A 72089-nucleotide genomic window follows, 5' to 3' on the forward strand; every position below is an offset into this window, starting at 1 on the left:
TTATCCTATTAATTTGGTCAAAACTGTCATCGACAGAGTATAATTTAGAGGTAACTATATATTTGACAGCAAGCATACACAGTGGGTAATGTATGCATGATGAAGTTGAAATTCAGAGTTGGAAACACAGTGAACAGTGACTGTATGACTGCCTTTGAATCTCAGTCTGACTGGGAAGTGATTTGATGCCCAGTCCCCATGAGAATGCAGAGATCCATCCCTCCCTGATAGCTGTGGGACTTCAGATGTTGACACTAATGATCAATAAAGAAGGTTCTTAAGAGTGAAGAGTTTGAGATTACTCCTTTATTGACCAGAATACATCCAATTTACTTGATAGTAACCAGATGCAGGTAGTCAATATATACAGTCTATATCCTTATCAAAATAGAAAAGCAAATGAAAAAAACAACAACAGATAAATAAGAAATCTTCAAATGAATAGAAGGAAAACCAAATAACCAAAACAATTAAAAATTAACCAAACTTTAAATAGAGGAATTGCACTAAGCATTTTTTGCTGCTCCTTTTGCAGAATAGACTTATAGCCTGTGGCTTGCCTTGGAGACATAGTAGACAAGCAGTTAGTGATGGTAATAATCTTTTCAAGAGGAGTGGAAGTAGGACTGTTTTGTTGGAGTGGGGGTATTAAGGAAAAAGCCTACCAATACTGAGTATAAATGATATTACAGACTTTGTCACAAAGACTTTCCAATATTGTGAACTGATCTCCATGAAACTCTTCTGGATGACCCATCAGGACAAGTACAAATTTACACGTGCACAGTCTTTCTGGATGACCAGCAGCTCTTGATTGATGTGCATCAGCACTTCTCTGAGTCCCTCAAAAAGTGTACACTTGCTGGAGAGAGGCAAGGTGAAAATACAGCGTATTCAATCCAAAGAAATCAAACTAAAGGAGGAAAATGCAGTCCACAATTGCTATGGACACTACAGATGAGACGCAATAGTGGTGTATTTGCTGTGCACACTTAGTTCTCCTCCTGTAGCTCTTCTCTCCAAGGGAGTTCTTGTCCTGGACTGTGTCATGTTCGAGTTTCTGCTGGAGAATTTCAGACCTAGTAGAGCAAGGGAAAAAAGGTTTAGTGAGTGGTTGTCAATTCAGCTCTCCCTCTTACATCAGCTCTATTCAGTTGGACAATCCAGCATGACCTGTCAGCTGAGGTCAGTCCCTGCATCCCCAAGTGTCATAGAGTACCTGGGCTTGGATTTATATCTCAACTTTCAAACTGCTAGAATTTGAACTGTGGACTATGCACTGTACTGGGATTAAGAGAAAAATGAGCATTTTTTCCCACTGGTCCAGGTATATGACATTGAATAATAACATTTTAGCTATGTCTGAATCTGAGTTCAAGAGAGGTATGAGCAACCTAGAATACCATGTGGATTCTTTCTGGAGAACATGCCCAGAATTGAGGTGAAACTTCTGATTATGTTAGCACTGAAGGAACCCGTCTAGTTTCCATTTGTAACCACTGTATCTGCAAATACACAGAGAAGCCATCTCACTTCAAATTCATGCTCACCGCACAGATCCTGTAATCACTGAGAATGTGCTCCATGCAAATCTTCCCAGCGTACACACGGACATTAAAGGTGATTGTGATGTAGAAACAGAACAGCACCCCTGTAAGTCTATGGCTAGTGTAAGGCAATTTGTGAGAGGACAGAAGAGAAAATGTCCTCAGATCTTTCCGGAGAGATCACAGGAAGAAAGGAGTAGAACATAGCAAGAAATCCAGAGGATCATATATATTGTTTCATGGGCAAAATTCACATGAACTGTACCAGAACAATACTCTGAGTAGCTCTTTAACTGCCTGAAGCTGAAATCCAGGTGGGGTGGTCATCCACCCAAAAAGGGTATTTATATAGGGAAGGATATTCAAATGGCTTCTTCCAGCCTGTGTTCCTACCTGAACATTAATGCTTAATGTAAAGATTCCCCAGGATTCGCTGGAGGCATAAAAACAAATGTTGAGTGGGATATGTACATAGTGGCCAGAGCCTATAGACAGCTCAGTCAGTGATGTGCTGTCCTCCCATAAACCGTCATAGACTCAGGGTTCTTCCCCATTAACAATCTGGCTTAGCAAGTCCCAAAGGCTGTGTAGAGCTGTCTTGTTGCTCAGCAAAGGATCATATGTTGGTGGTGGACTAGACTCTTGTTCTTGTTCACTCTTTCAGACTTTCCCCAAAGTGTGCAACTTCTTCTAATCGGAGCTGTCTTTACCATAGCCTGAGTGACTTCATGCCCAAAGCTAGAATCATAGGAAATCTCCATAACCAGGATCCAAATCAACAAATTTTCTCCCCGTAATGTGATTGTTCCACAGATAATTTGAATAAGTAAGTAAAAGCTTGCATGGATTATCTCACACTGAATCAGAATCTATGGAAGGGCTCCATCGTATGGTACACTTTTACTCCTTGGCTGATGGACGTCTGGATAGATTCTCCTTCAAGGTTACTCTGGGACCACTACAACATTGATGCTCCCTAGTTGCAATGGCAATACCTACTCCTTGTTGTGGAATCACTGGGTTAACTAAAACTTCTGTTCCACTTTCTGAACATGGCTTCTCATAGGGCTACCTGTTCTTACACTGTCAGACCCATTTGAAGCTCATCATTTCTCCTAACACACTGAGGCTGAAATTAACTGAGAGAAAATGATGTTGATTGACAGCACTTGCAGAATGCTACACAGAGAACATAGAGGAGCGCTTTGGATTAACTGTGCACCTAAAGGGATTTCCTGAAACTGCCCTATTCTTGCACCACAGCATAGCTATGGGACTTTTTCTGGATGACGATACAATTCCAAGCAACTCAAATTCTCAATGAATAAAATCCAAGCCAAACATCTAGGGGAAGTTGTAGTGTGCCAAGGTAGCTCGAAAGAAATGGTAGCAGGCAATGTGGAAAGCAACCTTGGAGAAGACACAGTGAGTGACATAACCTTCCAGTGGGCTTTCACAATTCACAAAGAACAGAGAAGCAGAATAAACTCATGGATTTTTCTAGAGAAGCCTTGCCCTTGCCTCCCAGTACTCCATTCCTTTGATGTGCTCCAAAGGATTTCAATGCAGATCAGTAGTTTTGCCCCTAATCACTTGAAAATCTAACTTTACAGGTGTTTTTGTGTCCTCTTTTTGGGGGTTGCATTTCTAAAGGATTGTATTGTCCTGCTTCTACACCATAACTAAAAGGGACCTGCAAGCTCTAGGCCTGTACCATTTGTTACCCCTGTGAAACACGACTCACTTGAACATATTTCCACTCCTCCCCCAGACTTCACAAGATAATTCTGTTCTGAAATTTTTGGAAACAGAATAAATTAGCAATTTAAGTGTCCTTTTGCTGTACAGAGCTAGATGGAGATGCTAAATGACTGGGCAGCTCTATTTCATGTTTCATGGATGTAAAGTGAACGCTTAGAGTACTTTTCTCATGAAACTTGGAAATAGAGGGAAACATACGTTCACTACTGCAAACACACACACACACACATATACCCACACACCACACACACACACACACACACAAACACACACACACACACACAGACATACACAGATACTCACTTGCACGCACAAATGAAAACTTTGATCTTGTGCAGCACATTTCCTGTTGAGTGAGGAATTACTGGGAACAATGCTGTGCACAAGTCTCTTAGACTCAAGCAGGCTGTGCTGCCCTGGCCTGTACTCATTTCCACTTCAGGAAACCTTTCTATGCAGATACTTGCTGGTCCGACAAGTAAGTTACATGTTCTGCACAGATAGCCTAAACAACACAACATCAAATCCCCAAGAGAGAGATTTCTAGGAAAAGACTCCATCAAGCGCTATGCTGACTCATCATAGGCCCCTCACTAAAACTACCCTGTTTCCTTCATAGAAGACTTTGGAAGCATCAGAGAAGACAGTAACTAATGGTCAGTTCCCAGGAACTTTTCATCACATTAGAGTTCATGTGATATTAAAACAACCTCAATGTCAGTCAGAAAAAGGCTAAATAAATAACATACAGTGAATTTTCTGGAATGCAGCACTGTGTACAATATTGGGAGGGAATCTATCCTGTGAGAATGCAGTGCCCATGATATAGTCAGCAAAGAAATGTCAGCAGAGGGATGCACTCTAGGATTCCATGCAATATCATGGTGAAGCCAATAAGACAATCCAGAAACTTCCCGGGCGATAACTCTGTTCAGGTAAAGTGAAGAAATCTAATCCTTATTTTTAAAATAGCTGAAAGGTTTAAGAATGTGTTGAGAAAAATAAGAGAGGGGGCTCCACTTGGAACTGGACGAATGATGCAAAGACTGCTGCCCAGCACAAAACAGGAAGCTTCATGTTTGTTGAGAGACCTAGGCTTAAAGGACTAAGTTAGATAATGACTGGACAAAACTGCATGTCATGAACTGGCCTCCCCGCATGCTCCCTAAGATGCAGGTCAGCACAGCAATGCACCTTTCTTGATAATTGGGGGTATATACTGATAACTTTGTTCTTGAAGTCTCAAATCTCTCATGGCAACCCTCAGCCTTTGAGAAACCTTTTCCACATCCTTGCTCTTCTAACCAGCTTCAGGTTGTAAGGCCCAGTTATGAACTCTGCAGGAGCACTCAAATAAGACAGGACTGACATGCTGATACACAGGCTCTGTAGTTACCCAAGATCTATGAAGCATGAAGTCACCATCTTCATATACAGGGACATGAGGGGAGGAAGAACAAAAGCCACCACAAATGAAAATGAGAACCATTTCTTTGGCATTTCCACCAGGCTCTCCTCCTTGAAAACTACTTACTTCCTGAGTCTCACACGAACCCTGTAAAAAAAATGAGCTCCAGGCTTTTGCTTCATCCCTCAAAGCCCTGTTCTAGTCTAAAGAGGGGTTCCCACATACCACCCTCCATACATAATGGCATGTAGTGCTGTGCTGTGTGATCAACCTATCTCCCTTAATGAAGTGCAGATTCTCAAAGAGCAGGAGCATTTGCTTTCCAAACATGCAGTTTCTTGAAAAGGGGCTATCTCAACAGAGGGCCTTGTAAACCATCACATGAATGAACACTTGGATGAGACCTAGGTCAGGACATGGATCAGTCAATAGACAGTTACATTGGTTTGTCTATGGTTATGGTAAGACATGAGGACAACCTGACCCTGAGGCCTAACCCTACCTGCTGTTGCTTGGCACTGGGGTCACAGATGTTCATTCCGGCCTCTTCACAGAGCCTCTTTGCCTCCACAGAGGATGCTGGCCGTTCAGTCTGCTCCACCAGCAGTTCTCTCTTCTCATTCAGCAAAATCTGTATATTGTTCTTCAATTGAGTTTGTTCACGCAGGAGCTGGGAGTGCCTGATGCTGAACCACAAACAAAAAATGGTAAATCCCAGCCAGCTTCTATTTGCCTGTCACTCCTGCAAGTCCAATCATCCCTTCAAGGGTCCTCATCCTCAGAAATCCCCAGAATAGAGCCACACTATACAAGTTAGCACCAATTAGAGGAGGTCAAATCCAGAGGGCACATTCCACAAGAATCAAAGTACTTCTGAAAATCCTGGCACTAAGACGGTTTATATAAATCAAGGAAGAAGAGATGGTCCATAAGGGAGCTCGTATGTCCATGGTATGGTGAAACCATCTTCACGTTGTGGGAAAAGCCCCTCTGAGGGCTAGTTGAAGACCCAATAGCTATACAATCTTTCCATGTGTTTCTCATGGATCACAGATATTTAAATCTCCTGTCAGAGTCCTAGAGATTCAGAGTTGATTGATATTCCCATCATGGTGCAAAACTTTTCTATCTAGAGGATCTTTAACGGGGAAAATAACAATTGGAGGGTCTTCTACACCCTTCACATGTACAACAACTGAGTCCCAGAGCTATAAATCTAAGACCCTTGCCAGGAGGCAGCCTTCTTGTTAAGAGTCAGACACTACAGAACCAGAGCCCTGACTTTTGTTAAAGTCATACAGGACAGAAGCATTCCCTGCCTAGTGCTGGATTCTCATCTCTGTCAGCGACTCACCGGTAGGAACTGTTCACTTGTATGAGCTCCTTGTACCTCTCCATGGCATCACTTATTGAGTTGGTCATCATTTGCATAGCCATCATTCTCATCTCATGTTCAGATTGAAGGACTGGCAATTCGACATGCAGCCTGGGTTAGGCCAAAGGAACAAATAATGTTTTGAACTCACGATTTCAGAATTAGGTGAAATGTAAATAAAAATATATAATAAAAAATTTCAAATTCAAGGAATGGTGGAAGGGAAGAAAATGGCAAACTCAAAAACCAGACCAAAACCCAACAGTGAGACTCAATCCACAGAAAATATTTCTATGTAAATAAGCAAACATTTGTTTTGAAATAAGGACTCCTTGGAATCCTGAGAGATATGGTTCTGCAAAGACTCACTATATAGGAAGGGGCAGAGCCTGAGAGCTGCGTGTTTGGGAATAACAACAGTCAAGACCACAGTGACCATTTCTAGGTCACAATAAACAATCCCTGGATAGTTAAAAAATAAAAAAACTAAAGATCAAAGCAGGTGAAACAAATTAGGTAAAATCAGACTGTTCTCTCTATTACTTAAACTCAGTATGTACCACATACTTGCTCCTTCAAAGTATTTGTACTGGTTAAGTTTATTATCCTGGGCACAGGACAACAGAGTCACGGTACCAGTTGGAGGGACCTGACCTTCAAGAGCTGGCCAGGTGAGCATGATGGAATTGACTAGTTCAGGAAGAAGATTCCTCCAGTCTGTGCCACAGCTTTGGGCCCAAGAGAAAGCTGTGATGACATTTCTCTTGTTTTGAAAGCAGGTATACTCAATCCTTTGTTTCTATCATTACATGAATTCCCAGAGGGCATAACTAAGTTTGACAGGGAAGAGGATTTATAGCACCTCCTCCCCTCAGGAGAGTCCTGTGTGCCACCAACGTATACAGAAGGAGCAAAGTGCTCTTTTGATCAGTGTGGGCCTCCACGTACTCATCACTATCATGACCTGCAAAGTGTTGATCAAACAAATCCTCAGACCCCATCAAAGGTCCCAGACCTCCTGATCCTGATAAAACACCACATATACTTCCACATACACACATAGCAACCCATATCCAAACACATGTAGAATGCCAACTACATCCATGGAGGTGCCATAGAATCAGTGTATAATGAACAAATTCAGAGGAAAGAGTGATGACGTGCAGGCATTTCATTCACACACACAGTTCCAGCAAGTGTGACCAGGTCCTTCTAGCTGTTGACAGAACCAATGCTAATCCAAGAGGCTCAGGGTCAAGTACAAAAGAGGTTGACCCTAAACACACAGCACCTAGCTTATCTCACAAGCAAATGCCTGCCAAATCTCCTTAAAATCCAGGATGAGAGGTGAAACTCTCTCATGCTATGAGGAAATCTTGAGGTAGCAGAGAGAGAGAGCTCAAGACAGTGAACAGGTTACTGGGCATAATGACTACCTGTGGTCCCACTCATCATAGATATAAAGATCCAGGATTTGATAAAGTTCATCCCTCTCGAATTGACACTTCTTAATTTCAAATTTGAGTTCCTCCAGTTCCTTTAGACACTCCTCTTGCTTACTGATGACATTTTGGGATGATGCCTTCCTACCAAAACCTGTAGACAGATAAACCCAAGTGAATTTCCATATTTGAACCAATGGGCAGAATAGATCATTCTGAATCTGAAAAGGACGTTGAGGAAGGGGAAATGGTAGAGACTAGGTGAATCCCTGAAAGAGCAGAAGAGCTTTCTTAAAGGTTGATTCTTAAGCTATGTCCCTCTTCCCAACCTCTAATGCCATACACGTGCAACACTCACTATTACACAACCCCCGGCACTGAAAGTTATAATCTGACTGAGACATAAACATCTGGGACATTGTTATCTCATATCAGATGTGGTGCAGATAATCCTGGAGTTCATAATGAGTTCATAATGCTTAGCACCGTCAAGCTCTAACCAAGTGTGGTCCAGCCCAAAGTGTCTGAGAACTCAATTCATGACTAGGGTGCATCCTTCCTTGTTCTCGCCATCAGAGACTTATGTAACCTACAGTAATCTTGAGGATGAAGGGCTTCAACTCCCAACCATGGATGGTCACATTGTTAATCTCACAGTGCCTCCTCCTGCCAATCATTGACACTCACAGTTAAAAAGCTTCAAGATAAGACACTGAAGTCTTACAACTTTATAGCTTTCTCTCAAATTAAAGATCAGGAACTCCTGACTCTTGGTTTGCCTTTGAAAAATCCCAAGGCTCCTGCTTGTAAGGCCTAGTCTTAGAAGGCACATCTCAAACCTACCTCCTTGAGGATGTTCCCCAACTCTGCCCAGGACTCACCAAGCTTTCCCCAGAATGATTTCCTCCTTCCTGTTTCACTAGAGAGGGGGTCAGCTTCCCTCTGACCTGGTGCAGTCTCTCCTTGATCAACACTTTCCTTCCGAAATAGCCTGAGCAGCTGGCGAAACATGCCTGCTTGTGAACCCAAAGGGAACTGAAGTAATATCCCAAAGGCAGTTGGTGTCACCACAACACTGGTGACATCACAGAAGATTCTAGGGATCTCTTAGATACAATAGAGTGTCCAGTGAACGGCTTACTGGTGATATCACTGGAAAATTCTATGGCCTACCTGCTAACCAGCTTTCCCCACACTGATGAATTTTTGTGGGTACCCTTTCCTCCAGTCTCCCATGTGTCACTGGGAATACCATTTGGAAACCTCTATTTCAAAGCTAGATATGTCTCTCTGCTTCATTAGAAGTCAACAATCCTTTTGCTGCGGAGGGTTGCTTACAACCCTGAATTGGAGAACAGATTTTTCTTAGCACCCAAATCTCTAGGGACCAAGGAGGAGGGAGATTTTTCTTAAAAGTAAATCTACTACTCGAGACAATGCATGTGACATGTCTTTCGATTTCTAAGCTTTTCCCTTTTTGTGGAGGCCAATATATTTCTTCTATACCTCTGAGTGTATAAAACCTGGAAATATTTGCTTACTGTGCAGTCCTTGAAAGCCGACATTGTTTCCATTTACATATCCATGTATTTCACAAAATCAATGGTCTATAATCCTATTTGTTTGCAATAAAAACTCCTTTTACTTGGGAACATAGGGATCAACTACAGGGCATATATAAAATAATAAATTTCTCTCCGTTTTATATATTATGTAGGCCATCCTCCCTTTCTGAAATATAAAAGAAAATTAAATTGGACATCAGTGAACAAATGTCAACCAGGACCTTGTGTTACTACATTGTAACCACATAGCCATCCCTTCTCCATTATCATTCTTCCTGAATAGTCAAGTCTAGGCATGAGAATATTGAGTACTGCACCAAGATCTTTTACTTGTAGCAAACATAAGAATCAGGAGGATGGTAAGGGAGTGGAATGGCCTGAGTTCAGGTTGAACCTCAATTTTAATGGGTCCATACGTTCAGGAGGGAGTCCATTTGGCATTGTGATATATGGATTCTGTCCTCTTATCATAGGTGTTATAATAATTCAACATGAATGTGTGCTATAATGCCACCCCACCTCAGAGATGTAAGAGTGAAAATCATGTCTGACTTTTCCTGGAAGAACTCTGCCTTTTACTCCCATCTGGAGTTATACAACATCACTATACAAAGCTCAGAAGAGAGGGGTGCAGATGTGCGCGCCTTAGAAATTGAGGATCTTTTCTTCTGATTAAGCCACTTGTTTTTCCTATGTAATATTTCCCTTGCTCTTTTAGTAATGGTGACTGACTCCTTTCCTGGCCTGAGGAAAACTGGAGTCCAATCTTTTGGATTACTGAACCTTCTATTTTTGAGATGACAGTCCCACCAAGGGTCCTACTGCATACAGAAGGTATGAATAAGTCTCAGGGCCTGGAGTAAGTTAAAAAGGTCTGTGACAACAAAGAACTGATTAAGAAAACAAGAGCCCAGCTGCTCATCAAGATCACAGTTGTATGATAGTAAGAAAATGTGAATAGGGCATCAGGTGACAAGATAAATTAATTAGGAGGTCATAGGCCTAGAAGGGGTAGCCTTTGCTCTCAGTGGAGCTGCCATTCTTTCTGCCATTCCTCGCCCTCTGCCACAGGACCAGAGACTTCCCCATACAACTGGCTGGCCTTGCCAAAGACCTGGCAGGGCTTCTCCCTGTAGAATAGGACACATAGAGTCCTTGAGGACTCACCAAGAAGTCTCCTCCACACAGGTTCCTTGTTGTCAAAGGGAAATGTTCCTGCAGAATCCTGCCATGGCAGCAGGAATTTCAACCAGGCTGCTCTTGGTCCAGCTCACTGGGTGCAGGCCTGAGGCCCAGGGGTATCTGGGGAAAGAAGCAGCACGCACTACCTCACAGCTCTCCTTTGTTGGATGCAACTGCTAGGACTGTCATGGGATTTTTGTTTCTTGTGTGTTCATTAGAAATACCTACAAAGCTGATTAAAGTTGCAACATGCCTTCATACCCAGCATGCAGAATGTTTTTACATCATTTTTGTTCCTGTTTTATGTTTGGATTTTGCTTTTTAATCCCCTCAGGAAATTTCCCTGTGCTTAGAATGTTAAGCACATGCTCAGGAGGGATCGATTATTCAAGTTCGGCAAAGCTTTTGTTCTCACCATCACTCCACAGATGATGCCATTACGTACTTTGAAATAAGAAAACAGTTATAGAGAAGTAAATTAACCTGTAAGCTATCACAGAAGAAACACATCATGATTGTGGAATGGCACCCCAGTATTTTGTATTTCCTAAGTTATTTTTATTTTAAACTTTTTTATTGGATTTTTTTGGGTACATTTCATCTTTTTTAAATCCTTAAAGGTATCTTTTATTCCTATCGTCCCATTTACAAGGTGGAATTTCACCTGTAATTGTTAGTCTAGATAGTTTAGTCAATGGCTTAGATATCATCTTGGCCTAGTTTCCTTGGCATAAGCTGAGTTAGAAGCAGACTCAAAGGTTCAGGACCAACAAATAATGAATTCCACTACATCTGGATCCCTAGCCTCACAGCCAGGAAGGGACTGGATTTCCATTCACTATTTAAGAAAAAGATGCAGTTCATTAACATGTAAAAAATTTCTCAAGTATATTAAAGTGTTTACATGGTCATACAGTTTTTCAAATACCTGGCATTCATCTTTTTCCAAAACCTAAAAGATCTTTCTTATTCACATTTTTTTGATTATTTTTTGGTACTAGTATCATTTTTTTAAATTTCAGTTTTTTTAATAGATATATATGTTTTATTCAAACGTTATTCCCTTTCCCAGCTTTTGGTACATAAGCCCCCCTGCCGTGCCCTCTCCCATATGTATGGTCCCCCAATCCATGCCCCTTAGAAATCCCTTCCCGGACATTTCCCTGCACTCAGGGTCCAAACTTGTTAAGAACAAGGGCTTCCCCTTCCACAGGTGCCCCAACAAGGATATTTTCTCCTACATATGCAGTTGGACCCCTGGGTCAGTCCATGTATATTCTTTTGCTAGTGGTTTATTTGGTTGGCATTGCTGTTCTTATGGGGTTGCAAGCCCTTCAGCTCTTTGAATCCTTCCTCTCATTCCCATAAAGGGCGTCTTGTTCTCAGTTCAGTAGTTTACTGCCAGCAATGACCTCTTTATTTGACATGCTCTGGATGTGTCTCTCAGGGGAGATGCATATTCTGTCCCTTTCAGTCAGCACTTTTTAGCTTCATCAATCTTACCTAGTTTTGGTGGCTGTATATATATGGGCCACATGTGGGGCAGACTCTGAATGGCTGTTCCTTCGGTCTCTGCTTTAGATTTGGCCTCCATATCCCCTCCTATGGATATTTTTGTTCCCCATTTTAAGGAGTGGGAACATCTGCACTTTGGTCATCCTTCTTCTTGAGTTTCCTGAGATCTGTAGATTGCATCTTGGGTAATTTGAGGTTTTGGTCAATATCCACTTATCAATGAGTGCATATTGTCAATGAGGGGTGCTGAGTACCTGGAAGAGAATGGGGGACAAGAGACGCGAAGAAGGACGCCAAGACAAGAGTCATATCAAGGTGATAATTTTATTTTTCCCCAAGGCTGAATTTGTACCATAAAAAGGGTAACAGAGAGAGGAGAGAAGTAAGAAAATTTACCCACGCCAAGGACACAATATTCATGTGGTCAGGGAATCCGCTGATGTTGACAGGTTGTCAGAAAACTCACAGGTTTGTAATATCTATTAGTCAGCAGGATGTTGGTTTTTCAGAAAGGTTACAGGTCATCACATTGGGTATCTTAACGTTACACGTTATCATATGATTATTCATCTTGACCACCACATTTGTATTAGTCTTCTGCAGCTGGCTGGGGATTTTCCATGAACCCAGTCATACTTAATGTTAACCATAATAATAACATCAATAATGGAGGGCTTCAAGGCCATCGCTCCCAAGAGCATATCAAGTGTGCTTTTCTGTGATTGGATTACCTCACTGTGGATGATATTTTCTAGTTCTTTCCATTTGCCTATGAATTGAACGTAGTCATTGTTTTTGATAGCTGAGTGGTACTCCATTGTGTAGATGTACCACATTTTTCGAATAAATTCCTCTGTTGAAGGGCATCTGGGTTCATTCCAGCTTCTGGCTATTATGAATAAGGCTGCTATGAACATAGTGGATCATATGTGTTGTTGTATGTTGGAGCATCTTTTGAGTATATGCCCAGGACAGGTATAGCTGTGTGCTCAGGTAGTGCAATGTCCAATTTTCCAGGAACGTTCAGACTGATTTCCAGAGTTCTTGTATCAGTTTGCAATCCCAGCAACAATGGACGAGTGTTCCTCTTTCTCCACAGCCTCGCCAGCGTCTGTTGTCACCTGATTTTTTGATCTTAGACATCCTGACTGGTGTGAGGTGGATTCTTAGGGTTGTTTTGATTTGCATTTCCCTGATGACTAAGGATATTGAGCATTTCTTTAGGTGCTTTTCAGCTATTCTATATTTCTCAGCTGAGAATGTTTTCTTTAGCTCCGAACCCCATTTATTAACAGGGGTGTTTGGCTCTCTGTACTCTAACTTCTTATGTTTTGTGTATACTTTGGATATTAGCCCTCCATCCGATGCAGGATTGGTAAAGATTTTTTCCCAATCTCTGGGTTGCCTTTTTGTCCTAATGACACTGTCCTTTGCCTTACAGAAGCTTTTCAGTTTTATGAGGTCCCATTTGTCGATTCTTGATCCTAAAGCATAAGCCATTGGTATTTTGTTCAGGAAATTTTCCTTAGTGCTCATGTCTTCTAGACTCTTCCCTACTTCTTATCCATTACTTTTAGTGTATCTGGTTTGATGTGGAGGTCCTTGATCCACTTGGACTTAAGCTTTGTACAGGGTAATAAGAATGGGTCAACTTGCATTCTTCTACATGTTGACCTCCAGTTGAATCAGCACCATTTGTTAAAAATACTATCTTTCTTCCATTGGATGTTTTACCTCCTTTGTCAAAGATCAAATGACCATAGGTGTGTGGGTTATTTTCTGTGTCTTCAATTATGTTCCACTGAGCTGCCTGTCTGTATGCCAATACCATACAAACTATTGCTCTGTAATACTGCTTGAGGTCAGAGATGGTGATTCCCCCAGAAGTTCTTTTATTGTTGAGTATAGTTTTGCTATCCTGGGTTTTATGTTAACCAAATGACGGCAAATTGCACTTTCTACCTTTATAAAGAATTATGTATGAATATTGTTGGTGATGGCATTGAATCTGTAGATTGCCTTTGACAAAATGGTCATTTTTTACCATATTCATCCTGCCAATCTATGAGCATGGGAGATCTTTCAATCTTCTGAGACCTTCTTCAATTTCTTCAGAGATTTGAAGTTCTTGTCATACAGATTTTTTACTTGCTTGGTTCAAGTAACAGCAAGTTATTTTATATTATTTGGGACTGTTGTGAAGGGTGTCATTTCCCTAATTTCTTTCTCAGCCTGTTTACCCTTTGAGTAGAGGAAGACTACTGAATTGTTTGGGTTAATTTTATACTCGGACAGTTTGCTGAAGTTGTTGATCAGGTTAAGTAGTTCTCTGGTGGAATTTTGGTGTTGCTTAAGTAGACTATCATATCATCGTCAAATATTAGTGTTTTGACTTCATCCCTTCTAACTTTTTTCCCTTTGACCTACTTTCATTGTTTGATTGCTATGGCTAGGACGTTAAGTACCATATTGTACTTAAGTAGGGAAAGAGTGGGCAGCCTTGTCTAGTCCCTGATTTTAGTGGGATTCCTTCAATACTCTAAGTTTAGTTTGATGTTAGGTACAGGTTTGATGTATTTTGCATTTTCCTATATTTAGATTCAGGCCTTCAATTCCTGATCTTTCCAGGACTTTATTAATGAAAGGGTAATGAATTTTGTCAAATGATTTCTCAGCATCTAATGAAATGATCATGTGGTTTTGACTTTGTTTATATGATGAATTTTGTTGATGGACTTCCGTATATTAAACCATCCCTGCATCCTTGCCATGAGGCCTACTTGACCATGATGGATGATTGTTTGAATGTGTTCTTGGATTCAGTGTGCAAGAATTTTATTGAGCATTTTTGATCAATATTCGTAAATCAAATAGGTCTGAATTTCTCTATCTTTGTTGTATCCTTGTGTGGTTTAGGTATAAGAGTAATTGTGGCTTCATAGAGGGAGTTCGGCAGTGCTCTGTCTGTTTCTATTTTGCGGAATAGTTTGGACAGTATTGGTATGAAGTCTTCTATGAAGGTCTGATAGAATTCTGCACTAAATCCATCTGGTCCTGGGCACTTTTTGGATGGGAGATGTTTAATAGCAGTTTCTATGTCTTTATGAGTTATGGGGTTGTTTCGATGGTTTATTTGTTCCTGATTTAACTGTGGTACCTGGTATCTGTATAGAAAATTGTCCATTTCCTCCACATTTTCCAGTTTTGTTGAATATATGTTTTTGTAGTAGGATCTGATGATCTTTTTAATTTCTTCAGATTTTGTTGTTATGTCTCCCTTTTATTTCTGATTTTATTAATTTGGATACACTCTCTGTGACCTCTGGTTAATATGGCTAAGCGTTTATGTATCTTGTTGATTTTCTCAAAGAACCAGCTCCTGGGTTTGCTGATTCTTTTGATACTCGGTTTTGTTTCTTCTTGTTTGATTTCAGCCCTGTGTTTGATTATTTCCTGCCTTCTACTCCTCTAGGGTTTATTTAATTTTTTCTAGAGCTTTTAGGTGTGCTGTCAAGCTGCTGACATATGATCTCTCCTGTTTCTTTTTGCAGGCATACAGAGCTATGAGTTTTCCTCTTAGCGCTGCTTTTATTGTGTCCCATAAGTTTGGGTATGTTGTATCTTCATTTTCATTAAATTCTAAGAAGTCTTTAATTTCTTTCTTATGTCTCCAATGACCAAGTTGTCATTGACTTCAACTTCCATGTATATGTGGGCTTTCTGTCTTATTTGTTGTTATTGATCAGCAGCCTTAGTCCGTGGTTTTTTGATAGGATGCATGGGATTATTTCTATCTTCCTGTATCTGTTGAGGCCGGTTTTGTGACCGATTATATGGTCAATTTTGGAGAAGGCACAATGGGATGCTGAGAAGAAGGTATATCCTTTGGTTTTAGGGTGGAGTGTTCTATAAATATATGTTAAATCCATTTGTTTCATAACCTGTTAGTCTTTCTGTGTCTCTGTTTAATTTCTGTTTCCCTGATCTGTCCATTGATGAAAGTGGCGTGTTTAAGTCTCCTACTATTATTGTTTGTGGTGTAATGCATGATTTTTTTGAGCTTTAGAAAGGTTTCTTATTGTTTAGGGACACAACTGCTATATACTTGACAAATATAGCAATCAGCCAGAATAGAAAGCATGTGACTGTTGGCCACATGAGGATGAGTTTCTTTCAAAGATCATCATGATTTTTGGTAAGATCTTCCCTGTAATTGGTGGCATGGCTTCTCACAAACATGGTCCAGTTGTCTAGAATCTCCTCCTTGGTCAGCATCTCATCCTTGTTTTTATCTGACTCATACACCAGATGCTGGGCCTCAGCCTGTGCATGGTCATAGTCCTGAGGGAGGATCCAATGGTGAATCTCATCCTAATCCAGTTTCCCATCCTTGTTCAGATCTGGGAAATCATTGAACTGCTCCCCAGACAAAACCCAGTCGGTCTCAGGGCAATTGTCCTCGTGAGAAAAAGATGTCCACAATGTACTCATACTCGTCCACAAAACCATCCCCGTTCTTGTCGATATTCTCCAGCGTTTCCAGAACTACAATCTCCTTCATATGTTCTAAATCCTCTTAGTGCAGAAAAGCAATGAACCCGTCCTGAGTAGCTGTCAGGTCACCGTCAAGGCCTTAAACCTCCTCTCATCTCGTGGAGGCAACTTTTTAAAGTTGTGATGATCAGAGCTATCTTGGAATTCAGCAAGGTTTCCCAGGTAGTAGCCATAGGTAGCCTGCTTGTATTCTTCCCAGGAGATTTTTCATCTATGTCCCTATCATAATCCTTCCAGAGTTATCCACATTTTGGTTGATGTATCTTTTCTGTACCTGTTTGATCCAAACTTTCAGGTCCTCAGTAGTAACAAGGCTGCCTTCATCACTGTCAATTGGATCAACAATTTTCCCCAGCCTCTCCTGCTCTCGTCCAGGATTAGCTATCAAAGGTCTTGGAGTCCTCCTTGCCCAGGAAGACCTCATGATCGTACAGGAAGCTGTGCTTATTCTCTGGTTGCCACTCGCCCTGCTCTGAATCGGGAAAAACCATGTGCTCCTTGCTCATCATGCTCTTGGCATGAACGCCAGGACCAGTGCCAGCAGCAGCCCATGGAGAGTCCCAGGCTGACACCATGCACCACAGTCGCGATCAATGGGAGGCAGCAGGGAAGTAGGGGCTCAGAGCAGCTTATCCGCTGTCCCTTCCCCAGAGAGGGCTTTTGTTACATTTCGAATGTTATCCATTTTCCTGGTTTCCACAAAACCCCTTATAAAACCCCTCCCCCTTCTACTGTGAGGGTGTTACCACACCCACCCAAACACCCAGGCCTATCTGCCTCCCTGTTCTGGTTTCCTCTACACTGGGGCATCAAGCCTTGACAAGACCAAGGGCTTCTCCTCCCATTTGTGCCCAAGAAGGCCATCCTCTTCTACATATGCAGCTGTAGCCATGGGTCTGTCCATGTGTACTCTTTGGATGGTGGTTTCAGTCCTGGGAACTCTGGGTGTTTCTTAGTGTTGTTCTTATGGCACTGTAAACCCCTTCAGCTCCCTCAATCCTTTCTCTTACTCCTCCATTGGGGACCCTGCTCTCAGCTGAATTGTTGGCTGCAAGTATCTGCCTCTGTATTTGTCATCCTCTTTACCCCACTCTTTTGAGCAGATCACCACAGAGCAACGAAGATGTATTGTCTTGGCCTGATGATGTACAGACAAATAGATGATTTCTTAATTCTTATGATGGTTCCATAAGAATTCCTAAAATTAGATTAGTAATTTTAAGCTCCTTTATAATGGGACAGCTATTATGTTTTCTCTGGTAATCAAAATTGCATTGAGAACTCTTCCTTCTTAAACTTTCACAAGTGAATTGCTTCTGCAATACCAGGCAGGCATCTACAAATTAGAACCCATTCTAAGAAGGTATAAACCAATTAACAAAAGTTCATTAAAAGAGAACTAATGATTTACTATAGGTGCAAGGACTGAACGTAAATAATTGACTGGATTTGCCTATAGGCAATTTCACTTATTCTTTTCTCATAAAAATTACAGCTTTTAACTCTCCATGAACATGCAGAGCCAGTGACAGATGGTGACAGTTTATCCTGATGATTACTCTTCATGGATATGCATGTAAACATTCTCTGTCGTAAACTGATTATCCAACTTATGATTCGAATTCCTGTGCAAACTTGTGGTGAACTTTTCACCATGTGATACTGTGTTCAGAAAGATATACAAATGCTGAGGACAAAGAGAGAGAAAGCTTTTTAGACAGAACTGAACTGAATAGAACAGAACTCAAGAAGAACTTAGAAGTAAAGGCATAGCGTTGAGAGTAAGGCATTGAGAGTAAGGGAATTATTGTGTCATAAGAGCAAGACGAAAGGAGATAAGAAGAAGAGAGCAAGGAGAACCTTATAAGTCAATCTTTATGGCGGCAAACCTTTGTAGAAATTCTAGGAAAACGGAAGAACTTATAAATAAAGGTTAAAATCACTACTCTTCAGTCTTCAGCCTGGCTCACTGGCTAGCCTGTGCTCTTCAGTCAGGCTCACTGGCTAGCCTCTGCTCTTCAGTCAGGCTCACTGGCTAGCCTCTGCTCTTCAGCCTGGCTCACTGGCTAGCCTCTGCTCTTCAGTCAGGGTCACGGGCTAGCTTCTGCTCTTCAGCCTGGCTCACTGGCTAACCTGTGCTCTTCAGTCAGGCTCACTGGCTAGCCTCTGTTCTTCAGTCAGCCTCACTGGCTAGCCTCTGCTCTTCAGTCAGGCTCACTGGCTAGCCTGTGCTCTTCAGTCAGGCTCACTGTCTACCCTGTGCTCTTCAGTCAGGTTCCCTGGCTAGCCTCTGCTCTTCAGTCAGGCTCACTGGCTAGCCTCTGCTCTTCAGTTAGGCTCACTGACTAGCCTCTGCTCTTCAGTCAGGCTCACTGGCTAGCCTCTGCTCTTCAGCCTGGCTCACTGGCTAGCCTCTGCTCTTCAGTCAGACTCACAGGCTAGCCTGTGCTCTTCAGCCTGGCTCACTGCCTAGACTCTGCTTTTCAGCTGGGCTCACTGGCTAGCCTCTGCTCTTCAGTCAGGTTCACTGGCTAGCCTCTGCTCTTCAGCTAGGCTCACTGGCTAGCCTCTGCTCTTCAGCTTGGCTCACTGGCTAGCCTCTGTTCTTCAGTCAGGTTCACTGTCTAGCCTCTGCTATTCAGTTAGGCTCACTGGCTAGACTCTGCTTCTCAGCTGGGCTCACTGGCCTATGGGGCCCTAGCACATCGCTTAACCATCTGCTCATGACTGCCTGACCACACTGACCACCTGACCCGTCGCCCTGACTTCTTAAAGTCATTCTCTAGAAAGAGCACAAGAAACCAAAGAGAAACACCACAGCAAACTTTTCCCATGGGCTCCTCTTTAACCTTAAGTGCTTTCATTATTTCTTTAAAAGAGTGAAATATAATTTCGGCTATTCATATGGCCAAGAGAGCTGTGCAGTAGTCATTGCTTTAGGGAATTTGGTGGTAAATCAAAAGATTCCTTTATTCTATCACGATGTTATCTGTATGCTGTAAGATGTATGTTTGAAAACACAACACCAAATTCCTAAAATCTAGATGTTTTAAGACATCAGCTCATGGAGAAACATAACTGCTTCCTATCTAGACTGGGCTTTTTTGCTATACTGCAGGTACAATCAATTTTCCACACTACTTCCATGATTTTCAAGAATGATTAAGAGAAAAATAAGTTGAACATAATGGCCAGAAAGGGGGTTCTGTCAGGTTGTCTTATGTGGGACAAGATACCAAAGTATGATGGTAAACCTAAAACCACCTGTTCCCAAAACTAACAGAACTTACAGAAAATACATACTTTCTTATCATTCCTCCTCCCCAATGATCAGTGATTTAATGAGCACCTACTACGATCCTAGCACTGTGCATCTAAGTGTGTAATGGTGATTAAAAAACTTAATAAAAAGCCTCATTAAGGAATAAAGAAAAATGAAACATAACTTTGAAACTCAGAATTCAATATAAGCAAGACCACCACCATTTCTTCAACTGGTGATTTCTGAAAACTTCATCATTTTTTCCATGGGCTTCTATAGTAATGATACTGAGTCTTGATTTGGTAAATCACAAAAAGCAAGTCACACTTCTTTCTTGGCTCCCACAACTGTCAAAGGGAACAACACTGTCGCTGTCCATTGTGCTTCCCTATCAATCCTGCTATGGATGGTAATGAATTCCAGTCTTTTCAATGTGAAAACAGGCCACCACTTGAGGGCAAAGGTTATTAAAATTACCCAAACCGGTATATTCTCTAAAATTTTCACATAGCATTTTACTGATATCACAATGTAAATTCACCACAAATATTTAACCAGTGAAAATATTGAATAGCTCTGCAAATAGGAGCGATAATCATATATACTTGAAAACAACTATTATGGAAACAAAGGACGTACTAGGAGAAAAGATACATCACTAAAAGCTACACAAGCAGCAAAAAAGACACTATATTTCTTGGTTTAAAAGTTAGATGATACACTTGATCTTTAAAGACAGGCAATGTACTTGATCTTTAATCCCTTCAACTGTGCCCTGTCCACATAGAAACTGCAGTAGATGACAATCTTTTGTAAGATTTATTTATTTATATGTGAGACAATGCAGCTGTCTTCAGACACACCAGAAGAGGGCATCAGTACTCCTTACAGATGGTTGTGAGCCACCATGTGGTTGCTGGCATTTGAACTTAGGACCTCTGGAAGAACACTTGGTGTTCTTACCCACTGAGCCATCTCTCCAGCCCTCACAATGGCCTCTTACACAGCATCACAGTGGTCTATTTCACTAGATATCTCCAGGGTGATAACAGAGAAACTTTCACAGTTCCTGAGCACTTCTGAGTTCAAACACCACCAGTGCCCACTCTGTGCTGTTGGCACATTCTGACCTTCTCCTAAGGGTTGTCAGCCACAAAAGGGACGGGTTAGCACCAGACAGCATTCACTGCCCTATCCTAAAAACCCCCTCGATTCTGAAAAAGCCACATTCCATGCTTGCTCCATATTTGAGGAAGCCAAAAGTTGATCCGGCTCAAGGCTCTTCTTTTCTTAGCTCATCAACTTTCTTTTTCCACTTCTTGTCACAAGAAGTATTTTTTTTTTTATGCTGCAACTACACTGCAATGTGTGAAGAAAACCAACATCAACTCTGGGTGTCACCTCTTGAAATTTAAAATTCACAAAACAATTCATGGCTTTCTAATCAGCACCATGGAAAATAACAAAAACAAGCAAAACCATTCCAAAGGAACTTGCTGATCTGGAGGCCTGCTCATAGCAGGTAGGAAAGAATTAAATTATGCAGAACTGTAATCTCTCAGAGCTTTGGAGGCTAAAAAAGAGGAAATCTCTGTTTATGTTCCCTTTCTCCGAGTAATTGAAGGAGGGTATTTTACATCCTCCAAATACAATCTCTTGCAAGGGGCAACCAATTTCAAAGTAGATCAGAAGAAATCTATTAAATAATACATTCATTGCCTGAGGTTTTAAGAAAATATTTTCCCACGATCCCAGTCCTTTAACAGCACACTCCAGATTACCTCTCCACTCTTTCCCAATGCCATGGGCTTTCCAGTCCCTACTTCAGCTCTCCATACATCCCTGAACCCTCCCTTCCCCTACCCAATGGGCTCACTTTGCATTGCCTCCTTCTGCCACTGCTTTCCCAGGACAGGGGGAAGGGGGGCGGGGGGGCAGGACCAGAACCAGCCAAGGAGGGACACGGGTCTCCTACCTACCTTGATTCTGCTGCTCTGGCGGTGCAGCCCGCCCTGCTTGCTGCTTGCTGTCCCTGGGGACCAGACCGAGGTCCAGCTAGGGGTCCGGGCAAGCGCCAGGCCTCGAGGTCCCCTGGCAGGGCTGGCCTGGGCTTCTTCCCTGGACACTGTGAGGCTGCAGTCTCTGTTGGAAACCCCGCCACTGTCATAGCGCGCCTGCCCCAGGCGGAGCTGACCCCCAAAGCCGCTAAGGTCCCCGTCCCTGGTCTCTTCTTCTGCTTTTTCTTTTCTTTTTTTCTTTCTCTTTTTGTTCGCGATGTGGCGCCTGGGAAGAGCTCGCCTCCAGCAAGGAGGACATCGTGCAGGCAGAATCACCTCTGGGCCCTGCCGGGGTCGGAGAGGGAGAGAGAGGAGTCAGCTTGGGAGGCGGTGCCCTGGCTGCGGGCACCTGCGGAAGGAAAACTCGCCCAGGCACACCCGCTGCTGCGGGCGCCAAATATAACGCGCGCGCCCCGCCCCCTCAGGCCCCGCGCTCACCCACGAGCTCCGCGTGCCCTGAGGCCCGGCTCGGGCGCGGTTGAACGGCGGGGTGGGAAGGACACGTGTGCCCACTCCGTGGGGCAGACAACAGGGCGAGGCGCGACACCGGGAGGCTTGTGGTGCGGAGCTCCAGGCTCTGTACAGGCGGGTCAGTCCCCTCTCAGGGCTCTGAGGAGGCACAGGGCTGCTTCTGTGGCCCCCAGGCCCAGCTTGACCTAACTGTGGCCATAGCCTTCGGAGCTTCCAGCTGCCCCAGGCTCGAGGCTTGGGCAGGGTGATTTTGGTTGCCACTCTCCTAGGCCAGCTCAGCAGGGCACAAGCCACCACCTGCTGTCCTCACCTGAAGGCATCCTGAGAGCCCACATCCAGCAGGCGAGCCTCAGGGCACAGGGCCATGGTCTTGGGTCTGCACCTTGTTGCCAGCCCCTCACACATATGGCAGCATCACACATATGGCTCCTTCTACCAACTGCCACTAATTACCATTTGGACATTCTATCACAGTGTTGTCAAGAAGAAAGATGCAAACAAACACGAAAAGAATGAAATTTAGAATCTTTTTTATCAGGCTGGAGAGATGGCTTGGTGGTTAAGAGCTCTGCTTCTCCAGTGCTCCCAAGTTCAATTCCCAGCAACTACATGGTGACCAACAACTATCTGTAGTGGGATCCAATGCCCTCTTCTGTCTGAAGTTCTCTTCTGACATGCAGGCACACTCGCAAACAGAGTGCTCATGTACATAAATAAATAAATCTTTAAAAATAAAACCTTCTAATCAGTTAATGTATCTACATCTAGAAGCTAGAAAAGGGTCACAGCAATGTTAAAAATAATTCAGAAATGGTAAAGGGATGTACGAGAGTCACAAAATTCACTGGGCAAGATGGTGTATGCCTGGAATCCCAAAACTCACAAGGCTGAGGTAGGTGGATTGCCTTGAGTTCAAGGCTAGACTAAAGTGTGAGACCTTGTATGAGAAAACAAAACAATTGGGGAGGGGATGGAGAGAGAGACAGAGAGACAGAGAAAGACGGAGAGGGAGACAGAGACAGAGAGCCAGCGCCAGAGAGAGACAGAGACAGAGAGAGAGAGAGAGAGAGAGAGAGAGAGAGAGAGAGAGAGAGAGACCTCGACATCATTTCTTGCACTGATGACAAGCTACTGAAGAATGTGAATGTCTCCTACCAAACACTGAGATAATGCCAATGATAGAATGGGTTTCTTATTAAGATATCATAAAATGTAGATGGAAAAGTAAAGGAATGTATAATAAATAAAAGAGAAATCCTAAATTTGGAAAGCCTAAATTTAGAAGACTGTATAAGTTTAAGTCATAGGGGAGGGGATGAGATGATGTGGGGGAGAGAATAATCAGAATAAATTATATATGTGTATGAAAATGTTAACTAAGAGCAACCAATGAAAAGAGAAGAGCAGGTTTATTTTACGATGAAATTGAGTTCCCATATGACACTATATAACATTTTGGATTATATGAATTATCTGCAATAAAAAAATCAATTGTTATTAAAGATGTGGTTGTGTTCAAATTAATTTCAAGTGTTTTAAATTCTTTTTTTATTTGCTTATTTATTGATTGATTTTTTTTAAGATAGGGTTTTTCTATGTAGACCAGGTTGATTCAAAAAAGAGATCCACCTGCCTATGCCTCCAAAGAGTTAGGATCAAAAGTGTATACACACACATGAAATTTACATTCTTAAAGGGATAAAAAATTACAGCTATCAACTTGGTACAATTATTGAACAGTGATCAAGTGAATAGAAATATCAGAAACACATGTAAGGCATTAGGTTACTGTTGTTAAAAGGATCTTGAGCAGCATATATAATTCAAATCATCCAGGAGATACATTGTGAAAAAAAATGAAACTGGATAAAGATGATTTAAATTTTTTTAATCTATTAAAAATTTTAAAGTGCATTCGATATGAAAGCTCTAAGTGATATACTTCACAGTTTTGCTTATATACCATCTTCAATTTTATGTGCATTCTGCAAATATTGTCCATGTTTATTCAGGCTCTTATTATTTCCCCATGACTGATAACATTCACAGAAATCATATTGAGCAAACTGTATATGTTGATGTATAATAGAATTGTATTCTACACAGCATAGCATAGAAATATGTATACATAACTTCCCATATGTATGTATATACATATGTAGATGGCTCAAGAAAATGAGTATCACTTTATCATTGTGGTATTATTGTCATCAAAATCCTGAGAACATTGAAATGGCATCAAATAGTGACCAGATCGGCAAAAAAATCCACAAAATAAAACTCTTATAAAGAATCTAACGATACTAGCAAAAGATGCAAAAATATTAAAGTCTCAATGAAATAAAAAGCCCAGATGAAATATTGTATAATATTTTCTCAAATCTAGGATAATGTATTTTTGTAAAACTATCAATAAAAGGCCTGAATTTTGAAGAAATCAAAAGTAGTACAGTATAATTATGCAGTGGTCAATATTGATGCATACCATTTTACATAACTGCATAAACTGTCTTTCTTTTGTTCCGTGGTCTACCGTCGAACTCAGATAGATTCATGGGGAACCATTACATTGTAGACTTAAACTGGATTAATTTGGGGGTGAGTAAGTCATATTTTGGTAAAGTTGCTTTAAAAATAAACTGTTGGATATTAGTACAGCAAATAATTCTCCCTGAAGGAAAAACCAGACACCAAGAACCTAGACCACTGCTATCCAGGAGAAATTTCTAGATGATAGAAATATTCTATATCTGCTGTGTTTCTGGCTAGGGATTCTGGCTGGCTGTTTGCCTCCTGGTTTGCCTGCTGTGACTAAAGAGGCAGATTTTAGTTCTAAGTTCAGTTCATCTCAAATAGCCATGTGTGACCAGTGGGTGCCATTTGAACAGTGTAGCCACAGAAAACTGAAGCAGTGTAACCAAAGACTCACCTAGGAGTCAGTTGACCTCCTAGAAGGTGACTTGGGAAAATGTTGGCAATGATAGCCTCTTGGGGAGCTCACCTTCACCAAAAGCAAACTGTGAATCCTTACTCTTCTGCAATAGTCAGAATGCAACTGGTCTCACACCCACCCCAACCCTCACCAAAGACACTTGAGAGGGAGCTGAACCCACTGTGTGCTTTAGATTTCAGTGGAGAAAGCACTTCCTTCAAAGTGGAGCAGACTGAGATTGCCAAGTCCTTTGCGTGGCTCCAGGGACTTGCGCCTGACATGGGTGAGGAGGAAATGAAGAATGACATTGGACACACATACATGGGGAAGGCTGGGTCCGTGAGCTGGAGAAAATGCAGCATCCCAGAAGCTCAGCATGATTATTATATAGAGTTGGCCAGGAAGCAGGGCTGTTGCACAGGGCAGCAAGGAGGTGGGCATTACATGCAGATAAACAAGGAGGGGAGGACTATGCATATGCAACTGACAAGGGGCAGATTTAGCTAATCTCAGTAGGAGCAGTCTCTGCAGGGAGCAGTCTTCAGGCTGTAAATATCCAGATGGGGCCAGGGAGAAAGGTAGAGTAGACTTTATCTGCACACACTATCAACACCATCCTGAGAAGGCTTTGTCATGTCTCTGAGCCTCAAGGGACATGGGGGCCTTTGCCTTTTCAACATGGATAAATGGCTTTGGGTCCAAGGCATGGTCATATCATGTTTACAGCACATATCCACTTAGGGCTTCAGTTCCTCAGGACTTCCTCTGCTCCCACAGTGAGATCTCAAAAGAAAAACAGAAACCAACAAACAAAAAATGTGCTCAGTGAACTGGTTAATTCCCTTAACTGTACAGATCCAGTGTCCTAAGTCTAGGACTTCCTCCAAGGCTACAGAAAATCCTCTGGACCTAAAATAAGCAAAAAACAAACAAACAAACAAAAAGAAAACCAAAAAAAAACAAAAAAAAAAACAAAAACCAAACAAAGACCCTTGCACCCCCCCCAAAAATGAATGGGAGAAAAAATTATTAAGGTTTTCATAAAAATTGTTTAAGAAAAACACACGGGAATTTACTTAATAGAGTTAGTGTGCTGAGATGTGAGGCCCACTCACATTATGCAGCATTTGGAAGTCTCAGACAACTTAACAGAAGAGGACTCCTAAATATTCTTTGTGACCACTCTCCACATACTACTCACAGCTTAATACTAACCTTCATAATTGAGTTGGGGATAGTATTCACCATAGCAGATAATTGAAGCATTAGTGCACACAGACACAGACACAGATACACACACACTCATACACACACTCACACATGCACACACACACAAAACACACACTCACACGCATACACACACACTCACACATGCATACACACTCACACACATACACACAGAGACACACAGACACTCACACACACAAGTACACACACATACACACACACTCACACATACACATAAAACACACACAAAACACATACAAATCACACACTCTGAGGAGCACACACAAGAGAAGTGTATATTCTATGAAGTTTCTTGGCATATTTTTATTTGTAATCCTCAATGCTTTAGTATTCTTGGTTTTGCTTAAAGGGGGGAAAAGTCAGGCTTCATTTTCCCCCTTTTGAAATGACAGATATCTGTGTGTTAAACATACTCTCATGGCTGTCCAGGCTGCCTCGGCCTATTTGACAGCATCCAGGTCACCTTGGTCAGGACAGTGGTTGCTCTTCTTATTGGCAACTGGTTTGCATCACAAGAGTTTTTCACATCCTTACCAATATTAGAAGTTTGGTGACACAAGCAGCTTGACAAACAGTAAAATTATTGTGGTTTTGCCTTTCTGGAGGACATTAAAATTTACATGGTTTGCATATGGCTTTTTTTCTTAGCATTTAGTCCTTCTTTAGCGCTGTTCAAATGTGGCCATGCAGCCAGCATCCCTTTGCTCCAGGCTCTCAGCACCCCATTCCTGTCACTGATCTGATGCATACTTGGTCCCAGAGATGGACAGCAGAGGGACTTGACACACAGCGTCCACTCTGCTCCACTGCTTTGCTTTTTGTACATTCTTTACAATGGCTATTTCTTGATTTATTATTCCTACGAACATGACTTTTCTTGACATTTTGAGATAGGATCTTATTATGCAGCCCAGGCTGGCCTTGATTTCCCAATTCTCTGGCCTTAGTCTTCCACCATTCCCTGATCCTCAGTTTGTTACTAGAGGTAGTTGTATGGCCCCATTTCCAAATCAAATGTTCTTCTGGCTTTATTACTTTGCCCTTTCCACAGACTTTTATTAATTATGCAAAGTAGATGGTGTTTAATGTTTAAATACTAGATATATTAACTCATCGGTCCCCAAGACAACTCTGTGAATTTAACACTCATTATCATCTTCACTGTGCAGATAAGGGAATTGAGTCACACAAGGTAAAATAACTTCTCCATGGTTGAACATCCAATGGGTGTGAGAGCCAAGCTTTGAGTCCAACTACAAAGTAGATTGGCCTATAATGGGCTGGCCAGTGGTGCTGTATATTCAAATGCTAAATTCTGTACCCTAAGCTCTGGTTGCTTCAAACAAGGAGACCCTCATGTATACCATATTTTTTTTTTGCGTCCTAAGTTATCCCTAATTGGTTAATAAAATCCCTACAACATGTGCTTGGAAGAAGAGAGGGGACAGTGCAAAGTTGCCCTGGGCTTGGGGACTCAGGCAGGGTCCACAAGGAGAGGGAAAAGACATGGAGGAGAAGGAAGGAGACACCACCCTATAGGGTAGGTGGATCGTGTGTGTATTACCATGAGGGCCAGTCTGTTAGAACAGGAGTGGCCCAGGCAGAGCATGGCAAGCAATACCTCAGGGTTATTGACAGGGAAGCAGAAAAAATAGCACAGAGGGTTGATGTCTGCCCAGTTCTAGTACTTTAAAGCTTATTACAAATCTAAAAGTTTTGTGTCTTTTATTTGGGAACTAAATGATCTACGGTCGGGTAGAAACCCCCTTATAATATTTACTGTAGCAACGGCCACTCAATTATTGTGGTATTTTAAATATAACACACATTGAATTTTACAATTCATATGCAAGGCTTTGTATATTTCCAATGTGACTGTACACCTGAGGTCATGTGTAGGTATAGAGACATAACATGGCAGAAATACCTAGAACATTTTAAGGTCACCCCACCGACCAAATGAAAGCCACAGGCTATACAGACTATGATGGATGAGGAGAAGGCATAGTGCTCTCTGGAGTCCCCTTCCCTAGTCTTGGGATAAGACTACCAGTAAGTCAAGACCATATTCCTCTTTCATTTCTCAAGGAGCCAGGGGTAGACCCAGATATATGATTTATTGCCTGCAGGGTTTTTTTTTTCTGCAAGCCCTGCCCTGTTTGAGGACTTGTCAAGGGTAAGCACTGTCAGAGGAAGGCCAGCATATGACTTCGGTATAACTCTGCTCTGACAGCATGTAGCACAATCCTATCAAGTACTGGAAGCCTTGCTGGAAAGATTAATCAACCTCTAGGATTAAAAGGAAGCAACCTGAGGGGCACATGGCTGTAAATCAAGTCTGAAACCATAGCCCATTATGGAAGTTCATCCTTGGATCTTATGTCACACAGCGTTAGCATCCAAAAGAAACACAAAATTGAAATGGCAAGGTGACGGGTAATGACCCCATGGCAAGGATATCTAAGTCATGTGGAAAGATCCCAGTGCAAAGACATGTAGCAAAGATACTGAAAGAGTGTACCCCAAAACGGGGAGCCCCGTCTCTTGCTCTAATCGCGGGCTGGGGTGCCCCCAGGAATCACGAGTAGCCATTCTTGATGTAACAGCAAGAGGTAGCTTTTATTAAGGAGATCCCGGGTCTAAGCGGGATCCCGGGTCGATACGTATCTCACACAGGAGACAGAGGAATCGACCCCGAGCCTCCAACCTGGGGGGTTTATATAGGGAGGTTAGGGGCATTTGCACGGTTACACGTGATTGGTCAATTCAAATGGTGCACAGTTACTTTCGGCGCAAAATTACATCAGCAAGGAGTACGTGCTCCCTAGCAGCTCGGCAGGCAGGTAGGGTGGCACATCCCACTCAGGGGGGTGTAGGAAGGGGAGGGAGTGGCTACTGATGGACAATGTCCTTGGGGCTTGTAGCTGGTCAGGCAAGTCCTATCTCTGGCTCTCCCTCAGGCACATCCGGCACTGCACATCCGGACTCTGACAATGAGTAACCTTTTAAAAACTCTAGTTCTACATTCCCTTCTCCTTTTTTGTTAATAGTTCTAATCTTAGAACTTCATGGAGAACTCAGCTTCATCTAGCATAACAGCTTGGTATTGTTGTCTTAACATGAGGATTCTAATCTGGACACTATCTAAGCCTATACACCAAGGTCATGACTAGCTTTTAGAACTTCTAAGCTTATACAGACTGTGATCCCTGAGGCACGGTCCCAAGAAGTATTAAGAGTACTAACATATGCAATGTTACATCATTTGTAATGGAAATCAAGCCTAGCCCACACCTATCCTGATATAACCCAGGACAAACATGACTGAATTTCCCTCTAGGTCCCAGCTCTCAGCCCCAACAGCTAGTACATGACTGGTGAGGGCTGAGAATTGACAGCTGTCAGGGTGGTCAGCAGCACCAGGTATGGTCCTTTCCAGCGAGGCTCGAGTGTCTGGGCTCAGTGTAGCTGCAGTCTCCGACCTGGAACTGATGGGATGTCTCAGGGGTCTCCGGGGCATAGGCTGCTGTCAGCTGTGAGCAGATTTCTTTCTGTATCACCTGTAGGTCTTTTAGCCTGGCACACAAATCATTATTACTATGGCACTATGACGTGTTGGTTCAGTAACATCATCTAATACAGTCAGGGGGGCTGAGGCCCCATATAAGATCTCAAAGGGGGTAAGGCTGAATCTGGAAGGGGTATTTCTTGCTCTGAAGAGAGCAAGAGGGAAGGAGTGTCACCCAGTCTGCGCCAGTCTCCATGGTTAATTTAATTTGGACAGGGTCTCTTTTAGAGTTTTATTTATTTACTCTACCTGTCCTGAACTTTGAGGTCTGTAGATACAATGTAATTTCCAATCGACATCTAAATACTTGGCCACACCCTGGCTTACCTTGGCAACGAAAATAGGGCTGTTGTCTGACCAGATTACCTTGGGTACTCCAGACTGGGGGAAGATTTCTTCCAGTATCTTCTTGATGACTATCGAGGCCATCTCTTGCAGTTGTTGGCTTCACCAGGGCATCCAAGAGATGGTAAAGGCATCTGAAGTGCTGATGTGCTGGGGGGTAGAAGTTCAGCCATCCCAGATGACATCGTGTTGTCCACCATGGCAGCACCCACTTGCCTCTGACCTTCATTCATGAAGAGAACTGTTCCCGTCTGTGGACAAGGTCCTCGGCTTTCAGCAGGGGTCAATCAGCCAGTTGCAGAGGTATTTCCTCCACCCATGGGCTTCTGTCAGTGCTTGACACTCGTGCTGTGGTGTCTCCAGGTCTGGATTGGGCAGCAAGGTGACCAGATTGTCCCCAACCGGTGGAGAATCTATTCCATGGCAGCTGACCAGTGGTCCCATCTTTTGGGACACTCTATTTAAAGGCAAAACATCAGCCACTCTATCACAGTTTAAGTCCTGGATTGGGTGATAATTGCCAGTGCCCGGCTGGCAGGAACGGTGTGTTCCAAGCAAAACAGGACTAAGTCACACATCTCCCAGCATAAGGTACTGGTACTGCACTCAAGGTCTTTGGATATTGGCCCACTGGGGGGCATAGGAGCACAGAGCATTGGGTCCCTGTCCAGCACTCTAGGACCAAGAAGCTCTCCAGTGGCCCCTCTTGTTCTTTCTTGGGCAGTCCCTGCCCCAGTGTCCTTTTTCTTTGCATTAGGCACACTGATCTTTAGCCAGGAATTCTCTTCTGTTGCCAGGTACTATCTTCCTAGGTTCCCTAACTACTGTGGCCAGTATATGTTCCTCTCTCATCTTTTATCTCTCTTTAGCTCTCTAACTTCTTCTTCTTTTTGTCTCTTTTCTTCCCTAGTTTCCTGCTCTTTTTATCCTCTTTCTTTCTTTCTTTTTTTCAATCTCTCTGTCTGTACCTTCTTCCACAGCTATTTTTCTCTGCAACTTACAATAACTCTCTCAGTGACTTAGCTTAACCCTTCAAGTTTCTGTAACTTTCTCTTCATATCCTTTCCTTATCTTAGCCAGATTGGTGGGGCATTTTCCAGCCCCTCAGAGACCACCCTTGGAGCCTGGCGGCAGACCTGGAGCACTCCCTACCTTCAGGCGTCTGAAGAGAGCAGGCAGAAGTGAGGGCCTTCTATCCGTGTCTGGAACATTTTTTCTGGCCTCTAGTAGGATCCCGTCTTTCCTCAGTGGTAAAGAAAACCTGTAACAGTTACTAACAAGCATGAAGAGGGCAAACAGCATTTAGTCACACAGCTAAACCAGGAGGCCTTCTTGGACAAAAAGTCATTGTACAAATAAGCACAAGCTTTGTCTATGAAACCAAAAGGTGAGCAGAGAGGCAGCAGATCTGTTATCAACTATCTCTCTAGACTTAGATTTTTCCCTCAAGGAGTATAACCAAAGGATGGAGAGATGGTTAGAACCTGGGTGCTAGATGCCAGGTGGCTGACAAAAGAATCATAACCAATTCACCTGGGGCTATCAGGACCTCAGTAGCAGCCCTTTACCAAACTGTCTCACTGAGTTTAAAGGCCCATGGAAAAGAAAACATTAATCCTGACCTTGGCCACCGCCTGATAAGGCAGGCTCCCTTAAAGAACTTCTCTAAATGAGCACTCTCCTACTGTGAGCAAATGTCAGAAATTCCTTTCTTGTTCTTGTTTTCCTTATAGTCCTCTCCCACCTCGCTCTCAGCCTTTTCAGATAGTTCCTCCTATAGCATTTCTAACACAGCCTGTCTCTCTCTCTCTCTCTTTTTTTGATAGCCTGTTGAAAGCATTTCTGATCTTTTAGGCAGCTACTCACTAAGTGTCAAAACGGCTGAAACTCCGCCTTTAAGATTCCTTACTCCCAAGCAAAATTTAAATCTTTCTCTAGCTTATCTCAGCTGGCTGCGAGCACAAGCACAGATAAAACACTGTTTTAAAAATTAGCTTTGGCTATCAACCAACACACCGCCACTAGAGCAGGGTCCATAAGATTAAGTTTCTTACTCACTAAGCATTAAGGGGACCAAGTAAAACTCTTCGACCAACAAAGCAAAACATGATTTCAAACACAGTCGTCGGTCCAAGATTTTAAACACAGTCAGATCTTTTTGACTGTCAGTTGCCGGGTCCTCCCTGCAAAATTCAGCTCGTGGAACGTTCTCATGCGTCCCAGATCCTGCGCGATTGAGGCGTCCCCCTGTGCGCTTTCTAAAAAGGAAAAAGAAAAAAAAAAGACTATTCGGAGTAGGAATCCTTCATCTACTCACAGGCGCCTATTCGGGGTGGGGAACCTTCTTCCACCCGTGCACAGGGCAGGAATCCTCCTTCTGCCCAGACAGTGCACTCTCAAGCTAGCTTTCTACGGGGTGGGAATCCTTCTTCCACCCGTGCACAGGGCAGGAATCCTTCTTCTGCCCTGACAGTGCACTCTCAAGCTAGCTTTCTACTGGGTGGGAATCCTTCTTCCACCTGTGCACAGGGCAGGAATCCTTCATCTGCCCAGACAGTGCACCAAGACCTTAAACCGGTACTGAAAAACACAGACTACAAGACTTAATTCACACACACTCACACACAGCAGCCGCTTTCCAGCACTCACACTAACGTACCTCCAAGTGGCATTTGTGGTTCCGGGGGGGTCAAGCTCAGATCCCGGACGAGCCCCCAAATGAAAGAGCATACCCCAAAACAGGGAGCCCCGTCTCTCGCTCCGATCGCGGACTAGGGTGCCCCCAGGAATCACGAGTAGCCATTCTTGATGTAACAGCAAGAGGTAGCTTTAATTAACAAGATCCCAGGTCTTAGCGGGATCCCGGGTCGACACGTATCTCACACAGGAGATAGAGGAATCGACCCCGAGTCTCCAAACTCGAGGGTTTATATAGGGGAGGTTAGGGGCATTCTCTCGGTTACACATGATTGGTCAATTCAAATGGTGCACAGTTACGTTCGGCGCGAAATTACATCAGCAAGGATTACGTGCTCTCTAGCAGCTCGGCAGGCAGGTAGGGTGGCTCATCTCACTCAGGGGGGTGAAGGAAGGGGAGGGGGTGGCTATAGATGGTCAATGTCCTTGGGGCTGATAGCTGGTTTGGCAAGTCCTATCTCTGGCTCTCCCTCAGGCACGTCCGGCCCTGCACATCTGGACTCTGACAATGAGTAACCTTTTTAAAACTCTAGTTCTGCAATACATGTCCATGAAGCTTTCACCAAGAATCCCAATTCTGTGTTCTAAAATACTATATATATACACACACACACAGAGTGAATCCTCATTTATGGTCAGCTATGGGGATTGATTCTGGGAACCTGACTTTGAGATAGAGATAGATGTATAAATGTGTTTGACAAGTGCTCTTGGGGACCATGGCTGTGACAAAGAGGAGAGAAGAGGATAGGGTGGAGAGCACTCTGGCTCTAATACAGTCACAAGAGTATGCAGGCAGCCCTGTGTGGGGCTCAGGAGCTGGCCTGACCCTGAAGTCTTAGCCTAGACTAGAACAAGCAGGAGGCCCGGCCTTAAATTCCCCATCGGCTAAGGACGAGGTTCCTGGTCAGAAACTAGTTACCACATTGTAACCACATAGCCATCCCTTCTCCAATATCATTCTTCCTGAATTTCCAAGTCCAATCATGAGGATATTTGGGGGTCCACTCTGATCTTTTACTCAGAGCAAACATAAAAATCAGGTGGATGGGCAGGGAGTGGAATGGCCTAAGGTTAAGCTAAACCTCAATTTTAATGGGTCCATAAGTTCAGGAGGGAGTCCATTTGGCATTGTCATCTGTGCCTTCTGTGTCCTTATCCCGGGTGTGCTGACTCTGTGATACGATGCCACCTCAACTCACATATGTCAGGGTGAAAATCATGTATGACTTTTCTGGGAAGAACTCTGCCTTTTCCTACCATCTGGAGTTATACAACATCACTATGCAAAGCTCAGAAGAGAGGGGTGGAGATTGTGGAGGCCTTAAAAGTTGAGGATCTTTTCTGATTAAGGCACATATTTTTTCCTGTATAATTTTTCCCTTGCTCTTTCACTAATGATGGTTGACTTCATTCCTGGCCTGAAGTAAACTGGAGTCTAAGGTTTGGATTAGGGAAGCCCCTCTTTTTGAGATGATAGGCCCAGCAAGGGATCCCACTGCATACAGGTTCCTATTCCCAAGGAGGTTGTTGCTGCAGAATCACAGCATGGGGGCAGCAGCACAGGATGTCTCCCAGCTTTCTCTCCTGCACTTGCTGCAAGTGTAATAAGGCTGTTTGTTTGTTTGTTTGTTTGTTTTTTATTGGAAATTCCTACAAAGCTGGTCAGAATTAATACATGCCTTTAATACCAGCACCCACAAAGTATTTTTGTTTTTGCTTTTATTTTTGTTTTATTTCATTTCATTATTTCTGTAATTGTTGTTAGGATTCTTATTGTTTTCTTTGGTAATTCCCTCTACCTCTTTACTCTCTACCTAGAATGTGAAGCCTATGCTCTGCATTGTCCTATTATTCATGTTAAGAATTTTATTCTTACCACCAACACCACAGATGATCACATTATTTACTTTCAAATCAGGAAAACAGGCATAAAGAAGAAAGCTATGTTGTTTGGTCTCAGGTAACCAGCCAATCAGGAGTGTAGGATGGCTTCCCATTGTTTTGGGTTAGGTAAGCTTCTGTTATTGAGATGAAAGGCCTCTGTTGAAACCTCCAGTTGAGTAACAGAGAGCCTGGAAAGACTGAAAGAGTGGTTGCACCTTGAAGGTGAAGGCTGGCCCTTCAGTGCCTCTGCAGCCTGAGGCAGAGTTCTGTTGTGAACACAAGAGCACTTGGCCAGAGATCATAGGGGACTGCATTTTGCTTGAGCCCTGAGACCTGGATGAGCAGAGGCCTCCACAGTCCTGATAAAGGGAAGCAGAGCCACATAGATGTGAGGGAACAATGGATCTTTGAACTGCATGTTCTCCACCTCATTTATCTTGTATACATAATATATGTAAATGACAAGGGCATCCTACTTTATCACATCTAGTCTCTCTATCTGTTAAAGCATGTGCAAATGTAAATACAGTAGAGTTAGTTCAGCAATACATTGTATCCCATTTTGTTAAAGAACTTTGTTTTATTTCTATTTATATATTTTTTCTTTTTCACTTTACATTCTGCTCAATGACTACTGATACTTAATTACTCTCCCACAATCCTTCCCCAATTCTCCTGGCACAGTCTTCTCTGAGTGTATGAGGGCCAACTGTCTCAGTACCTCCCTTCTTTAACCAAAGCCTTTCCTGGGGGCATTGGTGAGGATGCTGGTTTTGAATGCCTTGGACTTGGCTTTCTTCATGCTCCAATTTGCTGGCTTTCGGGAGTTCGTGAAGAAATGTCTGTGAACTTGGTCCTTCATCCAGATGGTACACAAGAGGCAATGGTTTTGTTAATATTTTTGAGAGTATATTTCAATCAAACCTATCCTACTAATATCCTAACAATAACAAAGGTAATGGGAGGCTACACATCTATTCCCTTAGTTTTCAGTTCTCAGAGCAGCAGTGTAGAAGCCCACAAAGCTGGCAAAGTGAAGTGAGGTCAGGCAGGGGTCTTAAGAGCACAGTCCTACATTCTTAGAGTAACTCCTAGGGATTTACCATATCCATACACCCGTAGCTCCATATGCACTGGACCCCAGGGAAGTGCTCAACATTCATTGCTTTTGCCACGCAGTTTGCCACAAATGTTAGAAATCTGAAAAGTTCAGGAAAATTGAAGATGCGAATAATCCCAGTGACTGGAGTAAGCTCAAACAGTCTGTGACAACAAAGAACTGATTGAGCATCCAATAGACAAGACGCTCACCAGGATCAAAGTTTTATCCCAGTAAGAAAATTTGAATAATAAGTCTTTAGGTGAAAAGATAAATTAGGAGGTCATAGACCTAAAAGTTTTATCCTTTGCGCTCAGGGGAGCAGCCATTCTGTCAGCCTTTCCTGGCCCTCAGTCACAGGATCAGAGTTCTCACCTGGAAGCAGGGTTATCTGGAAGGCACATAATACATATCCACAGACTCCTCTTTGGGTACAAACTGATAGGCAACTTCAAGGCTTAAAGTCATTGTCTCTCTCTCTCTCTCTCTCTCTCTCTCTCTCTCTCTCAGCTTGAGGCTGCACACACGCTGCATTCTTTTGTGCACTCCGCTTTTTTAATTGCAGTTTTCTTTTCTCAAACTCCCACAATCATGCACACGTCTGTTCATTACCCTTTCATTCTCACACACACTCTTCATACACACCTTGTACATATCTCACACACACCACATGCACTCTCCTGTCATGTACACACACATAATCTTCATACACACCTCACAAATATCTCACACACACCACATGCACTCTCCTGTCACTCACACACACAGTCTTCATACACACCTCATACATACTTCACACACACCACATGCACTCTCCTGTCATGCACACACACAATCTTCACACACACCTCACACATATCTCACACACAGCACATGCACTCTCCTGTCACGCACACACACAGTCTTCACACACACCTCACACATATCTCACACACAGCACATGCACTCTCCTGTCATGCACACACACAGTCTTCACACACACCTCACATTCTCTTCTCACTCATTCTCAAATGCTCTCCTCATGCTCTCTCCCTGGCTGTCCCATTTGTTCTCAGACTCGCTCCCTCATTAGCTCCCTCATTCACTCTTCACATTCTCTCTCCACTCACTCTTCACATGCTCTTGTCATGCTCTCTCCTTCGCTCTCACATTTGTTCTTACATTAGCTCTGTCATTTATTCTCTCATTCATTCCCTCATGCTCTCTCATTTAGTCTTCACATGTTCTGTAGCTTTTCTCTTGCCCCAGTCCTTTATTAATAATCCAAAAGCGGGTAGAAAAAAGAGATTTATAATCATTGCCAAATCAAATGCAAAGAATGACTACATCTCACCAAGAACTAAGAATTACAACTGTTCTCCAAAGTTTCAGGCTTGCCCTATACCCAGGCCTGTGGCCAATATAATAATAATAATTGTAAACTTATCATTATTTAAACTTAACTCTTTACTTTTATACTTCAGAGTCCAAAGCTCTGACATCAGCTAATTGCATTTTCCTGCGACACTCTAATGATAAATGACATAGGCAAAACTGCCAGGCAGTGGCCAGAAAGAATCAAGGTAACCCTTAGCACACTAATTCCACTAGCGTTCTGCTCCTTGTACACAATGACACTCATAAGGGTTCCAGTAGTTAGACTTAGTTTACTAGTATATTATTTTATATATTCTATACTTCCTTAACTAGTCTATAATATTATGTAAAACTTACTTCCTAACTTCAATAACTTTTTCCTTTCTTAGGGTCCCAATGTTGGCTCTAATTCATTTTCTCTTATTTTCTTCAAGCTGTCTTTGCAAGTCAAACCCTAAACTAGAACTACAATTCTGCAGTTATTACATTTTTTCCAAGATGAGAATACACAGTATCCACCTGGGCCACTAGGGCTGTGCTGTGCTGTGCCCCTATGCATCAATTTCCAATTGTCTAAGAATCATAACATCAAGGAACATCTAGTTTCACAGAATTCACCAAGGCAGAAGGAGAAAGAAGAAGAAAAGTCAGATATAATACAATAATTGTGCACACCAAGGCCAACTGATAGGCAGTCACACACAAATGAAATCTATACAGCCGTTATCTAGGGCTAAGGTTTGGAGAAATGGAAACAACCAGTTTTTACAAAAAGCTACTGCGGGCTACTGCGATGTCTCCATTGTATGTTGTACCCAGCATTAGCCAGAACTCAGACAACAAAGGGAGGTCAAAAGGATTCAGATTGGAAAGGAAGAAGTCAAAATATCACTGTTGCAGAGGATAGGGTAGTATACTTGGGACACCCCAAAAGTTACAACAGAGAACTCCTAAGCCTGATAAACAACTTCAGCAAAGTGGCTGGGTATAAAATTAACTCAAACAAATCAGTAGCCTTCCTCTACACAAAAGATAAACAAGCTGAGAAAGAAATTAGGGAAATGACACCTTTCATAATAGTCCCAAATCATATAAAAATACCTCAGTGTGACTTTTATCAAACAAATGAAACATCTGTGTGACAAGAACTTCATGATCTGAAGAAAGAAATTGAAGAAGATCTCAGAAAATGCAAAGATCTCCCATGTTCATGGCTTGGCAGTATGAAGATAGAAAAAATGGCCATTTTCCCAAAGTGACCTACAGTTGCAATGCACTCTCCATAAAAATTCGATTCCAATTCTTCATAGGGTTAGACAGAACAATTTGCAAATTCATTTGGAATAACAAGTAACACAGGATAGCTAAAACTACCCTCAACAATAAAAGGACTTCCCTGGGAATCACCATCCCTGAACTCAAGCAGTTTACAGAGCATTAGTGATAAAACTGTACGGTATTGTTACAGAGACAGGAAGATAGACCAGTGGAATAGAACTGCAGACCCAGAAATGAACCAGCACACCTGTGGTCCCTTGATTTTTGACAAAGGAGACAAAAGCATCCAGTGGAAAAAGGATAGCATTTTTAGCAAAGGGTGCTGGTTCAAATGGAGGTCAGCATATGGAGGAGTACAAATCATCCTCTTCTTATTGCCCTGTGTAAAGCTTAAGTCCAGGTGGATCAAGGACCTCTACATCAAACCAGATCACTCAAACTAATAGAAGCAAAAGCGGGGAAGAATCTTGAACACATGGACACTGGAAAAAATTTCCTGAACAAAACACGAATGGCTTATGCTCTATGATCAAAAATAGACAAATGGGACCTCATAAAGGTACAAAGCTTCTGTAAGACAAAGGACACTGTGGTTAGGACAAAACAGCAACCAACAGATTGGGAAAAGACCTTTACTAATCCTACAACTTATAGAGGGCTAATATCCAAAATATACAAGAACTCATGAAGTTGGACTGCAGGGAGACTAATAACCCTATTAAAAATTGCAGTTCAGAGCTAAACAAAGAATTCATAGCTGAGGAATATGGAGTGGCTGAGAAGCACCAAAAGAAATGTTCAACATCTTTAGTTATGTGGGAAATGCAAATCAAAACAACCCTGAGATGCCACCTCACACCACTTTGAATGGCTAAGATCAAACACTCAGGCTATAGAAGAGGCTTGCACGGAAGTGAGAAAGAGGAACAATCCTCCATTGTTGGTGAGATTGCAGACTGGTACAACCATTCTGGATATCAGTCTAGAGGTTCCTCAGAAAATTAGACATTGCACTAGCTGAGGACCCAGCTATACCTCTCTTGCACATATACCCAAAAGATGCTCCAACATACAACAGGGCACATGTTCCACCATGTTCATAGCAGCCTTATTTATAATAGTCAGAAAATGAAAAGATCCCAGATGCCCTTCAACAGAGGAATGGAAACAGAAAGTGTGGTACATCTACACAATGGAGTACTACAGAGATATCAAAAACAATTACTTCATGAAATTCATAGGCAAAGAGAATGAACTAAAACATATCATCCTGAATGAGTTAACCCAATCACAGAAACACAAACATGGTATGCACTCATTGATAAGTGGATATTAGCCCAAATGCTCAAATTCTCCAAGATTCACAGACCAAATGAAACTCAGAAAGGATGTCCAAAATGCTGATTCTTCACTCCTTCCTTTAAAGGAGAAGAAGAATCCCTATTGAAGGGATAGGGATGCAAAGTTTAAAACAGAGCTTAGAGGAATGTCCATTCAGAGTCTACCCCACATGTGGCTTATACATACACAGCCTTCAAACTAGATAAGGTGGATGAAGCTAAGAAGTGCAGGCTGATAGGAACTGGATATAGATGTCTCCTGAGAGGCACAGCCAGATCATGTCAAATACAGCGGTGAATGCTAGCAGCAAACCATTTAACTGAGAACTGGACCTCAGTTGGAGGAAGTACAGAAATATTGAAAGAGCTGAAGGGACTTGCAACCCCATAAGAACAACCATGGCTGCCAAGCAGAGTTCCCAGAGACTAAACCAGTACCAACCACTATACAGGGACTGTGCCATGGCTCCATCTGCATGTGTATCAGAGGATGGTCTTTTTGGGCACAAATGGAATGAGCAGCCCTTGGACCTGCCTCGGATGGGAAAGTGGATGTCTGGTGAAGGGAATATTTTATAGCAGATGTGGAGGGCAATGGTATTCGGACTTATTTCTGGAAAACAAGGAAGGAATAACATTTGAATTCGAAATGAAAAATATCCAACTAAAAATCAACAACAACAAAATGGTATTTTGAGCTTCGAATCAAAAAAAGCCACAGTCAGGAAACAGAGAATTGTATGCCTCTGGTTTTCTTCAAATATGCTTGGGGCCCAGGTAGGTTCTGGGCCTAGGCTGAACCAAGCTGGTTCCTGCCACTGACTGCTCCTCTATTCCTGTTTCCAGAGGCACCATGCAGATTAATATTGGGCCAGAGGTGTAGGCAGAGCTGGTCAGAAGTGGCTTTCTTTCCTGTGGTCTCAGGATTATCTGCATTCCAGGGTGTTCAGCATTTTCTGCCCCAGGATTTGGGTGCAGGATTCCCGATGGCTTTAAACTCCCTTATACCATGTTTATATGTCCTGGGAGGTATTACAGAAAAATTAATGTTTATCCTATTAATTTGGTCAAAACTCTCATCGACAGAATATAATTTAGAGGTAACTATATATTTGACAGCAAGCATACACAGTGGGTAATGTATGCATGATGAATTTGAAATTCAGAGTTGGAAACACAGTGCACAGTCACTGTATAAATGCCTGTGAATCTCAGTCTGACTGGGAAGTGATTTGATGCCCAGTCCCCATGAGAAAGCAGAGATCCATCCCTCCCTGATAGCTGTGGGACTTCAGATGTTGACACTAATGATCAATAAAGAAGGTTCTTAAGAGTGAAGAGTTTGAGATTACTCCTTTATTGACCAGAATACATCCAATTTACTTGATAGTAACCAGATGCAGGTAGTCAATATATACAGTCTATATCCTTATCAAAATAGAAAAGCAAGAAGAAAACAACAACAGTAAATAACAAATCTTCAAATGAATAGAAGGAAAACCAAATAACCAAAACAATTAAAAATTAACCAAACTTTAAATAGAGGAATTGCACTAAGCATTTTTGCTGCTCCTTTTGCAGAATAGACTTATAGCCTGTGGCTTGCCTTGGAGACATAGTAGACAAGCAGTTAGTGATGGTAATAATCTTTTCGAGAGGAGTGGAAGTAGGTCTGTTTTGTTGGAGTGGGGGTATTAAGGAAAAAGCCATCCAACACTGAGTATAAATGATATTACAGACTTTGTCACAAAGTCTTTCCAATGTTGTGAACTGATCTCCATGAAACTCTTCTGGGTGACCCATCAGGACAAGTACAAATTTACACGTGCACAGTCTTTCTGGATGACCAGCAGCTCTTGATAGATGTGCATCAGCACTTCTCTGAGTCCCTCAAAAAGTGCACACTTGCTGGAGAGAGGCAAGGTGAAAATACAGCGTATTCAATCCAAAGAAATCAAACTAAAGGAGGAAAATGCAGTCCACAATTGCTATGGACATTACAGATGAGATGTTATAGTGGTGTATTTGCTGTGCACACTTAGTTCTCCTCCTGTAGTTCTTCTCTCCAAGGTAGATCTTGTCCTGGACTGTGTCATGTTCGAGTTTCTGCTGGAGAATTTCAGACCTAGCAGAGCAAGGGAATAAAGATTTAGTGAGCGGTTGTCAATTCAGCTCTCCCTCTTACATCAGCTCTATTCAGTTGGATAATCCAGCATGACCTGTCACCTGAGGTCAGTCCCTGCATCCCCAAGTGTCCTAGAGTACCTGTGCTTGGATTTATATCTCACCTTTCAAACTGCTAGAATTTGAACTGTGGACTATGCACTGTACTGGGATTAAGAGAAAAATGAGCATTTTTCCCACTGGTCCAGGTATATGACATTGAATAATAACATTGTAGCTATGTCTGAATCTGAGTTCAAGAGAGGTATGAGCAACCTAGAATACCATGTGGATTCCTTCTGGAGAACATGCCCAGAATTGAGGTGAAATTTCTGATTCTGTCAGCACTGAAGGAACCCGTCTAGTTTCCATTTGTAACCACTGAATCTGCAAATACACAGAGAAGCCATCTCACTTCAAATTCATGCTCACCGCACAGATCTTGTAATCACTGAGAATGTGCTCCATGCAAATCTTCCCAGCGTACACATGGACATTAAAGGTGATTGTGATGTAGAAACAGAACAGCACCCCTGTAAGTCTATGGCTAGTGCAAGGCAGTTTGTGAGAGGACAGAATAGAAAATGTCCTCAGATCTTTCCAGAGAGATCACAGGAAGAAAGGAGTAGAACGTAGCAAGAATTCCAGAGGATCATATATATATATATTGTTTCATGGGTAAAATTCACATGAACTGTACCAGAACAATACTCTGAGTAGCTCTTTAACTTCCTGAGGCAGAAATCCAGGTGGGGTGGTCATCCACCCAAAAAGGGTATTTATATAGGGAAGGATATTCAAATGGCTTCTTCCAGCCTGTGTTCCTACCTGAACATTAATGCTTAATGTAAAGATTCCCCAGGATTCGCTGGTGGCATAAAAACAAATGTTGAGTGGGATATGTACATAGTGGCCAGACCTATAGACAGCTCAGTCAGTGATGTGCTGTCCTCCCATAAACCGTCATAGACTCAGGGTTCTTTCTCCATTAACAATCTGGCTTAGCAAGTCCCAAAGGCTGTGTAGAGCTGTCTTGTAGCTCAGCAAAGGATCATATATTGATGGTGGACTAGACTCTTGTTCTTGTTCACTCTTTCAGACTTTCCCCAAAGTGTGCAACTTCTTCTAATCGGAGCTGTCTTTACCATAGCCTGAGTGACTTCATGCCCAAAGCTAGAATCATAGGAAATCTCCATAACCAGGATCCAAATCAATAATTTTTCTCCCCGTAATGTGATTGTTCCACAGATAATTTGAATACGTAAGTAAAAGCTTGCATGGGTTATCTCACACTGAATCAGAATCTATGGAAGGGCTCCATCGGATGGTACACTTTTACTCCTTGGCTGATGGACGTCTGGATAGATTCTCCTTCAAAGTTACTCTGGGACCACTACAACACTGATGCTCCCTAGTTGCAATGGCAATACCTACTCCTTGTTGTGGAATCACTGGGTTAACTAAAACTTCTGTTCCACTTTCTGAACATGGCTTCTCATAGGGCTACCTGTTCTTACACTGTCAGACCCATTTGAAGCTCATCATTTCTCCTAACCCATTGAGGCTGAAATTAACTGAGAGAAAATGATGTTGATCGACAGCACTTGCAGAATGCTACACAGATAACATAGAGGAGCGCTTTGGATTATCTGTGCACCTAAAGGGGTTCCTGAAACTGCCCTGTTCTTGCACCACAGCATAGCTATGGGACTTTTTCTGGATGACGATACAATTCCAAGCAACTCAAATTCTCAATGAATAAAATCCAAGCCAAACTCCCAGGGGAAGTTGTAGTGTGCCAAGGTAGCTCGAAAGAAATGGTAGCAGGCAATGTGGAAAGCAACCTTGGAGAAGACACAGTGAGTGACATAACCTTCCAGTGGGCTTTCACAATTCACAAAGAACAGAGAAGGAGAATAAACTCATGGATTTTTCTAGAGAAGCCTTGCCCTTACCTCCCAGTACTCCATTCCTTTGATGTGCTCCAAAGGATTTCAATGCAGATCAGTAGTTTTGCCCCTAATCACTTGAAAATCTAACTTTACAGGTGTTTTTGTGTCCTCTTTTTGGGGGTTGCATTTCTAAAGGATTTTATTGTCCTGCTTCTACACCATAACAAAAAGGGACCTGCAAGCTCTAGGCCTGTACCATTTGTTACCCCTGTGAAACATGACTCACTTGAACATATTTCCACTCCTCCCCCAGACTTCACAAGATAATTCATTCTGAAATTTTTGGAAACAATAAATTAGTAATTTAAGTGTCCTTTTGCTGTACAGAGCTAGATGGAGATGCCAAATGACTGGGCAGCTCTATTTCATGTTTCATGGATGTAAAGTGAATGCTTAGAGTACTTTTCTCATGAAACTTGGAAATAGAGGGAAACATACGTTCACTACTGCAAACACACACACACACAAACACACACACATATACCCACACACACACACCACACACACACACACACAAACACACACACAAACACAGACACACAGATACACACTTGCATGCACAAATGAAAACTTTGCTCTTATGCAGCACATTTGCTGTTGAGTGAGGAATTAGTGGGAACAATGCTGTGTACAAGTCTCTTAGACACAAGTAAGATGTGCTGCCCTGGCCTGTACTCATTTCCACTTCAGGAAACCTTTCTATGCAGATACTTGCTGGTCCAACAAGTAAGTTACATGTTCTGCACAGATAGCCTAAACAACACAACATCAAATCCCCAAGAGAGATTTCTAGGAAAAGACTCCATCAAGCTCTATGCTGACTCATCATAGGCCCCTCACTAAAACTACTCTGTTTCCTTCATAGAAGACTTTGGAAGCACCAGAGGAGACAGTGACTCATGGTCAGTTTCCAGGAACATTTGATCACATTAGAGTTCCTGTGGTATTAAAACAACCTCAATGTCAGTCAGAAAAAGGCTAAATAAAAAACATACAGTGAATTTTCTGAAATGCTGCACTATGTACAATATTGAGAGGGAATCTATCCTGAAAGAATGCAGTGCCCATGATATAGTCAGCAAAGCAATGTCAGCAGAGGGTTGCACTCTAGGATTCCATGCAATATCATGGTGAAGCCAATAAGACAATCCAGTATCTTCCCGGGGGATAACTCTGTTCAGGTAAAGTGAAGAAATCTAATCCTTATTTTTAAAATAGCTGAATGGTTTAAGAATGTGTTGAGACAAATAAGAGAGGGGGCTCATCTTGGAACTGGACGAATGATGCAAAGACTGCTGGCCAGCACAAAACAGGAAGCTTCATGTTTGTTGAGAGACCTAGGCTTAAAGAACTAAGTTAGATAATGACTGGACAAAACTGCATGTCATGAACTGGCCTCCCCGCATGCTCCCTAAGATGCAGGTCAGCACAGCAATGCAACTTTCTTGGTGAGAATTGGGGGTACATATGGATAACTTTGTTCTTGAAGTCTCAAGTCTCTCATACCAACCCTCAGCCTTTGAGAAACCTTTTCCACATCCTTGCTTTTCTAAACAGCTTCAGGTTCTAAGGCCCAGTTATGAACTCTCCAGGAGCACTCAAATAAGACAGGACTGACATGCTGATACACAGGCTCTGTAGTTACCCAAGATCTATGAAGCATGAAGTCACCATCTTCATACACAGGGACATGAGGGGACGAAGAACAAAAGCCACCACAAATGACAATGAGAACCATTTCTTTGGCATTTCCACCAGGCTCTCCTCCTTGAAAACTACTTACTTCCTGAGTCTCACACGATCCCTGTAAAGAAAATGGGCTCTGGGCTTTTGCTTCATCCCTCAAAGCCCTGCTCTAGTCTAAAGAGGGGCTCCCACATAGCACCCTCCATCCATAATGGCATGTAGTGCTCTGCTGTGTGATCAACCTATCTCCCTTAATGAAGTGCAGATTCTCGAAGAGCAGGAGCATTTGCTTTCCAAACATGCAGTTTCTTGTAAAGGGGCTATCTCCACAGAAAGCCTTGTAAACCATCACATGAATGAACACTTGGATGAGACCTAGGTCAGGACATGGATCAGTCAATAGACAGTTACATTGGTTTGTCTATGGTTATGGTAAGACCTGAGGACAACCTGACCCTGAGGCCTAACCCTACCTGCTGTTGCGTGGCACTGGGGTCACCGATGTTCATTCCGGCCTCTTCACAGAGCCTTTTTGTCTCCACAGAGAATGCTGGCAGTTCAGTCTGCTCCACCAGCAGTTCTCTCTTCTCATTCAGCAAAATCTGTATATTGTTCTTCAATTGAGCTTGTTCACGCAGGAGCTGGGAGTGCCTGATGCTGAACCACAAACAAAAAATGGTAAATCCCAGCCAGCTTCTATTTGCCTGTCACTCCTGCAAGTCCAATCATCCCTTCAAGGGTCCTCATCCTCAGAAATCCCCAGAATAGAGCCACACTATGCAGGTTAGCACCAATTAGAGGAGGTCAAATCCAGAATCCACATTCCACATGAAGCAAAGTACTTCTGAAAATCCTGACACTAAGACGGTTTATATAAATCAAGGAAGAAGAGATGGTCCATAAGGGAGCTCGTATGTCCATGGTATGGTGAAACCATCTTCACGTTGTGGGGAAAGCCCCTCTGAGGGGTAGTTGAGGACCCAATAGATATAGACTCTTTCCATGTGTTTCTCATGGATCACAGATCTTTAAATCTCCTGTCAGAGTCCTAGAGATTCAGAGTTGATTGATATTCCCATCATGGTGCAAACCTTTTCAATCTAGAGGAACTTTAACGGGGAAAATAAGAATTGGAGGGTCTTCTACACCCTTCACTTGTAGGACAACTGAGTCCAAGAGCTACAAATCTAAGACCCTTGCCAGGAGGCAGCCTTCTTGTTAAGAGTCAAACACCATGGAACCAGAGCCCTGACTTTTGTTAAAGTCATACAGGACAGAAGCATTCCCTGCCTAGTGCTGGGTTCTCATCTCTGTCAGCGACTCACCGGTAGGAACTGTTCACTTGTATGAGCTCCTTGTACCTCTCCATGGCATCACTTATTGAGTTGGTCATCATTTGCATAGCCATCATTCTCATCTCATGTTCAGATTGAAGGACTGGCAATTCGACATGCAGCCTGGGTTAGGTCATGGCCAAAGGAACAAATAATGTTTTGAACTCACGATTTCAGAATTAGGTGAAATGTAAATAATAATATATAATAAAAAATTTCAAATTCAAGGAATGGTGGAAGGGAAGAAAATGGCAAACTCAAAAACCAGACCAAAACCCAACAGTGAGACTCAATCCACAGAAAATATTTCTATGTAAATAAGCAAACATTTGTTTTGAAATAAGGACTCCTTGGAATCCTGAGAGATATGGTTCTGCAAAGACTCACTATATAGGAGGGGCAGAGCCTGAGAGCTGCCTGTTTGGGAATAACAACTGTCAAGACCACAGTGACCATTTCTAGGTCACAATAAACAATCCCTGGATAGTTAAAAAAATAAAAAAACTAAAGATCAAAGCAGGGGAAACAAATTAGGTAAAATCAGACTGTTCTCTCTATTACTTAAACTCAGTATGTTCCACATACTTGCTCCTTCAAAGTATTTGTACTGGTTAAGTTTATTATCCTGGGCACAGGACAACAGAGTCACGGTACCAGTTGGAGGGACCTGACCATCAAGAGCTGGCCAGGTAAGCATGATGGAATTCACTAGTTCAGGAAGAAGATTCCTCCAGTCTGTGCCACAGCTTTGGGCCCAAGAGAAAGCTGTGATGACATTTCTCTTGTTTTGAAAGCAGGTATACTCAATCCTTGGTTTCTATCGTTACATGAATTCCCAGAGGGCATAACTATGTTTGACAGGGAAGAGGATTTATAGCACCTCCTCCCCTCAGGAGAGTCCTGTGTGCCACCAAGGTATACAGAAGGAGCAAAGTGCTGTGTTGATCAGTGTGGGCCTCCATGTACTAATCACTATCATGACCTGCAAACTGTTGATCAAACAAATCCTCAGACCCATTCAAAGGTCCCAGACGTCCTGATCCAGAGTAAACCACCAACAAATACTGCCACATATATACACACCACCCATATCCAAACACATTTAGAATGCCAACTACATCCATGGAGGTGCCATAGAATCAGTGTATAATGAACAAATTCAGAGGAAAGAGTGATGACGTGCAGGCATTTCATTCACACACACAGTTGCAGCAAGTGTGACAAGGTCATTCTAGCTGTTGACAGAACCAATGCTAATCCAAGAGGCTCGGGGTCAAGTACAAAAGAGGTTGACCCTAAACACACAGCACCTAGCTCATCTCACAAGCAAATGCCTGCCAAAATCCTTAAAATCCAGGATGAGAGGTGAAACTCTCTCGTGCTATGAGTAAATCTTGAGGTAGCAGAGAGAGAGCGCAAGACAGTGAACAGGTTACTGGGCATAATGACTACCTGTGGTCCCACTCATCATAGATATAAAGATCCAGGATTTGATAAAGTTCATCCCTCTCGAATTGACACTTCTGGATTTCAAATTTGAGTTCCTCCAGTTCCTTTAGACACTCCTCTTGCTGACTGATGACATTTTGGGATGATGCCTTCCTACCAAAACCTGTAGACAGATAAACCCAAGTGAATTTGCATATTTGAACCAATGGGTAGAATAGATCATTCTGAATCCGAAAAGGAGGTTGAGGAAGGGGAAATGGTAGAGACTGGGTGAATCCGTGAAAGAGCAGAAAAGCTTTCTTAAAGGTTGATTCTTAAGCTATGTCCCTGTTCCCAACCTCTAATGCCATACACGTGCCACACTCACTATTACACAACCACCGGCACTGAAAGTTATAATATGACTGAGACATAAACATCTGCGACATTGTTATATCAGATGTGGTGCAGATAATCCTGGAGTTCATAATGACTTCATAATGTTTAGCACCATCAAGCTCTAACCAAGTGTGGTCCAGCCCAAAGTGTCTGAGAACTCAATTCATGACTAGGGGTGCATCCTTCCTTGTTCTCGCCATCAAGACTTATGTATCCTACAGTAATCTAGAGGATAAAGTGCTTCAACTCCCAACCATGGATGGTCACATTGTGAATCTCACAGTGCCTCCTCCTGCCAATCATTGACACTCACAGTTAAAAAGCTTCAAGAAAAGACACTGAAGTCTTACAACTTTATGGCTTTCTCTCAAATTAAAGATCAGGAACTCCTGACTCTTGGTTTGCCTTTGAAAAATCCCAAGGCTCCTGCTTGTAAGGCCTAGTCTTAGAAGGCACATCTCAAACCTACCTCCTTGAGGATGTTCCCCAACTCTGCCCACGACTCACCAAGCCTTCCCAAGAATGATTTCCTCCATCCTGTTTCACTAAAGAGGGGATCAGCTTCCCTCTGACCTGGTGCAGTCTCTCCTTGATCAACACTTTCCTTCCGAAATAGCCTGAGCAGCTGGCGAAACATGCCTGTTTGTGAACCCAAAGGGAACTGAAGTAATATCCCAAAGGCAATTGGTGTCACCACAACACTGGTGACATCACAAAAGATTCTAGGGATCTCTTAGATACAATAGAGTGTCCAGTGAACGGCTTACTGGTGATGTCACTGGAAAATTCTATGGCCTACCTACTAACCAGCTCTCCCCACACTGATGAATTTCTGTGGGAACCCTTTCCTCCAGTCTCCCATGTGTCACTGGGAATACCATTTGGCAACCTCTATTTCAAAGCTAGATATGTCTCTCTGCTTCATTAGAAGTCAACAATGCTTTTGCTGCGGAGGGTTTCTTACAACCCTGAATTGGAGAACAGATTTTTCTTAGCACCCAAATCTCTAGGGACCAAGGAGGAGGGAGACTTTTCTTAAAAGTAAATCTACTACTCGAGACAATGCATGTGACATGTATTTCGATTTCTAAGCTTTTTCCCTTTTTCTGAATGCCAATATATTTCTTCTATACCTCTGAGTGTATAAAACCTGGAAATATTTGCTTACTGTGCAGTCCTTGAAAGCCGACCTTGTTTCCATTTACATATCCATGTATTTCACAAAATCAATGGTCTATAATCCTATTTTTTTGCAATAAAAACTCCTTTTCCTTGGGAACATAGGGCTCAACTACAGAGCATATATAAAACAATAAATTTCTGTCTGTTTTATATATTATGGAGGACATCCTCCCTTTCTCAAATATAACAAGACAATTATATTGGACATCAGTGAGCAAATGTCAACCTAGACCTTGTGTTACTACATTGTAACTATATAACCATCACTTCTCCAATATCCTTCTCCGTGAATAGACAAGTCTAGGCATGAGAATATTGGGGACTACAACATGATCTTTTACTTGTAGCAAACATAAGAATCAGGAGGACGGGAAGGGAGTGGAATGGCCTGAATTCAGGTTGAACCTCAATTTTAATGGGTCCATACGTTCAGGAGGGAGTCTATTTGGCATTGTGATATACGGATTCTGTCTTCTTATCATAGGTGTTATAATAATTCAACATGAATGTGTGCTATAATGCCAGCCCACCTCAGAGATGTAAGAGTGAAAATCATGTCTGACCTTTCTGGGAAGAACTCTCCCTTTTACTACCATCTGGAGTTATACAACATCACTATACAAAGCTCAGAAGAGAGGGGTGCAGATGTGCGGGCCTTAGAAGTTGAGGATCTCTTCTACTGATTAAGCCACTTGTTTTTCCTATGTTATTTTTCCCTTGCTCTTTTACTAATGGTGGCTGACTTCTTTCCTGGCCTGAGGTAAACTGGAGTCCAATCTTTTGGATTACCGAACCTTCTATTTTCGAGATGACAGTCCCACCAAGGGTCCTACTGCATACAGAAGGTATGAATAAGTCTCAGGGGCTGGAGTAAGTTAAAAACGTCTGTTACAACAAAGAACTGATTAAGAAAACAAGAGCCCAGTTCTCATCAAGATCACAGTTGTATGAGATTAAGAAAATGTGAATAGGGCATCGGGTGAAAGATAAATTAATTAGGAGGTCATAGGCCTAGAAGGGTTATCCTTTGCTCTCAGTGGCGCTGCCATTCTTTCTGCCATTCCTCGTTCTCTGCCACAGGACCAGAGACTTCCCCATACAACTGGCTGGCCTTGCCAAAGACCTGGCAGGGCTTCTCCCTGTAGAATAGGACATGTAGAGTCCTTGACGACTCACCAAGAGGTCTCCTCCACACAGGTTCCTTGTTGTCAAAGGGAAATGTTCCTGCAGAATCCTGCCATGGCAGCAGGAATTTCAACCTGGCTGCTCTTGGTCCAATTCACTGGGTGCAGGCCTGAGGCCCAGGGGTATCTGGGGAAAGAAGCAGCACACACTACCTCACAGCTCTCTCTTTGTTGGATGCAACTGCTAGGACTGTGATAGGATTTTTGTTTCTTTGTGTGTTTATTAGAAATACCTACAAAGCTGATTAAAGTTGCAACATGCCTTCATACCCAGAGTGCAGAATGTTTTTACATCGTTGTCGTTCCTGTTTTATGTTTGGATTTTGTTTTTTAATCCCCTCAGGAAATTTCCCTGTGCTTAGAATGTTAAGCACATTCTCAGGAGGGATCGATTATTCAAGTTAGGCAAAGCTTTTGTTCTCACCATCCACTCCACAGATGATGCCATTACTTACTTTGAAATAAGAAAACAGTCATAGAGAAGTAAATTAACCTGTAAGCTATCACAGAAGAAACACATCATGATTGTGGAGTGGCACCCCAGTATTTTGTATTTCCTAAGTTATTTTTATTTTAAACTTTTTTATTGGATTTTTTTGGGTACATTTCATCTTTTTTAAATCCTTAAAGGTATATTTTATTCCTCTCCTCCCATTTACAAGGTGGGATTTCACCTGTGATTGTTAGTCCAGATAGTTTGGTCAATGGCTTAGATATCACCTTGGCCTAGTTTCCTTGGCATAAGCTGTGTTAGAAGCAGACTCAAAGATTCAGGACCAACAAATAATGAATTCCACTACATCTGGATACCTAGACTCACAGCCAGGAAGGGACTGGATTTCCATTCACTATTTAAACAAAAGATGCAGTTCATTAACATGTAAAAAAATTTCTCATGTATATTAAAGTGTTTACCATGATCATACAGTTTTTCAAATACCTGGCATTCATCTTTTTCCAAATCCTAAAATTTCTTTCTTATTCACAGTTTCTTTTTCTGAATATTTCTTAGTATTATTATCATTATTTAAAATTTTAGTTTTTTAAATATATATACATTTTTTATTCAAAACTTATTCCGTTTTGCAGCATTTGGTCCTTAAGCCCCCCTGCCGTGCCCTCTCCCCAATCGATGCCACTTAGAAACCCCTTCCCGGACAATCCCCTGCACTGAGGGTCCCACCTTGTTAAGAACAAGGGCTTCCACTTCCACAGGTGCCCCAACAAGGCTATTCTCTCCTACATATGCAGTTGGACCCCTGGGTCAGTCCACGTATAGTCTTTTGCTAGTGGTTTATTTGGTTGGCATTGCTGTTCATATGGGGTTGCAAGCCCTTCAGCTCTTTGAATCCTTCCTCTAATTCCCATAAAGGGCGTCCTGTTCTCAGTTCAGTAGTTTACTGCCAGCACTGACCTCTTTATTTGTCATGCTCTGGATGTGTCTCTCAGGGGAGATGTATATCCGGTCCCTTTCAGTAAGCACTTTTTAGCTTCATCAATCTTACCTAGTTTTGGTGGCTGTATATATATGGGCCACATGTGGGGCAGGCTCTGAATGGCTGTTCCTTCGGTCTCTGCTTTAGATTTGGCCTCCTGTGGATATTTTTGTTCCCCATTTTAAGAAGGAGTGGGAGCATCTGCACTTTGGTCATCCTTCTTCTTGAGTTTCCTGAGATCTGTAGATTGCATCTTGGGTAATTTGAGGTTTTGGTCAATATCCACTTATCAATGAGTGCATATTGTCAATGAGGGGTGCTGAGTACCTGGAAGAGAATGAGGGACAAGAGATGCGAAGAAGGACGCCAAGACAAGAGTCTGATCAAGGTGACAATTTTATTTTTCCCCAAGGATGAATTTGTACCATAAAAAGGTAAGAGAGAGAGGGGTGAAGTAAGAAACATTTACGCACGCCAAGGACACAATATTCGTGTGGTCAGGGAATCGGCTGATGTTGACAGGATGTCAGAAAGATCACAGGTTTGTCATATCTATTAGTCAGCAGGCTGTTGGTTTTTCAGAAAGGTTACAGGTCATGACATTGGGTATCTTAACATCACACATTATCATATGATTATTCATCTTGACCACCACATTTGTATTAGTCTTCTGAGGTGGCTGTGGATTTTCCATGAACCCAGTCATACTTAATGCTAACCATAATAATAACATCAATAATGGAGGGCTTCAAGGCCATTGCTCCCAACAGCATACCAAGTATGTTTTTCTGTGATTGGATTACCTCACTGTGGATGATATTTTCTAGTTCTTTCCATTTGCCTATGAATTGAACGTAGTCATTGTTTTTGATAGCTGAGTGGTACTCCATTGTGTAGATGTACCACATTTTTCAAATCCATTCCTCTGTTGAAGGGCATCTGGGTTCATTCCAGCTTCTGGCTATTATGAATAAGTCTGCTATGAACTTAGTGCAGCATGTGTGTTGTTGTATGTTGGAGCATCTTTTGGGTACATGCCCAGGACAGGTATAGCTGTGTGCTCAGGTAGTGCAATGTCCAATTTTCTGAGGAACCTTCAGACTGATTTCCAGAGTGCTTGTACCAGTTTGCAATCCCAGCAACAATGGAGGAGAGTTCCTCTTTCTCCACATCCTCGCCAGCATCTGTTGTCACCTGAGTTTTTGATCTTAGCCATCCTGACTGGTGTGAGGTGGATTCTTAGGGTTGTTTTGATTTGCATTTCCCAGATGACTAAGGATGTTGAGCATTTCTTTATGTGCTTTTCAGCTGTTCGATATTCCTCAGCTGAGAATGTTTTCTTTAGCTCCGAACCCCATTTATTAACAGGGGTGTTTGGCTCTCTGTACTCTAACTTCTTGTGTTTTGTCTATACTTTGGATATTAGTCCTCTATCAGATGCAGGATTGGTCAAGATTTTTTCCCAATCTGTAGGTTGCCTTTTTGTCCTAATGACACTGTCCTTTGCCTTACAGAAGCTTTTCAGTTTTATGAGGGCCCATTTGTCGATTCTTGATCTTAAAGCATAAGCTATTGGTATTTTGTTCAGGAAATTTTCCTTAGTTCTTATGTCTTCGGGACTCTTCCCTACTTTTTTTCGATTAATTTTAGTGTATCTGGTTTGATGTGGAGGCCCTTGATCCACTTGGACTTAATCTTTGTCCAGGGCAATAAGGATGGGTCAACTTACATTCTTCTACATGCTTACCTCCAGTTGAACAAGCACCACTTGTTAAAAATGCTATGTTTCTTCCATTGGATGATTTAACTCCTTTGTCAAAAATCAAATGACCATAGGTGTGTTGGTTCATTTCTGTGTCTTCAATTATGTTCCACTGATCTGCCTGTCTGTATGCCAATACCATACAAACTATTGCTCTGTAATACAGCTTGAGGTCAGAGATGGTATTTCCCCCAGAAGTTCTTTTATTGTTGAGTATAGTTTTTGCTATCCTGGGTTTTATGGTATACCAAATGATGGCAAATTGCACTTTCTACCTTTATAAAGAATTGAGTAGGAATATTGATGGTGATGGCATTGAATCTGTAGATTGCTTTTGGCAAAATAGCCATTTTTTACCATATTCATCCTGCCAATCTATGAGCATGGGAGATCTTTCCATCTTCTGAGATCTTCTTCAATTTCTTCAGAGACTTGAAGTTCTTGTCATACAGATTTTTTAGTTGCTTGGTTCAAGTAACAGCAAGTTATTTTACATTATTTGGGACTATTGTGAAGGCTGTCATTTCCCTAATTTCTTTCTCAGCCTGTTTACCCTTTGAGTAGAGGAAGAGTACTGAATTGTTTGAGTTAATTTTATACTCAGACAGTTTGCTGAAGTTGTTGATCACATTAAGTAGTTCCCTGGTGGAATTTTGGTGGTGCTTATGTAGACTATCATATCATCTTCAAATATTAGTATTTTGACTTCATCCCTTCTAATTTTTTCCCTTTGACCTACTTTCATTGTTTGATTGCTATGGCTAGGACTTTAAGTACCATATTGAAAAAGTAGGGAAAGAGTGGTCAGCCGTGTCTAGTTCCTGGTTTAGTGGGATTCCTTCAATTTTCTCAGTTTAGTTTGATGTTAGCTACTGGTTTGATGTATTTTGCATTTTCCTATATTTAGATATGGGCCTTTAATTCCTGATCTTTCCAGGACTTTATTAATGAAAGGGTAATGAATTTTGTCAAATGATTTCTCAGCATCTAATGAAATGATCATGTGTTTTTTTTTCCTTTGAGTTTGTTTATATGGTGAATTTCGTTGATGGATTTCTGTATATTAAACCATCCCTGCATCCTTGCCATGAGGCCTACTTGATCATGATGGATGATCATTTGGATGTGTTCTTGGATTCAATTTGCAAGAATTTTATTGAGCATTTTTGCATCAATATTCATAAAGCAAACTGATCTGATTTTCTTTATCTTTGTTGTATCTTTGGGTGGTTTAGGTATAAGAGTAATTGTGGCTTCATGGAAGGAATTTGGTAGTGCTCTGTCTGTTTGTATTTTGCGGAGTATTTTGGACAGTATTGGTATGAAGTCTTCTATGAAGGTCTGATAGAATTCTGCACTAAATCCATCTGGTCCTGGGCTCTTTTTGGATGGGAGATGTTTAATAGCAGTTTCTATTTCTTTAGGAGTTATGGGGTTGTTTAGATGGTTTATTTGTTCCTGATTTAACTGTGGTACCTGGTATCTGTATAGAAAATTGTCCATTTCCTTCACATTTTCCAGTTTTGTTGAATATATGTTTTTGTAGTAGGATCTGATGATCTTTTTAATTTCTTCAGATTTTGTTGTATGTCTCCCTTTTATTTCTGATTTTATTAATTTGGATACACTCTCCGTGACCTCTGGTTAGTATGGCTAAGTGTTTATTTATCTTGTTGATTTTCTCAAAGAACCAGTTCCTGGGTTTGCTGATTCTTTTGATACTCAGTTTTGTTTCTTCTTGTTTGATTTCAGCCCTGAGTTTGATTATTTCCTGCCTTCTACTCCTCTAGGGTTTATTTAATTTTTTTTCTAGTGCTTTTAGGTGTGCCGTCAAGCTGATGACAGATGCTCTCTCCTGTTTCTTTTTGCAGGCACTCAGAGCTGTGAGTTTTCCTATTTGCACTGCTTTTATTGTGTCCCATAATTTTGAGTATGTTGTATCTTCACTTTCATTAAGTTCTAAGAAGTCTTTAATTTCTTTCTTATGTCTCCAATGAACAAGTTGTTATTGACTTCAACTTCCATGTATATGTGGGCTTTCTGTTCTATTTATTGTTATTGATCAGCAGCCTTAGTCTGTGGTTTTTTGATAAATGCATGGGATTACCTCTATCTTCCTGTACCTGTTGAGGCTTGTTTTGTGACCGATTATATGGTCAATGTTTGAATAGGTTCCATGAGATGCTGAGAAGAAGGTATATCCTTTTGTTTTAGTATGGAATGTTCTATAAATATAAGTTAAATCCATTTGTTTCATAACTTCTGTTAGTCTTTCTATGTCTCTGTTTAATTTCTGTTCCCTTGATCTGTCCATTGATGAAAGTGGTGTGTTTAAATCTCCAACTATTATTGTTTGTGGTGCAATATATGATTTTTTTTTGAGCTTTAGAAAGGTTTCTCATTGTTTAGGGAAGCAACTGCTATATACTTTACAAATATAGCAATAACCCAGAACATCCGCAGGAAGCCTGTGACCATTGGCCACACGAAGATGAATGTCTTTCAAAGTTCATCATGATTTTTGGTAAGATCTTCCGCATAATTGGTGGCTTGGCTTCCCATAAACATGGTCCAGTTGTCTAGAATCTCCTCCTTGGTTAGCAGCTCATCCTTGCTTTTGTCTGACTCATATACCAGATGCCAGGCCTCAGCCTGTGCATGGTCATAGTCCTGAGGGAGGATCCAATGGTGAATCTCATCCTAATCCAGTTTCCCATCCTTGTTCAGATCTAGGAAATCATTGAACTGCTCCCCAGACAAAACCCAGTCTGTCATAGGGGAATTGTCCACATGGGAAAAAGATGTCCAAAATGTACTCATCCTGGTCCACAAAACCATCCCCGTTCTTGTCGATATCCTCCAGGGTTTCCAGAACTACAATCTCCTTCATATGCTTTAAATCCTCTTAGTGTAGAAAAGCAATGAACCAGTCTTGAGTAGCTGTCAGGTCACCGTCAAGGCCTTAAACCTCCTCTCATTTCACCTTTTTTTTTTTTTTTTTTTTTTTTTGGCTTTGAATCTTTTTATTGGATAATTTTAACTTACATTTTTTTTGTTGTTTTCAGTTTTTTTTAAATTTATTTAATACTTAATAATAATTCTTTGGTTTCCGGGCAAACATCCCCCTCCCCCTCCCCTGCCTTATGGGTGTTCCCCTCCCAACCCTCCCCCCATTGCCGCCCTCCCCCCAACAGTCTAGTTCACTGGGGGTTCAGTCTTAGCAGGACCCAGGGTTTCCCCTTCCACTGGTGCTCTTACTAGGATATTCATTGCTACCTATGAGGTCAGAGTCCAGGGTCAGTCCATGTATAGTCTTTAGGTAGTGGCTTAGTCCCTGGAAGCTCTGGTTGCTTGGCATTGTTGTACATATGGGGTCTCGAGCCCCTTCAAGCTCTTCCAGTTCTTTCTCTGATTCCTTCAACGGGGGTCCTATTCTCAGTTCAGTGGTTTGCTGCTGGCATTCGCCTCTGTATATGCTGTATTCTGGCTGTGTCTCTCAGGAGCGATCTACATCCGGCTCCTGTCGGTCTGCACTTCTTTGCTTCATCCATCTTGTATAATTGGGTGGCTGTATATGTATGGACCACATGTGGGGCAGGCTCTGAATGGGAGTTCCTTCAGTCTCTGTTTTAATCTTTGCCTCTCTCTTCCCTGCCAAGGGTATTCTTGTTCCCCTTTTAGAGAAGGAGTGAAGCATTCACATTTTGATCATCCGTCTTGAGTTTCATTTGTTCTAGGCATCTAGGGTAATTCAAGCATTTGGGCTAATAGCCACTTATCAGTGAGTGCATACCATGTATGTCTTTCTGTGATAGGGTTAGCTCACTCAGGATGATATTTTCCAGTTCCAACCATTTGCCTACGAATTTCATAAAGCCGTTGTTTTTGATAGCTGAGTAATATTCCATTGTATAGATGTACCACATTTTCTGTATCCATTCCTCTGTTGAAGGGCATCTGGGTTCTTTCCAGCTTCTGGCTATTATAAATAAGGCTGCAATGAACATAGTGGAGCACGTGTCTTATTTATATGTTGGGGCATCTTTTGGGTATATGCCCAAGAGAGGTATAGCTGGATCCCCAGGCAGTTCAATGTCCAATTTTCTGAGGAACCTCCAGACTGATTTCCAGAATGGTTGTACCAGTCTGCAATCCCACCAACAATGGAGGAGTGTACCTCTTTCTCTGCATCCTCGCCAGCATCTGCTGTCACCTGAGTTTTTGATCTTAGCCATTCTCACTGGTGTGAGGTGAAATCTCAGGGTTGTTTTGAAAAAGATGTCCACAATGTACTCATCCTGGTCCACAAAACCATCCCCGTTCTTGTCGATATTCTCCAGCGTTTCCAGAACTACAATCTCCTTCATATGTTCTAAATCCTCTTAGTGCAGAAAAGCAATGGACCTGTCCTGAGTAGCTGTCAGGTCACCGTCAAGGCCTTAAACCTCCTCTCATCTCCTGGAGGCACCTTTTTAAAGTTGTGATGATCAGAGCTATCTTGGAATTCAGCAAGGTTTCCCAGGTAGTAGCCATAGGTAGCCTGCTTGTATTCTTCCCAGGAGATTTTTCATCTATGTCCCTATCATAATCCTTCCAGAGTTTAGCCACATTTTGGTAGATGTATCTTTTCTGTACCTGTTTGACCCAAACTTTCAGGTCTTCAGAAGTAACAAGGCCGCCTCCATCACTGTCAATTGGATCAACAATTTTCCCCAGCCTCTCCTGCTCTCGTCCAGGATTAGCTATCATAGGTCTTGGAGTCCTCCTTGCCCAGGAAGACCTCATGATCGTACAGGAAGCTGTGCTTGTTCTCTGGTGGCCACTAGCCCTGCTCTGAATCGGGACAAACGAAGTGCTCCTTGCTCATCATGCTTTTGGCCCTGAACGCCAAGACCAGTGCCAGCAGCAGCCCATGGAGTGTCCCAGGCTGACATCTGGCACCAGAGTCGTGATCAAAGGGAGGCAGCAGGGAAGTAGGGGCTCAGAGCACCTTAGCTGCTGTCCATCCCCCAGAGAGGGCTTTTGTTACATTTCAAATGTTATCCCTTTTCCTGGTATCCCATCCACAAAACCCCTTATAACATGCCTCCCCCTTCTACTATGAGGGTGTTACCACACCCACCCAAACACCGAGGCCTACCTGCCTCCCTGTTCTGTTTTCCCCTACGCTGGGCCATCAAGCCTTGACAAGACTAAGGGCTTCTCCTCCCATTTGTACCCAAGAAGGCCATCCTCTTCTACATATGCAGCTGTAGCCATGGGTCTGTCCATGTGTACTCTTTGGATGGTGATTTCAGCCCTGGGAGCTCTGGTTGTTTCTTACTGTTGTTCTTATGGGGCTGTACAGCCCTTCAGCTCCCTCAATTCTTTCTCTTACTTCTCCATTGGGGACCCTGATCTCAGCTGAATTGTTGGCTGCAAGCATCTGCCTCTGTATTTGTCATGCTCTTTACCCCACTCTTTTGAGCAGATCACCACAGAGCAACGAAGATGTATTGTCTTGGAGTGATGATCTGTAGACAAATAGATGATTTCTTAATTCCTAAGGATGGTTCTATAAGAATTCCTAAAATTAGATTAGTAATTTTAAGCTTTTATAATAGGACTGCTATTATGTTTTCTCTCATAATCAAAATTGCATTGAGAACTCTGCCATTCTTAAAGTGTTATGAGTGAATTGCTTCTGCAATACCAAGCAGGATCTACAAGTTAGAGCCCATCCTAAGAGGGTGTAAACCAATTAACCAAAGTTCATAAAAAGAGAACTAATGATTTACTATAGGTACAAGGACTTAACATAATTGACTGGATTTGCCTATAGGTAATGTTCCTTATTCTTTTCTCATAAAAATTACAGCTTTTAACTCTGCATGAACGTGCAGAGCCAGTGACAGATGATGATGGTTTATCCTGATGATTACTCTTGATGGATGTGCATGTAAACATTCTCTGTCGTAAACTGATTATCCAACTTATGATTTGAATTCCTGTGCAAACTTGTGGTGAACTTTTCACCATGTGATGCTGTGTTCAGAAAGATATACAAATGCTGAGGACAAAGAGAGAGAAGCTTTTAAGACAGAACTGAGCTGAAGAGAACAGAACTCAAGAAGAACTTGAGTAAAGTAAAGGCATAGCGTTGAGAGTAAGACATTGAGAGTAAGGAAATTATTGTGTCATAAGAGCAAGAGGAAAGGAGATAAGAAGAAGAGAGCAAGGAGAACTTTTTAAGCCATACTTTATGGAGGCAAACTTTTGTCTTTTAGGAAAACTGAAGAACTTAGAAATAAAGGTTAAAATCACTGCTCTTCAGCCTTCAGCCTGGCTCACTGGCTAGCCTGTGCTCTTCAGTCAGGCTCACTGGCTAGCCTCTGCTCTTCAGTCAGGCTCACTGGCTAGCTTCTGCTCTTCAGTCAGGTTCACTGGCTAGCCTCTGCTCTTCAGCCTGGCTCACTGGCTAGCCTCTGCTGTTCAGTCAGGCTCACTGGCTAGCCTCTGCTCTTCAGTCAGGCTCACTGGCTAGCCTCTGCTCTTCAGTCAGGCTCACTGGCTAGCCTCTGCTCTTCAGCCTGGCTCACTGGTCTATGGGGCCCTAGCACATTGCTTAACCATCTGCTCATGACTGCCTGACCACGCTGACCACCTGACCGCCCTGACTTCTTAAAGTCGTCCTCTAGAAAGAGCACAAGAAACCAAAGAGAAACACCACAGCAAACTTTTCCCATGGGCTTTGCTTAAGATTAAGTACTTTCATTATTTCTTTAAAAAAGTGAAATATAATTTCCGCTATTCATATGGCCAAGAGAACTGTGCAGTAGTCATTGCTTTATGGAATTTGGGGCTAAATCAAAAGACTCCTTTATTCTATTACGATGTTATCTGTATGTTGTACGATGTATCTTTAGAAAACACAACACTAAATTCCTAAAGTCTAGATGTTTTAAGACATCACCTCATGGAGAAACTTAACTGCTTACCTATCTAGACTGGCCTCTTTTGCTATACTGCAGGTACAATCAATTTTCCACACTACTTCCATGATTTTCAAGAATGATTAAGAGAAAAATAAGTTGGGGTTGGGGATTTAGCTCAGTGGTAGAGTGCTTGCCTAGGAAGCGCAAGGCCCTGGGTTCGGTCCCCAGCTCTGAAAAAAAGAACCAAAAAAAAAAAAAAAAAGAGAAAAATAAGTTGAACATAATGGCCAGAAAGGGGATTCTGTCAAGTTGTCGTATGTGGGACAAGATACCAAGCTATGACTGGTAAGCCGAAAACCACCTGTTCCCGAAAGTAACAGAACTTACAGAAAATACATCCTTTCTTATCATTCCTCTGCCCCGATGGTCAGAGATTTATTGAGCACCTACTACAATCCTAGCCCTGTGCATCTAAGGGTGTAATGGTGAATAAAAAAATTAATAAAAAGCTTCATTATGGAATAAAGAGAAATGAAACATAACTTTGAAACTCAGAGTTCAATACAAGCAATATCACCATTTCTTTAACTGGTGATTTCTGAAAACTTCATCATTTTTTCCATGGGCTCCTACAGTAATGATACTCAGTCTCGATTTTGTAAGTCACAAAAAGCAAGTCACACTTCATTCTTGGCTCCCACAACTGTCAAAGGGAACAACACTGTCGCTGTCCATTGTGCTTCCCTATCAATCCTGCTATGGATGGTAATACATTCCAGTCTTTTAAATGTGTAAACAGGCCACCACTTGAGGGGAAAGTTATTATAATTATCCAAACTGGTATATTCTCTAAAATTTTCACATAGCATTTTACTGATATAACAATGTAAATTCACCACAAATATTTAACCAATGAAAACAGAAATATTGAATAGCTCTGCAAATAGGACTGATAATCATATACACTTGAAAACAACTATCATGGAAACAAACGACGTAATAGGAGAAAAGATACATCACTAAAAGGTACAGAAGCAGCAAAAAAGACACTATATTTCTTGGTTTGAAAGTTAGGTGATACACTTGATCTTTAAAGACAGGCAATGTACTTGATCTTTAAGCCCTGTCCACACAGAAACTGCAGTAGATGAGAATCTTTTGTAAGATTTATTTATTTATATGTGAGACCACGCAGCTGTCTTCAGACACACCAGAAGAGGGCATCAGTACTCCTTACAGATGGTTGTGAGCCACCATGTGGTTGCTGGCATTTGAACTCAGGACCTCTGGAAGAACACTTGGTGCTCTTACCCACTGAGCCATCTCTCCAGCCCTCACAATGGCCTCTTACACAGCATCACAGTGGTCTATTTCACTAGATGGCTCCAGGATGATAACAGAGAAACTTTCACAGTTCCTGAGCACTTCTGAGTTCAAATACCACCAGTGCCCACTCTGTGCTGTTGGCACATTCTGACCTTCTCCTAAGGGTTGTCAGCCACAAAAGGGACGGGTTAGCCCCAGACAGCATTCACTGCCCAATCCTAAAAACCCCCTCGATTCTGAAAAAGCCACATTCCATGCTTGCTCCATATTTGAGGAAGCCAAATGGTTGATCTGGCTCAAGGCTCTACTTTTCTTAGCTCATCAACTTTCTTTTTCCACTTCTTGTCACAAGAAGTATTTTTTTTATGCTGCAACTACACTGCAGTGTTTGAAGGAAAACACCATAAACTCTGGGTGTCATCTCTTGAAATTTAAAATTCACAAAACAATTCGTGGCTTTCTAATCAGCACCATGAAAAATAAACAAAAACAAGCAAAACCATTCCAAAGGAACTTGCTGATCTGAAGGTCTGCTCATAGCAGGCAGGAAAGAATTAAATTATGCAGAACTGTAATCTCTCAGAGCTTTGGAGGCTAAAAAAGAGGAAATTTCTGTTTATGTTCCCCTTTTCCGAGTAATTGAAGGAGGGTATTTTACATCCTCTAAATACAATCTCTTACAAGGGGCAACCAATTACAAAGTAGATCAGAAGAAATCTATTAAATAATACATTCATTGCCTGAGGTTTTAAGAAAATATTTTCCCACGATCCCCATCCTTTAACATACAATTGAAACTGAAAGAGCGTACCCCTAAACGGGGAGCCGCGTCTCTCGCTCTGATCGCGGGGTGGGGTGCCCCCAGAAATCAAGAGTAGCCATTCTTGATGTAACAGCAAGAGGTAGCTTTTGTTAACGAGATCCCGGGTCTTAGCGGGATCCCGGGTCGACACGTATCTCACACAGGAGACAGAGGAATCGACCCCGAGCTTCCAAACTCGGGGGTTTATATAGGGGCATTCGCGAGGTTACACATGATTGGTCAATTCAAAAGGTGCACGGTTACTTTCGGCGCAAAATGACATCAGCAAGGAGTATGTGTTATCTAGCAGCTCGGCAGGCAGTTAAGGTGGATCATCTCACTCGGGGGGGGGGGGGTGAAGGAAGGGGAGGGGGTGGCTACGGATGGTCAATGTCCTTGGGGCTGATAGCTGGTTTGGCAAGTCCTGTCTCTGGCTCTTCCTCTGGCATGTCCCACCCTGCACATCCGGACTCTGACAATGAGCAACCTTTATGAAACTCTAGTTCTGCACATTCGGGCTCTGACAATGAGTAACCTTTATGAAACTCTAGTTCTACAAAACATTACAGGGAGTGTGCCACCAGGATAAGCTGCCTCTGAAAAGCCTGTCCTGCCCTGGCAGGTACAGGTCATTTAATTCTAAGTCAATCTGGAGAGAGGTGACAGCCCCAAGATGCTCTGGGGATGTCAGAGCACAGCTCTCATGCACACTCCAGATTACCTCTCCATTCTTTCCCAATGCCATGGGCTTTCCAATTCCTGCTTCAGCTCTCCATAAATCCCTGAACCCTCCCTTCCCCTACCCAATGGGCTCACTTTGCATTGCCTCCTTCTGCCACTGCTTTCCCAGGACAGGGGGACTGGGGGGGGGGGACGGGGAGGGCAGAACGAGCCTAAGGAGGGAGGGACGCGGGTCTCCTACCTATGGGGGGACCGGGGGGGGGGGGCAGAACGAGCCTAAGGAGGGACGCGGGTCTCCTACCTACCTTGTGTCTGCTGCTCTGGTGGTGCAGCCGGCCCTGCTTGCTGCTTGCTGTCCCTGTGGACCAGACCGGAGGTCGGGCTAGGGGTCCGCAGGAGCACCACGCCTCGAGGTCCCCTGGCAGGGCTTGCCTGGGCTTCTTCCTGGACACTGCAAGGCTGCAGTCTCCGTTGGAAACCCCGCCGCTGTCATAGCGCGCCCTCCCGTGGCCGAGGTGACCCCCAACGCCCTTACCGCCCCCTTCCCTGGCCGCTTCTTCTGCTTTTTCTTTTCTTTTTTTCTTTTCTCTTTTTGTTCACGATGTGGCTCCTGCGAAGAGCTCGCCTCCAGCAAGGAGGACATCCTGCAGGCAGAATCACCTCTGGACCCTGCCGGGGTCGGAGAGGGAGAGAGAGAGGAGTCAGCTTGGGCGGCGGCGCCCTGGCTGCTGGCACCCGCGGAAGGAAAACTCGCCCAGGCACACGCGCTGCTGCCGGCGCCAAATATAACGCGCCCGCCCCTTTCCTCTCAGGCCCCGCGCTCACCCACGAGCTCCGCGTGCCCTGAGGCCGGGCTCGGGCGCGGTCGAGCGGCGGCGTGGGAAGGACACGTGTGCCCACTCCGCGGTGCAGGCAACACCGGGAGGCGGGGCATGGCGAGGCGTGTGGTGTGGAGCTCCGGGCTCCGCCCAGGCCCGTCAGTCCCCCCTCAGGGCTCTGCGGTGGCCCAGGGCGGCTTCTGGGGGCCCCGGGACCACCGTGACCTACCCGAGGCCATTGCCTCCGGAGCTTCGCGCTGCCCCAGGCTGGAGGCTTGGACATTGTGATTGTGGTTGCCACTCTCCTAGGCTGGCTCAGCAGGGCGCAAGCCACCACCACCTTTCCTCACCTGAAGGCATCCTGATGGTGCTTCAGAGCCCACATCCAGCAGGCGAGCCTCAGGACACGGGGCCATGGTCTTGGCTCTGCACCTTGTTGCCAGCCCCTCACACATATGGCAGCATCACATATGGCTCCTTCTACCAACCGCCACTAATCACCATTTGGACATTCCATCACAGTGTTGTCAAGAAGAAAGATGCAAACAATCACGAAAAGAATGAAATTTAAAATCTTTTTTATCAGGTTGGAGAGATGGCTTGGTGGTTAAGAGCGCTGCTTCTCCATTGCTCCCAAGTTCAATTCCCAGCAACCACATGGTGACCCACAACTATCTGTAGTGGGATCCAATGCCCTCTTCTGTCTGAAGCTCTCTTCTGACATTCAGGCACACTCGCAAAGTGTTCATGTACATAAATAAATAAATCTTTAAAAATAAAACCTTTTAATCAGTTAATGTATCTACATCTAGAAGCTAGAAAAGGGTCACAGCAATATTAAAAATAACTCAGAAATAGTAAAGGGATGTACGAGAGTCACAAAATTCACTGGGCAAGATGGTGTATACCTGCAATCCCAACACTCACAAGGCTGAGGTAGGTGGATTGCCTTGAGTTCAAGGCTAGACTAAAGTGTGAGTCCTTGTACTAGAAAACAGAATAATTGGGGAGGGGATGGAGAGAGAGACAGAGAGACAGAGAGACAGAAGAGACAGAGAGACAGAGAGACAGAGAGGGAGACAGAGACAGAGAGACAGAGACAGAGAGAGAGAGAGAGAGCTTGATGTCATTTCCTGCACTGATGACAAGCTACTGAAGAATGTGAATGTCTCCTATCAAGCACAGAGAGTGCTAATGACAGAATGGGTTTCTTATTAAGATATCATAAACTATAGATGGAAAAGTAAAGGAATGTATAATAAATAAAAGAGAAATCAGACATCGGAAACCTAAATTTAGAAGACTGTATATGTTTAAGTCACAGGGGAGGGAATGGGACGATGTGGGGGAGAGAACAATCAGAATAAATTATATATGTGTATGAATATGGAAACTAAGAGCAAGCAATGAAAAGAGAAAAGCAGGTTTATTTTACGATGAAATTGAGTTCCCATATGACACTATGTAACATTTTGTAAATTGATTATATGAATTATCAGCAATAAAAATCAATTGTTATTAAAGATGTGGTTGTGTTCATATTAATTAGAAATGTTTTAAATTCTTTTTATTTATTTGCTTATTTATTGATTGATTTTTTTTTTAGATAGGGTTTTCCTATATAGACCAGGTCGACCTCAAAAAACAGATCCACCTGCTTATGCCTTCAAAGTGTTAGGATCAAAAGTGTATACTCACACATGAAAGTTACATTCTTAAAGTGATAAAAAAGAAAGTACAGTTATCAACATGGTACAATTATTGAACAGTGATCAAGTGAATGGAAATATAAGAAACACATTTAAGGCATTAGGTCACTGTTTTTAAAAGGATCTTAAGCAGCATATATAATTCAAATCATCCAGGAGACACATTTCGAAAAAAAACAAGGAAGTGGGTAAAGATGATTTAAATTTTTTAATCTATTAAAAATTTTAAAGTGCATTCGATATGAAAGTGTAAGTGATATACTTCACATTTTTCTTATATACCATCTTCAATTTTATGTGCATTCTGCAAATATTGTCCATGTTTATTCAGGCTCTTAATATTTCCCCATGACTGATAACATTCACAGAAATCATATTGAGCAAAATGTATATGTTGACGTATAATAGAATTGTATTCTACACAGTATAGCATAGAAATATGTATATATAACTTCCCATATATGTGTGTATATACATATGTAAATGGCTCAAGAAAATGAGTATCACTTTATCATTGTAGTATTATTTTCATCAAAATCCTGAGAACATTGAAATGGCATCAAATACTGACCAGATTGGCAAAAAAAAAAAAAAAAAAAAAAAAAGAAAAAAAAAACTCCAAAAAATAAAACTCTTATAAAGAATCTAACGATACTAGCAAAAGATGCAAAAATATTAAAGTCTCAATGAAAAAAAAAGCCCAGATGAAATACTGTATATTTTCTCAACTCTAGGATAATGTATTTTTGTACAACTATCAATAAAAGGCCTGAATTTTGAAGAATTCAAAAGTAGCGCAGTATAATTATGCAGTGGACAATACTGTTGCATACCATTTTACATAACTGCATACACTCTCGTTCTTTTGTTCCGTGGTCTAGCAATGAACTCGGGTAGATTTATGGGGAACCATTGCACTGTAGACTTAAACTGGATTAATTTGGGGATGAGTAAGTCGTATTTTGTTAAAGTTGCTTTAAAAATAAACCGTTGGATATTAGTACAGCAAGTAATTCTCCCTGAAGGAAAAACCAGACACCAAGAACCTAGACCACTTCTGTCCAGGAGAAATTTCTAGATGATAGAAATATTCTATATCTGCTGTGTTTCTGGCTATGGATTCTGGCTGGCTGTTTGCCTCCTGGTTTGCCTGCTGTGAATAAAGAGGCAGATTTTAGTTCTAAGTTCAGTTCATCTCAAATAGCCATGTGTGACCAGTGGGTGCCATTTGGACAGTGTAGCCACAGAAAACTGAAGCAGTGTAACCAAAGACTCACCTAGGAGTCAGTTGACCTCCTAGAAGTGACTTGGGAAAACGTTGGCAATGATAGCCTCTTGGGGAGCTCACCTTCACCAAAAGCAAACTTTGAATCCTTACTCTACTGCAATAGTCAGAATGCAACTGGTCTCACACCCACCCCAACCCTCACCAAAGACACTTGAGAGGGAGCTGAACCCACTGTGTGCTTTAGATTTCAGTTTAGAAAGCACTTCCTTCAAAGTGGAGCAGACTGAGATTGCCAAGTCCTTTGTGTGGCTCCAGGGACTTGGGCCTGACCAGGGGTGAGGAGGAAATGAAGAATGACATTGGACACACATACATGGGGAAGGCTGGGTCCATGGGCTGCAGCATCCCAGAAGCTCAGCATGTTTATTATATAGAGTTGGCCAGGAAGCAGGGCTGTTGCAAGGGGCAGCAAGGAGGTGGGCATTACATGCAGATAAACAAGGAGGGGAGGACTATGCATATGTAACTGACAAGGGGCAGATTTAGCTAATCTCAGTAGGAGCAGTCTCTGCAGGAAGCAGTCTTCAGGATGTAAATATCCAGATGGGGCCAGGGAGAAAGGTAGAGTAGACTTTATCTGCACACACTATCAACACCATCCTGAGAAGGCTTTGTCATGTCTCTGAGCCTCAAGGGTTATGGGGGCCTTTGCCTTTTCCCCATGGATAAATGGCTTTGGGTCCATGGCATGGTCATATCATTTTTACAACACACATCCTCTTAGGGCTGCAGTTCCTCAGGACTTCCTCTGCTCCCACAGTGAGATCTCAAAAGAAAAACAGAAACCAAACAAAGAAAAAATGTGCTCAGTGTACTGGTTAATTCCCTAAACTATACAGATCCAGTGTCCTAAGTCTAGGACTTCCTCAAAGGCTACAGAAAATCCTGTGGACCTAAAATAAGCAAGAAAAAAAAGAGAAAAAAGGAAAAAAAACAAAGACCCTTGTCCCCTCCACAAAAAATGAATGGGAGAAAAAAATTATTAAAGGTTTTCATAGAAAATTGTTTAAGAAAAACACACGGGAATTGTACTTAATAGAATTAGTGTGCTGAGATGTGAGGCCCACTCACAGCATGCAGCATTTGGAAGTCTCAGACAACTTAACAGAAGAGGACTCCTAATTATTCTTTGTGACCACTCTCCACATACTACTCACAGCTTAATACTAACCTTCATAATTGAGTTGGGGATAGTATTCACCATAGCAGATAATTGAAGCATTTGTGCACACAGACACAAACACACATACACACACACACACACACACAAACATGCACACAAAACACACACACTCACACACACACTCACACACATACACACAGACACACACATGCACACAAAACACACACACACATTCACACACATACACACAGAAATACACACATGCACACAAAACACACACTCACACACACTCACACATACACACACACTCACACATACACACACACAAAACACACACAAAACACAAACAAACACACACACTCAGGAGCACACACAAGAGAAATGCATATTCTATGAAGTTTCTTGGCATATTTTTATTTGTAAGCCTCAATGCTGGAGTGTTCTTGGTTTTGCAAAAAGTGGGGGGAAAAGTCAGGCTTCATTTTACCCCTTTTGAAATGACAGATATCTGTGTGTTAAACATACTCTGATGGCTGTCCAGGCTGCCTCGGCCTATTTGACAGCATCCAGGTCACCTTGGTCAGGACAGTGGTTGCTCTTCTTATTGGCAACTGGTTTGCATCACAAGAGTTTTTCACATCCTTACCAATATTAGAAGTTTGGTGACACAAGCAGCTTGACAAACAGTAAAATTATTGTGGTTTTGCCTTTCTGGAGGACATTAAAATTTACATGTTTTGCATATGGCTTTTTTTCTTACCACTTAGTCCTGCTTTAGCGCTGTTCAAATGTGGCCATGCAGCCAGCATCCCTTTGCTCCAGGCTCTCAGCACCCCATTCCTGTCACTGATCTGATGCATACTTGGTCCCAGAGATGGACAGCAGAGGGACTTGACACACAGCGTCCACTCTGCTCCACTGCTTTGCTTTTTGTAAATTCTTTACAATGGCTATTTCTTGATTTATTATTACTATGAACCTGACTTTTCTTGATATTTTGAGATAGGATCTTATTACACAGCCCAGGCTGGCCTTGATTTCCCAAATCTCTGGCCTTAGTCTTCCACCATTCCCTGATTCTCAATTTGTTATTAGAGGTAGTTGTATGGCCCCATTTCCAAATCAAATGTTCTTCTGGCTTTATGACTTTGCTCTTTCCACAGACTTTTATTAATTATGCAAAGTAGATGGTGTTTAATGTTTAAATACTAGATATATTAACACGTCAGTCCCCAAGACAACTCTGTGAATTAACACTCGTTATCATCCTCACTGTGCAGATAAGGGAATTGCGTCACACAAAGGTAAAATAACTTTTCCAAGGTTGAACATCCAATGGGTGTGAGAGCCAAGCTTTGAGTCCAACTACAAAGTAGATCGGCCTATAATGTGTCTGCTGCTGCTGTATATTCAAATGGTAAATTCTGTACCCTAAGGTCTGGTTGCTCCAAGACAAGGAGATCCTCATGTATACCAGATTTTCTTTCTTTCTTTCTTTCTTTCTTTCTTTCTTTCTTTCTTTCTTTCTTTCTTTCTTTCTTTTTTTCTTTCTTTCTTTCTTTCTTTCTTTCTTTCTTTCTTTCTTTTTTGCCTCCTAAGTTATCCCTGATTGGTTAATAAAATCCCTACAACATGGGCTTGGAAGAAGAGAGGGGACAGAGCAAAGTTTCCCTGGGTCTGGGGGTTCAGGCAGGGTCCACAAGGAGAGGGAAAAGACATGGAGGAGAAGGAAGGAGACACCACCCCATAGGGTAGGTGGATCGTGAGTGTATTACCATGAGGGGCAGCCTGTCAGAACAGGCGTGGCCCAGGCAGAGCATGGCAAGCAATACCTCGGGGTTATGGACAGGGAAGCAGAAAAAATAGCACAGAGGGTTGATGTCTGCCCAGCTCGAGTACTTTAAGGCTTATTCTAAATCAAAAAGTTTTGTGTCTTTTATTTGGGAACCATATGATCTACGGTGGGGTAGAAACCCCCTAATAATATTTACTGTAGCAATGGCCACTCAATTATTGTGGTATTTTAAATATAACACACATTGAATTTCACAATTCAGATGCAAGGCTTTTTATGTTTCCAATGTGACTGTACACCTGAGGTCATGTCTAGGTATAGAGACAGAACATGGCAGAAATACCTAGTACATTTTAAGGTCATCACACAGACCACATGAAAGCCACAGGCTATACAGACTATGACGGATGAGGAGAAGGCTTAGCGCTCTCTGGAGTCCCCTTCCCTAGTCTTGGGATAAGACTTCCAGTAAGCCAAGACCATATTCCTCTTTCATTTCTCAAGGAGCCAGGGGTAGACCCACATATATGATTTCTTTCCCTGCAGGGTTTTTTTTTCCAAGCGCTGCCCTTTTAAGGAATTGGCAAAGGTAAGCACCATCAGAGGAAGGTCAGCTTATGAATTCTGTATAACTCTGCTGTGACAGCATGTACCTATCAAGTACTGGAAGCCTTGCTGGAAATATTAATCAACCTCTAGGATCAAAAGGAAGCAACCCGAGGGCCATATGGCTGTAAAGCAAGTCTGGAACCATAGCCCAGTATGGAAGTTCAGCCTTGGATCTTACATCAAACAGCGATAGCATCCAAAAGAAAAACGAAACTGAAATGGCAAGGTGACTGGTAATGACCTCATGGCAAGGATATCTAAGTCATGTGGAAAGATCCCAGTGCAAAGACACATGTCCACGAAGCTTTCACCAAGAATCCCTATTCTGTGTTCTACAACATTATATATATACACACACAAAGAATACTCATTTATGGTCAGCTATGGGGATTGATTCTCTGGTAATCTGACTTTGAGATTGACATAGATGTATAAAGGTGTTTGACAAGTGCTCTTGGGGACCATGGCTGTGACAAAGAGGAGAGAAGAGGATGGGGCAGAGAGCACTCTGGATCTAATGCAGTCACAAGAGTATGCAGGCAGCCCTGTGTGGGGCGCAGGAGCTGGCCTGACCCTGAAGTCTTAGCCTGCACTGGAACAAGCAGGAGG

General features: G+C 42.4%; 1 protein-coding gene and 1 pseudogene across 3 annotated transcripts; both read right to left on the minus strand.

The window, feature by feature from the left end:
• Window positions 1–291: 291 nt before the first annotated feature.
• Window positions 292–22006, minus strand: LOC134480502 (uncharacterized). Of its 3 annotated transcripts, none has more exons than XM_063268006.1 (5): window positions 11784–12844; window positions 7528–7687; window positions 6071–6202; window positions 5219–5402; window positions 292–1079 (listed from the first exon to the last, which is right to left on the minus strand). In XM_063268006.1, the coding sequence occupies exons 1-5, from the start codon at window positions 11872–11874 to the stop codon at window positions 1074–1076; spliced, it is 573 nt and encodes a 190-aa protein (XP_063124076.1). In that variant the 5' UTR covers window positions 11875–12844; the 3' UTR covers window positions 292–1073. The 3 variants fall into 3 exon arrangements, with proteins under 3 accessions (XP_063124076.1, XP_063124075.1, XP_063124077.1); XM_063268005.1 differs by lacking the exon at window positions 11784–12844 and adding an exon at window positions 8415–10369; XM_063268007.1 differs by lacking the exons at window positions 7528–7687; window positions 11784–12844 and adding an exon at window positions 21591–22006.
• Window positions 22007–57619: 35613 nt separating this feature from the next.
• Rcn1-ps7 (reticulocalbin 1, pseudogene 7) lies at window positions 57620–65239 on the minus strand (annotated as a pseudogene).
• Between the last annotated feature and the right edge of the window lie 6850 nt (window positions 65240–72089).

The sequence above is a fragment of the Rattus norvegicus genome, chromosome 9 (genome assembly GCF_036323735.1).
Source record: "Rattus norvegicus strain BN/NHsdMcwi chromosome 9, GRCr8, whole genome shotgun sequence".
Lineage (NCBI taxonomy): Eukaryota > Metazoa > Chordata > Mammalia > Rodentia > Muridae > Rattus > Rattus norvegicus.

Coding starts and splice junctions, on each gene's coding strand:
- LOC134480502 (XM_063268005.1), bottom strand. CDS start 8,544: ATGTTTCGCCAGCTGCTCAGGCTATTTCGGAAGGAAAGTGTTGATCAA. Junction 7,688..8,414: donor ATCATTCTGGGGAAAGCTTG/GTGAGTCCTGGG, acceptor ATCTGTCTACAG/GTTTTGGTAGGAAGGCATCA. Junction 5,403..6,070: donor CAAGTGAACAGTTCCTACCG/GTGAGTCGCTGA, acceptor TTTGTGGTTCAG/CATCAGGCACTCCCAGCTCC.